Source organism: Moschus berezovskii, chromosome 8, assembly GCF_049115385.1.
Source record: "Moschus berezovskii isolate FMDL1 chromosome 8, NW_MosBer_1.0, whole genome shotgun sequence".
Taxonomy (NCBI): domain Eukaryota; kingdom Metazoa; phylum Chordata; class Mammalia; order Artiodactyla; family Moschidae; genus Moschus; species Moschus berezovskii.
In genome coordinates, this window is record NC_142467.1 from 64,788,373 (window position 1) to 64,860,461 (window position 72,089).

Consider the following 72,089-nt stretch of genomic DNA (forward strand, 5'->3'; position numbering starts at 1 on the left):
AGTAAACGTGAAAACCAAAAGGTGCTTTGTTTTCTTTAAATGGAACACACCAAGGAATGAACTCCCCTCAAATGTTAAATGAAAGACTGCTGAGTAAGCATTCTAATTTTGGTACAAAAATGTTTTCTTTCTTTCTCTTTCTTTCGCTCTTTCTCTGCACACCCCCACCCCCACCCCCCCACTCTCCTCCCTCCACTCCTTCCTTTCTTTCTTTTCTACAAGATTTTGGGAAAAAAGGGACAAACTAACTTTTGATAGTAAAAAGATGTTTCAGAATATGTGATAATGACAACAAAACCCTAAGTAATTTAGCAGGTAATTTGTTTTCATGCAGCAGATTTCTGTTTCAAAAACTATGGGGCAGAAAATCTTTAACTAATCTTTTTTTTTTTTTTTGCTCTTAAATGATGAATTGGAACAGTGTTTTATTTGCTATTTGTTATGAAAATGCGGGGGCTGCAGGCTAACCTCAATGCATGCTCCCTCCCTTGTGAGACTCTCTGCTTGCTCCACACTCTGCCCACTCTTCACTCTAATAGCCCTTCTGTTTCTGTATGATTTGGCACTGGTAAAACAGAAAGATGTGCGGAGTGCTCACAAAATGCAAAACATGCTAATACAACGTAGGAATTAGGGATTTCCCCCCACCCCCGGCTCCATCATTTTCATTATGTCTTATTCCTTCTCTAACTCCTCATCAAAGGCTTTAAATTGAACAGACTATAAGAAAAGTTTTCAATGAGATTGTATATAAAGTGTCCATAAATTAAACCAACAGAATGAAATTTTCTGAAGTCCCTTGAAAGCTCCCACAGCATGCCAAGCTTTTCTTCTGCCCTGGTTCAACTCTTGGAAGTCAAACCAGGAGTTAATTTTTTAATTCCTGAAGCAAAGGCGCTACAATGTTGTGCTAGTTAATATTATGTATCAACTTGGATAGGTTATGGTACTCAGATATTTTGTCAAAAGACTATATAAATGTCTCTGTGAAGGTATATTTTAGATTAACATGTAAAACAGCAGACTTTGAGTAAAGCAACTTACTCTCTATAATGTGGGAAGGTCTGAGTCAATCAAGTTGAAGATTTTTGAGGAAAAAAGATAGAGGTACCTGCCCTCAGACTGCCTTGGACTCCAACCAGTAGCATCAATTCATTCCCGAGTCTCCATCCTGCCCACCTGCCCTGGAGATTTTGGAGTTTCCAACCTCCATTACTACATAAGTCAATTCCTCAAAATAACATACACTCTCTCTTTTAGAATATAGTACGGTGATGGACAGGGAGGCCTGGCGTGCTGTGATTCATGGGGTCGCAAAGAGTCGGACACGACTGAGCAACTGAACTGAACTGATGGTAGTGGTGGTTTAGCTGCTGAGTCATGTCCGACTCTTGTGACCCCCATGGACTGTAGCCTGCCAGGGTCCTCTGTCCATGGGATTTCCCAGGCAAGAATACTGGAGTGGGTTGCCATTTCATACTCTTGGGGATCCTTCCCGACCCAGGGATCAAACTCGGGTCTCCTGCATTGCAGGCAGTCTCCTGCATTGCAGGCAGATTCTTAACTGACTGAGCCAGCACGGAAGTCCATAGTATACAGAGGGTAATTATATATATATATCTATATATATATATGTATAAAAAATATATTGTTATTTTGTGTACACACACACACACCCCCTACTGGTGCTGTTTCTCTGGAGAACCCTAATAAAAGTGAATATCCTTTTGTTGATTACAGAGAGAAAACAACATCTCCAGCGGAAATAAATTCTCTGAATTTGGAATTACAAAGGATACTTTCTAGGCTAGGACTGTTATACTTTCCCTGAAAACTTCTGTTTACCCTGCTATCTGGCAAAGGTTTAGGTAAAGTCATCTAGTCTGAAGGTCACACTCTCTTTTATGTCTATCAGGTCCAACCAAGTTCCTTTCTTTGATAGTTCCTATTTAGCAATAACAGGAAAAAATGGTTTTATGTCTCTGGTGTATCTTCTGATAAAACAATTTAAAAGTAAAATTTGAAAACACAAGTGTATCCAGTCTTTGCACAAACATCTAAACACCCAACAATGATTTCCCTGTCCTCTCTCACAGCATCCAACACAGCATCCAACACACCATCCAACACATCCTGCAGCAATTCCAGATCTCCCTAGGATGAAATGAAATTTTAAAATTCCATCTTTTTTTATTAGAAATAAGCAAACAGTGGGATTAGTCTTGATTTACAAGGCTGTCTGAAATGCTTCATGGGCTCAGCTAATGACAGGACCATCAACACTCCCCCTGCCTGTTTCCCTCCACCTCCGCCTGCACTTCCCTCATTCTCACATCCAGGGCTGATCCCTCCATGTTCTCAGTCTTTCCTGGCTTGCCTGCCCCCCGAATCATCTTTGCATTCTCACAGCACTTAGCTGAGTACCTTGTACAAACCACTCACTAAACATGAGCTAGAGCTGTTGAGCAGCGCAGCAGTGCTGTAACTTTGAGAGCTATTTATGTTGACAGTTCCTTTTTCAGTAGCTAGAGAGACAATGTAGTCCCCAAACAGGAGAGCATCAGTTCTTCCATTGTCATAATTCATTTATTACTCAGTTTAAGACGTTCAGCTGTTCTGAGTCAATCTGAACAATGGTGCCAAGAATGTGTGTGTTGTAACCTCTGGCAACACTCGGACTATGTCTGTGTGTGGTGCAATTTCAGGGTTCAAAGCTCAGTGGGCCAACTGCATCTGTTTACCATTGCTTGGGGTAATCTTGGTCTTTGTTTTCTTAGGTGGCCCTGGGATGTTTGCTTTCTGTTGGTCAAAGTACTAGCAGATGGTGAAACTGGGTGAGGAAATATGCCCACTGTGGGTCTGCAAGTATTTGATAGAGTGAGGACTGTCTATTGACTGGGCTTTGTACATTCTGGCAACTTAAAATCAAATGGTCGGTTCTGACACAAAACTCTCTGGCAGGATTTTAAAATCGAGAGACTCTCATTTGAACAAGCAGATTTAAATAAAGAATAGGTTTTTTGCATATTTGTATCCACTGAGATAAAGAACAGCTTCACTGGGAAAAGCTCAAGTCCAATTTAAATCTCAAAGGCTAGAGTGATCTTGTTTTGCATAGATGACCACCACTGTCTTTTAGCTACAAAGGTATGCAAGAGACAGAGAATCAGTTGGTTCTCAAGTGTTCTTGAGGGCAATCTTAGGTAAAATATTAATGGCTGTAAGCAGAGAAGGCAGACATGGTGAATTAAGAGTTGTGAGGAGTAGCCTTCTCATTTTTGACCCTCTGCCCTTAGCACACCGTAGACAGAAAAAAGGAGGACCTTTACATCCTACACAGGTATGAGCATTTTCCCGGGGTCATGGCCACACAACTTCATGTAGGGACTGTGCTCAGAGAATAACCAATAGATACTGCCCCTTAGGAAAACCTGACATTCTGCACACCAGACAAAGACTATAAATCAGCTCTTTAAACAATCAAAGAACCAAGGGAAATCATGTATAAACAAGCAAAGTATGAGAACAATGTCTCAACAAATAGAGAATTTCAATAAAGAACAGAAACTACATGTAAGAGAACCAAATAAGAATTGTAGGGTTGGAAAACACAATTACTGAATTAAAAAATTGTCTAGAGGGGCTCAAAGAAGATTTGAGCAGGGAGAAGAAGGAATTAAGAGACTTGAAGATAGGTCAATTGAGATGATCCAGTCTAAGAAACAGGAAGAAAAAGGAGTGAAGAAAAATGAACTAAGAGGTTTAGAGAACTGTGGGGAACCCCCAAGAACACGAGTATATGAATAATGGAAGTCCCAGGAGGACAGGGGAGAGATAGAAAGGGGTAGAAAGAATATTTAAAGAAATAATAATTGAAAACTTATCAAATTTGATGAAAAACATTACACATCCAAGAAGATAAACAAAATCCAGATAAGATAAAAATGCAAAGATTGGACACATCATAATCAAACTTTCAAAAAACAAAGCCTAAAATAAAATAGATTCCTCAAAGCAAGAGGAGAGATGGAATTCTTCACAAACAAGGAATTCTCAAAGAAGCTAACAGTTGATTTATCATCAGAAATCATGGTGGCCAGAGGCAGTGGTATGATACAGAAGAAACATATCAAAAATGCTAAAAGAAACTTGTCAACCAAGAATTCTGTATCTGGCAAAATAATCCTTTAAAGAGCCTCTTGATGAAAGTGAAAGAGCAGAGTGAAAAAGTTGGCTTAAAACTCAACATTCAGAAAACTAAGATCATGGCATTTGGTCCCATCACTTCATGGCAAATAGATGGGGAAACAATGAGAAACTTTATTTTGGGGGTTTCCAAAATCACTGCAGATGGTTGGTGACTGCAGCCATGAAATTAAAAGATGCTTCCTCCTTGGAATAAAAGCTATGACCAACCTAGAAAGCATATTAAAAAGCAGAGACATTACCTTACCAACAAAGGTCCCTCTAGTCAAAGCTATGGTCTTTCCAGTAGTTATGTAAGGATGTGAAAGTTGGACTCTCACATCCAGCTTTCTAAAGAAAGCTGAGCACCAAAGAATTGATGCTTTTGAACTGTGGTATTGGAGAAGACTCTTGAGAATCACTTGAACTGCAAGGAGATCCAATCAACATCCTAAAGGAAATCAGTCCTGAATGTTCATTGGAAGGACTGATGTTGAAGCTGAAACTCCAATACTTTGGCCACCTGATGCAAAGAACTGACTCATTGGAAAAGACCCTGATGCTGGGAAAGACTGAAGGCAGGAGGAAAAGGGGACGACAGAAGATGAGATGGTTGGATGGCATCATCGACGCTATGGACATGAGTTTGAGTAGGCTCTGGGAGTTGGTGATGGACAGGGAAGCCTTGTGTGCCACAGTCCATGGGGTTGCAAAGAGTTGGACATGACTGAGCGACTGAACTGACTGATCCTTTAAAAAATGAAGGATAAAAAAAACTGAAGGATAAGTTAAGACTTTACTAAGTAAAAACTGAGAGAATTTGTTACTAGCAGATCTGCTCTAGGGAAATGCTATGAAACTCCTTCAAGCTGAAACCAAAGGACACCAGAGAGTAACCTGAATCTCTGTGGAAAAAATAGAGTGCACTGATAAAACTACAAAAGTAAATAAAGCAACAAATATAAATCTGTATACTGTTGAGCATATAATGTATAAAGGTATAATTTATATGACAAAGCACAAAGGAAGAGGGAAAGAGTGGAGCTGTATAGGGACAAAGTTTCTGTATACTACTGAAGTTAATTTGGTATTAATCTGAACTAGATCATTGTAAGTTGATTTATAATCACCAGGGCAAGCACTAAGGAAATAACTCAAAAGTATACAGCAAAAGAAACGACAAGGATGGGATTTCCCTGGTGTTCCAATGGCTAGGAGTCCATATTTCCCAAGCAGGGAACTAGATAGAACCTCCTGGTCAGGGAACTAGAACCCACATGCCACAACTAAGAGTTCCCATGCTGCAACAAGAAATGACAAGGAAATTATAAAGTACACCAGAAAATATTTATTGAACACAAAAGAAGGCAGTAAACAGATGAATAAAAAAAGACTGTTTTCAGATTAAATGAACTTGTACAAAGAAAATTCTAAGGAATTCATGAAAAGAAATCTGTAACAGCTAAGAAACTAATTTGGCAAGCTCACAGGATATAAGACATATATACAAAAAGCAGCTGTGTTTCTATACATTAGGAATGAAAATGGTAGTGATGAACTTATTTTCAGGGAAGGAATAGAGACGCAGACATTGAGAGCAGACTGTGGACACAGTGGGGGAAGGAGAGTGTGGGATGGATGCAGAAAGTAGCACAGACACACACTGTCATGTGTCAGGTAGGTGGTGAGCAGCTGTGATATAGCACGGAGCACAGCAGACTCTCTGTGATGGTTTAAAGGGGTGGGATGGGGTGAGGGCAGGAAGGCTCAAGAAGGAGGTGATACATGCGTGATTATGGCTGATTTGCATTGTTCTCCAGTTAAAAAATAAACTAAAAAACAATTTCATTCATAATGGCATCAAAAGGAATAAAACACTTAGTAATACACTTAACTAAAGAAGTGCACGAAATATACCCTGGAACTGCAAAACTTATTGAAAGAAATTAAAGAGAACCTAAATAAATGGAAAGACCCCACCCCCATGTTCAAAGGTTGTAAGACTTTATAATGTTAAAATGGCAATATTCCCCCAATTGATCCACAGATTCAACTCAGTCTCTATCAAAATTTCATCTACCTTTCAATGTTGTTCAGAAACTGACAAGATGATTCTAAAATTAACACTGAAATGCAAAGGACACAGAATAACCAAAACAATTTTGAAACAGTAGAAAAAGCTGGAAGACTCATACTTCCAGATTTCAATATTTATGATAAAGCTACAAATCAAATCTGTGTGGTACTTCCACAGGGTATACATATAGATCAGTGAAATAGAACTGAGAGTCCAGAACAGAAAAATTAATTTGGACAAGGGTTCCAAGAAAATTAAATGGGGGGAATAATAATCTTTTCAATAAATAATGTTGAAAGAACTGGCCACCTACATACAAAAACATATAAATTTGAACCCTCTACTTCATCTCATACAAAAGAGTTAACTCGAGATGGATCGAAAATCTAAATGCAAGAGATAAAATTATAACATCATTAGAATAAAACATAGGCATAAATCTTCATGACTCTGGATTAGATAAGCATTTCTTATATATGACATCTAAAGCATAAGTAGCCAAAGCAGGAGGAAGATATAGTTAACGTCATTAAAATGAAAAGTTTCTATGATTCAAAGGACACTATCAAGAAAATGAAAAGACAATCCACATAAGGGAAAAGAATATTTGCAAATCATCTAACAAAGATTTTGTGTCCAGAATATATAAAGAACCCTTACCACTCAACAATAGAAAGATAAATAATCGAATTAAAAACTGGGCAAAGGATTTAAATAGACATTTAAAAGACAAAGAAAATAGACAAAATGGCAAAAAGCACATGAAAAGATGTTCAACTTCATTAGTTATGAGACAAATTCAAGTCAAAACCACAACTATATACTACTTTATATCCACTAGGATAGCTATAATTAAAAAGACAGATAATAACAAGTGGTGAGGATGCAGGGAAACTGCAACTCTCAGGGCTGTTAGGAATGTAAACTCATGTAGCCACTTTGGAAAACCATTTAATAGTTCCTCAAAAAGCTAAATACAGAGATACCATATGACCCAGCAATCCCACGCTTAGGTATATGCCCAAGATAACTGAAAACATATGTCCAGATAAAAACTTGTACATGAATGTTCATAGTAGTGTTATTAGTAGCAGTCCAAAGTGAAGATAATCCAATTGTTCATCAATTGATGAATGGAGAAACAAAACATAGTCTATTCATTCAATGGAATATCATCCAGTCATAAAAATGAAATACAGTACTCACACATGGTAAAATGTGAATGAACCTTGAAAACATAACGCTAAATGAAAGGAGCCAGACATGAAAAATCACATATTCTCTGATTTTATTCATATAAAACGTCCAAAACAGGCAAGTTCAGAGAATGAAAAGTAGACTAATAGTTGCCAGGGGCTGGGGAAAGTAGGGAACGAGGAGTGACTGCTCATGTGTCAGGTTTTTTGTTTTGGGGTGATGAAAATGCTCCAGAATTAGATAGAGGCATGAGTATATGACTTTGTGAATACACTAAAAAACCAGTGAATTGTGCGTTTTAAAAGGGTAAATTTTATGATATGTGAAATCTCAATTTAAAAAAAAGATCAAGCTATGTTAGCAGATACAAAACATGCATGATATTTTATGTATATAAATATACACAAAACTATAATTGTCAGGTGATTAGCAACTATAATTTCATCTGCACTCTTGTTTCTTCCTTGCCATGTAACATTATAATTCACAGGGTCTAGGGAGTATGTAAATTTGAGGAAGGGAGTTATTCTGTGTATCACACAGAATTACACTTAATAAATGTAAAAGGAATGATGTAAATAGAAAAAAGTATGTTGTTTTATTCCTCTTCCTTTTGCCCCACTTCCAAATCCAAAAGAAATATTGACAACCTATGTCACTATGCTTATCCTCTGGCTTTTTGTGTTATCTGGGCCCCTGCAAGTACTCCTGGTTGAAAAACATGGGCCTACAAAGCCAGGAAGGAAATCAAGGAGCAAGATGTTTATAAACCCATTTGGTGTCACTCAAATGGACATTTTCTAGTCCATTTTATCATGGAAAAGGAAAGATTTCTGACTAGACCATACGGTTGGCTGGAAAACCACTTAAAATTCTATCTTTTCTGTTCTCATTCCACATTCATCAAGCCACATTCCCAAGGGTTTTAGCACCAAGAGAGAATATCCTCCCATTAGAGAGGAGTCATCTCTGTTGAAAATCATCTATCAAGATAGCTAGCTAGCTATCATCTATCTATCTCTGCGTTCAGCTTCCTATAATCTGATGAACTCGAATCATTCTCCCTGGGTCAAAGTCTTAGACAACGAAAAGACTAAGGGTCAGACTCTGGATTAAGGGAAATTTATCTCAATCAAGGATGACAAGTAGGTTTTTATATGCTAACTGACCACACTGGCACCATGATCTTGGTCTTCCAGACTCTAGAACTGTAAGAGAGAAATTTCTGCTGTTTATGAGCCACCCCATCTCTGGTGGTCTGTACAGCAGCCCAAACAGACCAAGATGAACACAAACTATTAACATATCAGAATCAATTTGTTCATAACCTCTTGCCATTTGGCCAGCATTATCACTTTGCTATTCCAGCACATGTTCACTACCTACCTCATCAGAAGCAGAAGACAGAGTTACAGAGAAGCAGAGACAGGAAAGGAAACAATCAAGCCTTGCAACTGGGTGAGAGTCTGGTAGGCTACAGTCCCTGGGGTCACACAGAGTCGGACACTGAGCGACTAACACACTTACATGACTTTATCTCAAGCTTTTCTAACAAGAGATGAGACTAATGCGCTGAAAGTAACCGTTCATATCAATATAAGAAAAGAATAGTTTTATCGCCACTGCCCTCAAATTTGAATTATAGCCAGTTTTGAATTTCTCCTCATCTCAGATCTCTCTACCTTTAGTGAAATGCTAAGAAAAAAAAATAAAAAGATCAAGGCATGAGGTACAGGTTGGGGCTCTGTTGGTGGGGGTGGGGGTGGTGTCAGGGGGCTGGGGGTCAGTAGGAGAGAATGTGAAACCAACTTACAGTGCTGAGAGCTGACTACATCTTGCAAAAGTTAAATACCCATCTTTGTAGCCCAACAAGAATTTGTAATTCCACATGTATTTCTTTATGAAGTATAGCTTAGAGAAGATAAAGCTGTCTATTAACAGATCAGTGCTTCTAATCAAAAGATTTCTACCATGTAGCAACCATCTGATCGCACCTTATAATCACTGGTTATACAAAAGAAGCATGACAGGGCCTTCTGGTCCTGAGATCCCATTTCAAAATGGACACTTGCCAGCTTTGTTCAGAACAAATCTTCAGTTAGCTAGCTTATAAACAATATTTGCTTTAATTCCCATATTATTTCCTTAAACATAATGGAGTTTAATTATTGTAGTCAATAATTAACATTACAATTATTGGAAGCTGGTAACTTTTTGATGTAAATTTAGGAATATGGTTTAAGTAATTTAACATGCTGATTCCCATCATGATGTTTTTAAAATTGTCAGTTAACACTTAGACAAATTTAATTCAACATGTTCTTCATTCTAATTACAAATAAATTGTTAGGTATACTTTAGATCAGGCTTCCCAGGTGGCACTAGAGGTAAAGAACCTGCCGATGTAGGAGACATAAGAGACGCAGGTTCCATCCCTGGGTCAGGAAGATCCCCTGGAGAAGGGAATGGCAACCCACTCCAATATTCTTGCCTGGAGAATCCCATAGACAGAGGAGCTTGGTGGGCTACAGTCCATGGGGTTGCAGAGTTGGACATGACTGAAGTGACTTAGCACAGCCCAGCATACTTCCTATCAGGGATTCACAACTTTGGCATGATGAACATTTTGGGCCAGATAATTCTTTGCCCTGGGGTATGTTCTATGTCTGGCATGATGTTTAGCAGTAGTCCTGGCCTCTGCCCACTATGTTCCAATAGCGTCTGTGTAGCAGTGACAACCAAAAACATTTCTAGACACTGCCAAGTGTTTCCTGGGGGACAAAATTATTCCGGGTGAGAACCACTGCTGTGGATAAATGACCAATGCCTAAGAGAGAATCTCTTTAGATGATTCTAACACAGCAAAACTTCCCCTCTTCTCTTGAGGTTCGAATCCCCAATCTGTTATGTCCTCCCCATGTGATCTTGAGTGAATTCACCTAATCAAACTGTGCCTTTGTTTTCTCTTCTGGAAAATGGGAATGACAATATATATTCCAACTGCTATTAGACTCCATCGTATGACTATATCATTCATCCTTTTCTTTACTTATGGGTACTGTGGATGTTAATTTTTCATTATTACAAACAAGGAAACATCTAAAATCACATATTTAAAGAAATAAAATTTTCTCAAAAGTATAAAAGTATTTGCAAACATTACACAGATAAAATTAACTGATCATCCAAAAAAACCCAAGGGATATTCTAAAGAATATAATATAGAAGGTCATACATTATTAATCTTCTTTTCTGAAACATACCTATCCAGGGAACGAAAGATAGATCTACTAGCAGACAATATTAAATATTCACTTTTTTCATGTGGATATCCTCCCACCAGTCACAGCCCAGAGAAAACTCACTCTTCACCCAGCCTTGTCTTATCACTTCTGTTAATATTTAGTCAGCACTGCCAATAAAGTTAGCTTCTTCAGAGGAAAAGCTTTTACGTAGGTCCTACATAGCTATCCACAGAGTATTAAAATCTGACTCCTTCCATTCTCATAAATTTTTGGGTCTCGTACCAAATTGAAGATATGAGAGATGCAGAATTCTAAGGTTAAATAGCTAGAAAATACTAATTCAGGCTGGAATATTCTTCATAGAGTGTGTGGGGCAAGCCTAAGTGTCAGAGGAAGAAGCATTCTAAGAGAGACAAAGACATGTTTCCCACAGGAGCCCTCCTTCTGGCTGCTCTGTTTTCGCCTGGTAAGTCAAAATTACTGTCTCAGAATCCTGGCTGACTTTTAAAAATTGATTGTAAGGATAGATTTGAAAGTCATTAACATTACAACCACAACAGAAACGTGTATATTTGGTTATTAACAGTGGACTAGGAAGCAAAGCTGAAATAGAGACACAGACGCAGAGAACAAATGTATGGACACCAAGAGGGTAATGGCAAGGTGGGATCAGTTGGGAGACTGGAAACGACATATATACACTACCACGTATAAAACAGAAATCTAATGAGAACCTACCGCATTGCATAGGGGAAAAAAGAAGCTTTGTCTGTGTGTTCAGTTCAGTTCAGTCGCTCAGTCGTGTCCGACTCTCTGCGAATCCATGAATCACAGCACGCCAGGCTTCCCTGTCCATCACCAACTCCCAGAGTTCACTCAAACTCATGTCCATCAAGTCGGTGATGCCATCCAGCCATCTCATTCTCTGTTGTCCCCTTCTCCTCATGCCCCCAATCCTTCCCAGTATCATTGTTAACTTTAAAAATGCCTTCCAATAAACATTAGGTGCAGACATATATTATTTGATTCTGCTTATATGAGGTAACTAGAAGAGTCAAGTTCATAAAGTTAGAAGGTATACTGGTAGATGCTGTCGGGGGTGGGGCGGAGGGGAGTGGGGAGTTGGTGTTTACTGGGGACAGAGTTTCCATTTAGGAAGGTGAACAAGTTGGGAGATGGATGATGAAGAGTTGCACAACAATATGAATGTACTTAGTGCCACTGAAATGTACAGTTAGATATGGTTAACACAGTATGTTTTATGTTATGTGACTTTTACCACAATAAAAAAAAACTTTTAAAAAAGCAGAATAGGAAGAATACACAGGGTCAGGAGTGGTTATCAATGATTTCCACCTGAATGTTCTATTTCTTTAATGAGAGAAGCAGAAAAGAATAAACAATCTTAGTTTGGAATTAATTGGTATAAAATTAGAAAATAAAGTTTGTATGAGAATCTGATTTAGAAAACCCTTGACACAAAAATTGGTATGGATTAGGACAAGGGGAACACTCCCCTGTCAAAGCAAAAGAGCAAATGAATACATTAATAAACTAATATATGCCTCAATTCTGAAGGATTAATATTAGTGCCAAAGTGACTTGAAGCTTGGTCCAAAGGCATAAGACTTGTGAAACCCACCTTTTAGAGGTATATTCAAGAATATGCTTAATGGTCATATTCTGTAGCTTCTTTTCATAACACATATATTAATGAATAGCAAAATACCTTTAAATATAATCAACAACCAAATTAGCAGATTCCTGCTTTTGCTTCCATTTCTGTTAGTTTGCTTTGAAGCAAAACAATGAGTTTCTTAATGTATCTCTCTGTGAATATAAATAATTAGAAATCCAGGAAACAATTTAAAGGAACATTTATCAAGTGCTTACTCTAATTTAAACGAGAAGTTGCACGGAAAGTTTGCACAAAATACACGAAGACAGCCAGCCCCCTCCCTCCATGTTTTACTGCTTCTCAATTTTTCAAATAAGTGTTATTACTCACTTCCCCATCTTTCCTTCACACTCCGCTCTAGGCTAAATTAGTTTGACATGTTCTTATTTCTAAGAATCTCCTCTTCTATGTTAGCGAATATGAAAGAGATCCATTTAGTGTTAAATAAACTTTGCTAACTCATAGTTTGTTTTTCCTTAAATTCAAACATCTTCTTGGATCAAGACTAAAAATAAAGAACATTTCAAAGTTACTCTAGAGTCATTTCTTTGAGCCATGATGTTCAATTATTTTGTTTAACCTAATCTGGTCCCATCACTTCATGGGAAATAGATGGAAAAACAGTGGAAACAGTGTCAGACTTTATTTTTTTGGGCTCCAAAATCACTGCAGATGCTGATTGCAGCCATGAAATTAAAAGACACTTACTCCTTGGAAGGAAAGTTATGACCAACCTTGATAATATATTAAAAAGCAGAGACATTACTTTGCCAACCAAGGTCCGCCTAGTCAAGACTATGGTTTTTCCCGTGGTCATGTATGGATGTGAGAGTTGGACTGTGAAGAAAGCTGATCGCCGAAAAATTGATGCTTTTAAACTGTGGTGTTGGAGAAGACTCTTGAGAGTCCCTTGTACCGCAAGGAGATCCAACCAGTCCATTCTAAGGGAGATTGATCCTGGGTGTTCATTGGAAGGACTGATGCTAAAGCTGAAACTGCAATACTTTGGCCACCTCATGCGACGAGTTGACTCACTGGAAAAGACTCTGATGCTGGTAAAGGTTGGGGGCGGGAGGAGAAGGGGACGACAGAGAATGAGATGGCTGGATGGCATCACCGACTCTGTGGACATGAGTTTGAGTGTACTCCGGGAGTTGGTGATGGACAGGGAGGCCTGGCGTGCTGTGATTCACGGGGTCGCGAAGAGTCGGACACGACTGAGCGACTGAACTGAACTGAAACACAGAGGTCCCCACGCCAAGTCATAAGCAAAGTTTAAAGCACAATCTACAACATTTTTTGGTATATAATATAAAACAAATAATAACAATAAAGGTGAATGCTTGTAAATAAACTTACAAATACTCTATACGTCAGAAAACAAACTTCCATGGCCATTTTATAGCTGAATCTGGAGTTAAAGGCAGGCCACCCCATAAACCACAGAAAAAATCAGAGAAAAAGTATAATAAAAAGAGAATTTTTTTAATCTATTGGGAGACATGAGGGTAATGGATATTGGGAATATGTGGTCAGGAAATCTGCTTCTTATGTTTTTCCTTTTCAGCACTGGCTGGACCATGGGCTATTATATGTGCTGGCAAGTCTTCCAATGAGATCAGGACATGCGATAGCCATGGCTGTGGCCAGTACACGGCTCAAAGGTAATGGGGTTTTGCACATACATTCTTTCAGGTCAACCTCTTTGCTCAGTGTCCTTGCTGTAAGTTTCCACAAGTACTCGCCATCCTTTCCCTTCTGACAGCAGGAAAATTCAGAGGCAAAACCAGTTACATTACCAAGTCTGGAGCAACTTCTAAGAACAGGGCTTCAACTGTGGGCTCTGAATTGAGAACAGAGCACTGAATAAGGACCACTCGCAATGTTTTCATATGTTGACTCATCTCACCTGGATTTTCCAAAGTGAAAACCACACTTTACCATCCCATTTTGTAGATGAGGAACTTGAAATGGGGCACCAAAGGGTTGAGGGACCTGCCAAACACAGTTGAAGGTGGCTGAAGGCTGGGGAACTAGGATTCAGGCTTTTAGCTCTTGTTGCCAGCAGACCACGGTGTTACTGACCCAGGCTTTGGGAGGTAAATATCAAAGGCTGGCTCTAGGCAGGTAATCTCTTCCAGACACTGAGGGACATACTATGAATTTTCAACAATTCCCAGTACTACTTAGGGAGTGCCACTTTCTGATGAAATAGGAACATATCCAACTGCATTTGGAGAAGGAAATGGCAACCCACTCCAGTACTCTTGCCTGGAAAATCCCATGGACAGAGGAGCCTGATGGGCTACAGACCATGGGGTCGCAATGCGTCAGACACAATCAAGTGTGCATAGCACACGCACCAACTGCATTATCAATCACCACTCTAATCACAGAACCCTCACTCACACAGATACTATTCACAAAGCAACCTCACATGCATGGCATAGGGCTGAGAAATGGGACACAGGGGAAAATGTCCTCTGAATTGCCAAAATTAAGGCTCAATTAGTTCATAAACCCTAAAGTTTATGCACTTGACTCATTCAATAACTTACTGGCTCCTCAGGGAACCTGCTCTATGTTGCGATACACATAACGCTAACAATCCTGGTGAATCTGACTTTCAGGTTGCCTGTTAGAAGGGAGAAGAGCCTGGTAAGAGCAGGAAGAGTAAGGACTGTTAGAGACAACCTCAGGAAAACTTACAACCTGGGATCATTTTGCATTTGTGCTCCACAGAGTTTAATAAATGCAGGAGGTATCAGTCCCTACATTAAAATGCCATACACAATAAATGATGTGTATGGATTACTGAGAGAAAAAAAGACTATGATTCTTTTTATATAATAGGTTCCCATAAAAAGTCAACTCTTTTCTAAGTGGTCTTGCAGATGTAAAGATTCAGGTATCTATAATATTTACTTAAACCGATTGCCTCATCTCCCCCAGATGCCATATATTAATAACAGATAACATTTTTTTAAACGTTTCTTGTGTACCAAATACTATCTTACATGCTTTAACCTTTACAACATGATTATGAATACTTGCAGACAGGGAGGTGAAAACTGACTAAACAGAGTGAGGAAACCTGGGACATCCCAACATTTTTCATATCCTGGACTGGAAACAGCGGGTTAACCCCTGTTCCTGGGCAATAAAATTCCCAGGGCAGTTCTTCAGTCTGTTCATTCTTATTTACATCCTAGAAATCAGAAGCTTCACCAGGGTGTAGATGTCTTGTGCTCAGATGGCTCTACTGTTTATGCACCTTTCACCGGAAAGATCATGGGCCAGGAGAAACCTTCTAAAAACAAAAATGCCATCAATAATGGTGTTCGGATCTCTGGAAGAGGTAAGAAGTGGTGTATGTACCTGGGGCATATAGTGGAGATCTCTGATGCTTATTTAATGTGTATTCTATACAGAGAAGTTTCATTCTTCTTTCAAAGGAACAAAACCTAGGAACTAAAGGACAAGGGTTCCATACTAAAATAGCCCACACATTTTCCAAGATGTTTCACCACCTTCCCTACAGTCATCGTTTTTATGCATACACTCCCCACCTAGCTCTATACCTGACTGGGGCACTTTCCTCCTGAGGCCCACGTGGCTTTGCTTAACATTCTCCAAGCAAAATCACTTTCAGCAATATTAGCTGTAATGAATAGATGCTTTCATTTACCAGTTCCACAACTGGAAAATGTTGGCATTTCTGCAAGAGTTGATGTGAACTATTTTCAAATGTTCAGGTGTCCATGTGTCTAGTGGTGAAAGTAAAGTCCGAAGCTGTAAAGAACAATATTGCATAGGAACCTGGAACGTTAGGTCCGTGAATCAAGGTAAATTGGATGTGGTCAAGCAGGAGATGGCAAGATTGAACATGAACATTTTAGGAATCAGTGAACTAAAATGGACTGGAATGGGTGAATTTAACTCAGATGACCATTATATCTACTACTGTGGGCAGGAATCCCTTAGAATAAACGGAATAGACCTCATAGTCAGACAGAGTCTGAAATGCAGTACTTGCGTGCAAACTCAAAAACAACAGAATGATCTCAGTTGATTTCCAAGACAAACCATTCAACATCACACTAATCCAAGTCTATGCCCCAACCACTGATGCTGAAGAAGGTGAAGTTCATCAGTTCTATGAAGACCGACAAGACCTTCTAGAACTAACACCAAAAAAAGACGTCCTTTTCATCACAGAGCACTGGAATGCAAAAGCAGGAAGTCAAGAGATACCTGGAATAACAGGCAAGTTTGACCTTGGAGTACAAAAGCAGAGCAAAGGCTAACAGAATATTGTCAAGAGAACGCACTGGTCATAGCAAATTCCCTTTTCCAACAACTCAAGGGACAGCTCTACACATGGACATTACCAGGGAGTCAATATGAAAATCTGATTATGTTCTTTGCAGCCAAAGAGGAAGAAGTGCTATACCATCAGCAAAAATGATACCTGGAGCTGACTGTGGCTCAGATCATGAACTCCTTATTGCAAAATTCAGGCTTAAACTGAAGAAAGTAGGGAAAACTACTAGGCCATTCAGATATGACTAAAGCAAATCCCTGATGATTATACAGTACAAGTGACAAATAGATTCAAGGGATCAGATCTGGAAACAGAATGCCTGAAGAACTATGGACAGAGGTTTATAACACTATATAGGAGGCAGTGACAATAACGATTCCAAATAAACAGAAATGCAAGAAGGCAAAGTGGTTGTCTGAGGAGGCCTTGCAAATAGCTGAGAAGAGAAGAAAAGTGAAAAGGAGAAAGGCAAAGATAAACTTAACGGAGTTCACAGTTCAGAGAACAGAAAGGAGCGATAAGAAGGCCTTCTTAAATGAATAATGTCAGGAAATAGAGGAAAATGGAGAAATAGAGGAAAAATAGAATAGGTAAGCCTGAAGATCTCTTCAGAGAAAAGGAGATATCAAGGGAACATTTCATGCAAGAATGAGGCCTGATAAAGGACAGAAACGGTAAGCAAAAACAGAAGAGATTAAGAAGAAGTGGCAAGAATACACAGCAGAGCTATACAAGCGAGGTCTTAATGACCCAGATAATAACGATGATATGGTCACTCACCTAGAGGCAGACATCCTGCAGTATGAAGTCAAGTGGGCCTTATGAAGCATTACTAAAAACAAAGCTAGTGGAGGTGACAGAATTCCAGCTGAGCTATTTAAAATCCTAAAAGATGATGCTGTTGAAGTGCTGCACTCAACATGTCAGCAAATTTGGAAAACTCAACAGTGGCCACAGGACTGGAAAAGGTCAGCTTTCGTTCCAGTCCCAAAGAAGGGCAATGCCAAAGATCGTTCAAATTGCCATAGAGTTGCACTCATTTCACATGCTAGCAAGGTTATGCTTAAAATCCTTCAAGCTAGGCTTTACCAGTACATGAACCAAGAACTTCCAGGTGTACAAGCTGGGTTTCGAAGAGGCAGAGGAACCAGGGATCAAATTGCAAACATTTGTTGTATCATGGAGAAAGAGAGTTTCAGAAAAACATCTGTTTCATTGACTAGGCTAAAGTCTTTGACTGTGTGGCTCACAATGAACTGTGGAAAATTCTTAAAGAGAGGGGAATAACAGACCACCTTACCTGCCTCCTGAGAAAGCTGTATGTGGGTCAGGAAGAAATAGTTTACAACTGGACATGGAACAACTGACTGGTTCAAAATCAAGAAAGAAGTATGACAAGGCTATGTATTGTCACCCTGCTAATTTAACTTATATGCAGAGTACATTATGTGAAATGCCAGGCTGGATGAATCACAAGCTGAAATCAAGATTGCTGGGAGAAATGTCAACAACCTCGGCCATGCAGGTGATACCACTCTAATGGTAGAAAGTGAAGAGGAACTAAAGAGCGTCTTGATGAAAGTGAAAGAGCAGAGTGAAAAAACTGGCTTAAAACTCAACATTCAAAAAACTAAGATCATGGCATCCAGTGCCATGACTTCATGGCAAAGAGATGGGGAAAAACTGTAAACAGTGACAGATTTTATTTTCTTGGGCTCCAAAATCACTGTGGATGGTGACTGCAGCCATAAAGTTAAAAAAACACTTGCTCCTTGAAGGAAAACTATGACAAACCTAGACAGTGTATCAAAAAGCAGAGACATCACTTTGCCAACAAAGGTCCATATAGTCAAAGCTATGGCTTTTCTAGTATTCATGTAGAGATGTGATAGTTGGACCATAAAGAAGGCTCAGTGCCGAAGAATTGATGCTTTTGAACTGTGGTGCGAGGGAACTCTTTAGAGTCCCCTGGATTGCAAGGAGATCAAATCCTGAAGGTAATCAACCCTGAATATTTATTGGAAGGACTGATGCTGAAGCTGAAGCTCCAATATTTTTGCCACCAGAAGCAAAGAGCTGACTCAATGGAAAAGATCCTGATGCTGGGAAAGATTGAAGGCAAAAGGAGAAGAGGGTGACAGAGGATGAGACGGTTAGAGAGCATCACCAATTTAATGGACATGAATTTAAGCAAACTCCGGGAGACAGTGGAGGACAGAAGGGCCCGGTGTGCTACAGTCCAAAGGTCACAAAGAGTGGGACACAACTGAGCAACTGAATAAAAACATTTTCAAAAGCTCCATGTTCTAGGTAAAGTCAGGTCTCCTGGTACTTCAGGTCCTAGGCTTCTTATTTGGTTGTTTTAAATCTACTGCAGTAGAACATACACACAGCAAAGTGCACAAAGCAAAAACAGCCAGCTCTATGAATTTTCACAGTGTAAGCACACCAGTGTAACCTGCTGGTTACATTATTTCAAGAAAAAGTACAACAGCAGCAGCCCAGAGATCCCTTGTACTACCTTTTAGTTTTTTTTTTATTTTTTTGCCTAGTTTTTGAAAATGACTTAAATAGAATTAAACAGCATGCACTCTTTTGAGTAGGGGGCCTTCTTTTATTACCATGATGTCTGTAAGATTCATTCATGTTTGTGAGATTCATTCATCATTATTTACCTATAATATCCATTGCATGCATGTTTATTTATTTAATCATGCTCTATAAAACTCCTAGAGGAGAACATAGGCAAAACACTCTCCGACATATGTCACAGCAGGATCCTCCAAGACCCACCTCCCAGAATATTGGAAATAAAAGCAAAAATAAACAAATGGGACCTAATTTAAAAAAAAGCTTCCGCACAGCAAAGGAAATTATAAGCAAGGTAAAAAGACAGCCTTCAGAATGGGAGCAAATAATAGCAAATGAAACAACTGACAAAGAATTAATCTCCAAAATATACAAGCAGCTCCTGCAGCTCAATTCCAGAAAAATAAATGACCCAATCAAAAAATGGGCCAAAGAACTAAACAGACATTTCTCCAAAGAAGACACACAGATAGCTAACAAACACATGAAAAAATGCTCAACATCCCTCATAATCAGAGAAATGCAAATCAAAACTACAATGAGATACCATTTCACACCAGTCAGAATGGCTGCTATCCAAAAGTCTACATGCAATAAATGCTGGAGAGGGTGTGGAGAGAAGGGAACCCTCTTACACTGTTGGTGGGAATGCAAACTAGTACAACCACTATGGAGAACAGTGTGGAGATTCCTCAAAAAACTGGAAATAGAACTGCCATATGATCCAGCAATTGTACTCCTGGGCATACACACCGAGGAAACCAGAATTGAAAGAGACACGTGTACTCCAATGTTCATCGCAGCACTGTTTATAATAGCCAGGACATGGAAGCAACCTAGATGTCCATCTGCGGACGAATGGATAAGAAAGCTTTGGTACATATACACAATGGAGTATTACTCAGCCATTAAAAAGAATGCATTTGAATCAGTTCTAATGAGGTGGATGAAACTGGAGCCTATTATACAGAGTGAATTAAGACAGAAAGAAAAACACCAATACAGTATACTAACGCATATATATGGAATTTAGAAAGATGGAAATGACAACCCTGTATACGAGACAGCAAAAAAGACACAGATGTATAGAACAGTCTTTGGGACTCTGTGGGAGAGGGGGAGGGTGGGATGATTTGGGAGAATGGCATTGAAACATGTATGTTGTCATATGTGAAACGAATCGCCAGTTCAGGGTCGATGCATGTTACAGGATGCTCGGGGCTGGTATGCGGGGATGACCCAGAGGGAGGATAAGGGGAGGAGGGAGGTGGGAGAGGGGTTCAGGAAGGGGAACTCATGTACACCCAGGGCAAATTCATGTCAATGTATGGCAAAACCAACCAATATTGTAAAATAATTAGCCTCCAATAAAAAAAAATAATAATAATCATGCTCTAAATGGACATTTGGGCAGTATCCAGTTTTAGGCAATTAGGAAAATGCTACTATGAACTTTCTAGTACAAGTCTTTTCATGAACATAAATTTGCATTCCTGCTGGGGGTGGGTTCAGTGACACTCCTCTCACCAAGGCTATGAGAAACACTTTGCTAGGGAGCCCACGTCCTTAAGGAGCTACCTGGAGGCTATCTTCTCTAGACTTGAAATAAGAGAAACTACTGCCATTGAAAACACTCCACTGAGCAGTCAAGGTTGGCATGGCTACCCAAGAGCGAGCAGAGGTGAAACAGTCATCAGACTCATCCGAATCAAGGATCTATGGCATTGTCTGGTTAACCACGGTGACCTAGAACCAAATAGATGGGCAGCACACTAAAGCTGTATTTGATTTGTATAAAAGGAAACACTCCAGGCCTGATGAACAAAAAATTCTGACCTCAATCAATTCTGGGTCTGAAAATCTTTCCACGACGCTATCAACTGATTCCCAAACTTGAGTCAGTTTACAGTCCCGGGGTTCTCTTGAATGAAAGGGAGGCTGAGCTTTCTAAGGAAAGGCTGTCACAAAGCCAAAAATTTATACTATAAACCTTACTTGTAGCCATTCTCAAAGGGACCTGCTCTAGCCTTTTAGCAGGATGACTGCACACTGGAGATGAAGACACTTAAAATTGACACTAATTCCTAAAGATACAAAAGGCCACTGTGGTCTTTTGGACTAGGGCTTATGGAGTCAGGTGATCAAGATAGTTTTTCACTAGGGTCCATCTTACAAGTGGACCGAGTGCATCTACATGACCCCCTTGTAGTAACTTCCCCAGTCCAGAATGCATAGCTGGAATCAATATACTCAGCAACTGGCAGATGCTAGAGGAGTGGAGTTGCCGGGTCACTTGGTAGATGTACCTGCAGCATTAGCAGATACTGCCACCTGGTTTCCCGAAGATTCATTCACAGTCCCATGAGGAGTGTGTGAAAATCCCAGTTGATCCATACACAATACTTGGTGTTATCTACTTTTCTCATTTCAGCCATTCTCATGAGTGTATAAAGGTATCTCCTTTAATTTTAATCTGCATTTCCCTATGGCTAATGGTATTGAGCCCTTTTTCATATTTATTGATAACATTAATACTGTCTTTTGTGAAGTGCCTATTCATATATTTTGCAAAATGCCCAGTGTTTTCTTAGAGGTATGTGGGAGCTTTTTGTGTATTTTGGACACAAGTTCTTTGCCAAATATGTATTATAACTATCTTCTCCCATATTATGGGTTCCTTTTTTTACTTTTCAAATGCTGTTTTCTAATAAACCAAAATTCTTATTTTTAATGCAGTCCAATTTAGTAATATCCTCCTTTACTGTTAACACATTTTTATTACCTGTTTAAGACACATTTGCCCACCCTGAAGCCCTAAAGATATTCACCCTATGCTTCTGTCCACAAGCTGTATTGCTTGACCTTTCATATTTAGATTTATAATCCATCTGGAATTGGCTTTTGGCTTCCCTGGTGGCTCAGAGGTTAAAGCTTCTGCCTCCAATGCGGGAGACCCGGGTTCGATCCCTGGGTCGGGAAGATCCCCTGGAGAAGGAAACGGTAACCCACTCCAGTATTCTTGCCTGGAGAATCCCATGGACGGAGAAGCCTGGTAGGCTACAGTCCATGGGGTCGCAAAGAGTCGGACACGACTGAGCGACGGGACGGAAGGAATGAGAAGAATCAAATTCTTCTCCCATATAGATAACTGACTCCATACCATTAACTTGCCAATACCGTTTTCTCCTCACTGCACAGCAGTATCTTGTCATAAATCAAGGTCTGCACATATGTGGTTCTGTTTATGATCTTTTTACTGTGTTTCATTGGCCAGTTGGTTAATCTTCCAGCAGGACTTCACTGTCTTAATTATCTTAACTATAAAACACACCTTGATCTCTCATAGTATAAATCTTCCAACTCTGCTCTTCTTTTCAGATTGCCTTGGCAAGTCCTGGGTTATCTGAATTTCCAAATAAATTACAGAAGCAGTTTGTCAATCTCCACCAAAAATCTTGCTGGGTCTTGGATTGGGTTTGCATTGATTATGCAGATCAAACTAAGAAGAACTGAGGTCTTAGAATAATGGGTCTTCCAATCAATGAGCATGTTATAGCTTCTGTTTATTCAGGTCTTCTTGCACTGCTGTGCTAGTAATTGTATTAGTATCAATGCAGCACTCTTGAACTCTTCGCACAGAGTCGGACACGACTGAAGTGATTTAGCAGCAGCAGCAGCACTATGGCAAGCCACTCCAGTACTCTTGCCTAGAAAATTGCATGGACAGAGGAGCCTGGTGGGCTGCAGTCCATGGGGTCGCTACTAGTCGGACACGACTGAGCGACTTCACTTTCACACATTGGAGAAGGAAATGGCAACCCACTCCAGTGCTCTTGCCTGGAGAATCCCAGGGACGGCGGAGCCTGGTCGGCTGCCGTCTATGGGGTTGCACAAAGTCGGACACGACTGAAGTGACTTAGCAGTAGCAGCAACACTCTTGGACATGTTCTGTTTAACTTATGTATATAAGATGTGGCTTATGGATTTCGCTTAGATTTTCTACAGCAGTTCTATCCACTAATAGTATAATAAAAGCCACATATGTAATCTTAATTTTCCGGCATCCACATTAAGTAAAAAGAAACTATAACTTAATTTTACTATTTTAAGATTCCCCAAATTATTATCATTTCAAAATGCAATATAAAATTAGTAATGCTTAATTTTGGCAGGGGGTTACTGTCTTCAAAATCCAACGTATACCTTAAAGTGCATCTAATTCAAATCAGTTACATTTCAAGTGCTGACTGGTCAGTGGCTAGCAGCTACTGTGTTGGACAGGGTACTTCTATAGCCTTTCTTATGCTTTCTGTCCACCTGACCTGTTTGCACTGACACCAAATGTGTTGAAGTCTTCTACTACTACTGGGTTTCTATTTCTCCTTTTATCTCCTGTAATCTCTCCTTTATATGATTTTTGTGTTATATAATGATTATGATTTCTGTGCTATTTAGTGCCTGGATAGTTTTAACTATTATATCTTCATTGCATTTAGCGTTACAATGGTCATTCTTTGTCTTGCTTCAATGCTTTTTGGCCTGAAGGTAACAAGATCATAACCCCTGCTTTCCCTTTCCTTCCATTTGCAAGGTGAATCTTTTCCAGCCCTGAATTTTTATACCTTTTCAGTTACTGTCTAATTGTATACAGCACAGACTTTCATTTTGCTTTTCAAGCCAATATGAAAATCTTTTTAATACATGAACTAACATTTATAGATACAACTCATATATTTGGTCCCAACACTGTTAAATTATAATTATGGTATTATAATGGTATTATTTCTATTTCTCTGACAGGTCTTTTTTTTTCTTCTGGTATTTAGAAAGCTTTGTATTCTTGTGTCTGTTATTTCTATTTTGCTTTGTTTTTAAAAGTCTAACTGTTTTATCAGAATCTGTCTTGAAGTTGACATTGTTCTGGGTCAATTTTTTCAGCTAGCTGGTGTTTCTCAGCTATTCTTCAATGCCTTTTTAAACCACTCATTTGAGTCTATTCTTCCTTCAGCATCTTGTAATTTTAGTTTTCATTTCTGACATGATTTTGTCATTTTCTTCTGTTCGTTCATTGAGTTCAATCAACCCTCCTTTCTTTTTGTCTTTTATTTCATTTCTGCTCTTCTTTAAAAAAAAAAACCACTTCTGATTCAAGGCTACTAAAACCAAGATAATGAAGAATTTTACTTCTTTTTTTCTTTTAGGTTTCTGCATTAAAATGTTCTACATCAAGCCAATTAAATATAAAGGTTCCATCAAGAAGGGAGAAAAACTGGGCACTCTGCTGCCCTTGCAGAAAGTTTACCCTGGAATACAATCTCACATACATATTGAAAACTGTGACTTGAGTGATCCTACTGTGTACCTATAGATGGAAGACAAGCTGATCTTCTAAAAGACAGCCATCTTCTTAAAACCTAGCCACCTATCCTGCTTTTCAATAAATTTGTGCTCAAATAGAAACATGATGAATGAAAGAAAGAAAAAAGCATTTTGATTTCAACTCATTGCCACTTTGATGTTTTGAGGGTTAGTTCATTTCTCAGGTCTGATCCGTATGGGATCCGGGGTGTGTTTTTTCTTAAAGATTTCTCAGTCCTAAATAAATAGGATAAACAAACATACAAATTCAAACCGGTGCCAACAGCAATGTTGACATTTCTAAAACTAGCTTTCTGCTTGAAAATATAAAAAAAAAAAAACACCTTAAGTGTTTTAAGGGCACAAGATTAGAGTGTTGTATAATGCTAGACACATAAAAGTTCATAAATACCAAGTGAATAAACTCAAGGCTTCTTTTGAGTTAAGAATTTCAGGAATACCCTTAGGTTTTGGTATTGGTATACCCAACCACTTTGGGTATTTCAGCAATACCCAAAGTGGTTGGAGGGTGAAGGGTTTACATGGATAAGACAGAATCTGCCAGTCTTTACATCCACACATTCCCACACTCTGTATAAGCTGTTGATCTTCCAGGTAATGAATGATAGTAGTCCAAGGTAATATGGAACGTTGATTTCAGAAAGTCTACATTACAAGGAATACTAAAAAGAGAAAGAGATCTACCCTGACCTGAAGTACCTCATGCAACCAAGTCCGTCAGCCTCTTGGAGCCATATGCCGGTAACTGCTACTCATTTTTACACATCATTGAATATCCTTATGACTCTTTCCTGGTTATGCTGATGACAAGTATAAAAGGGAAATAAGACTATATGACTATTCAAAGGACCAGAAATAATACAGCTCTGTAGGTCTTAGTCCATCAGTAAGAAATGAGTGAGGTGAATTCCTCCTTCTGGAAACTTTCATGAATTTTTGCTTAAACTCTTGGAATGTAGAAAATTCCAATAGAATGACTCCATTTCTAGGTAGCTATGCTATTGGAAAAGTAGTCAACTGAATTTTTTTTACTAAAAAGAAGGGGCTGCACTGGTATACTAGCACCTATGTACAAGAATGTTCTTGATGTTACTATTTGTCATAGCAAAACCCAGAACAACTCAAATGCTTGTCAATAGTCAGATGGACAAACTGGTTTTGTTACAGAATGGAATATTATACAGCAGTCGGAATAAATGAATCTCAGCTAAACATAACAAAATAAATGAATCATTAAAAAAGCTCAAAAGAGCATATAGCATGATACTGTTTTATAAAGTCAAAACAAACAACCAAAGCCAAAATGGAATTTTTAGGAACACATGTATATGTGATAAAAACATATAAAAAGGAAATCAAGCAAATAATAAACACTAGTTATCTTAGGACTGGATAGGGAAGGACCACATAGAAAATTTTAAGTTACTATCAATGCTGTAGTTTTATGGTTGGGAGGTGACTTCACAAGTATTTATCATTATGAATAAGATGTTATAGAGGCAATGGGACTCAGGTGGGTATCCAGGAAGAAGACTCACTGACGGCTCTCAGATAGTTCAGTCTATACAACACCATCAGTACTTTCTCATACCCAGTTAGATAATATTCTCTACTGTGTCATAACATCTTACACAAGGCTAGCAAATTAAGACTTTAAGTTTTGGTTAAAAAGAAGAAAACTGCAACACCAGCACTGTCTGGTTTGATCATTCACCTTATGCATCTCCCTAGTGCCAAATAACTTTAGGTCATCCCCAAATTACATCTTTCTTCAAAAGACAAAGCCTGTGCTCCCACTGAGATCACAAAAAAGGAAACAGCATACAGATTTCAAAGGCAATTTCAAAAGGAGCTCTAAAATGTTTGAACAATGAAACATACACTTAGCATTCTAAATAACCAACCTTCTGAAGTGACTGTTTTAGAAACCAGACTCATTACCCAGAACAGACGGCTTCTCCAAGGTAGAGCAAAAATGCTGCTTTCTGCCTAGCCTCCCACAGGCACTCTGTTGAACGCAAATGCAAACTTTAGACCAAATGACTTCTTTCCTCAGAATCACTAGAATATAGCGCCCTCTGGTGCACTGTATCGGAAGGTTGTTTTGTTTTCTAAATTTCCTCTTCCTAGAGGTTTGAGTGTTAAAATGTTCAGTCTAAAGTACTGCATAGGTTCAAATGACAGGGAGGTAACAGCACTGAGTAACTTAATTTTCTTTATTGAAGGTGATTACAACATATACTTAAAATTTTGATGTCAGATATTAGGTTAAATGACTATAAAATCCATCTTTATTTAGAAAATGTTTTGAGTTTTCTGAAAGAAAGTAATTTAATGAAAGAAGAAGATAAATGGTCAATTTAAGAGGCCATAGATTGACAGGGAAGAATTACTACATTTTTTATGACAACATTTATCATACTCAGGGCATATTAACAATAACATATGACTTTAAAATCTGCCTAGAGTATGTACAAATGCGCTCTGACTAGAGGGTGCATGGCAATTTTAAGGAACTGAAAGAGGATGAGAACAGAAGGGCAAAGGGCACCTGGCGTAAGGAAACAAGGTCAAAGAAGCAGGGAGAAGCCAGAACCTGTAGGGTCTTATGGGTCATTTTAAGGATACATGTTCATCGTAAAGGCAATAAATCGTAGCCATTAAAGAGTTTTGGCTGTGTTACTAATTAAACAACCACTTCTGCAAAGGATCTGGCATAGTTTCAGATACACAGTAAATATATCCAGTAAATGCTGATTCCCTCACAAACACTCTCTAAAAAATTTACTCTCAATAGTATGTTTAACCAATTACAATCACAGTATCTTTATAAAATGAATTAGCATTATTTAATGTTAATCTAATGCCCATTTTCTCCCAAGTTAATACAACAAAGTAGAATTCAAAATGCACTAAAAATTACAAGTTATTTATTGAATCATAACATCATCTTATATACTGCTAAAAAACAGAGTACAATTAAGCCAGCCATGAAATTAAAAGACGCTTGCTCCTTGGAAGGAAAGTTATGATCAACCTAGATAGTATATTAAAGAGCAGAGACATTACTTTGCCAACAAAGGTCCGTCTAGTCAAGGCTATGGTGTTTCCAGTGGTCATGTATGGATGTGAGAGTTGGACTGTGAAGAAAGCTGATCGCCGAAGAATTGATGCTTTTGAACTGTGGTGTTGGAGAAGACTCTTGAGAGTCCCTTGGACTGCAAGGAGATCCAACTGCAAGGAGATCCAACCAGTTCATTCTGAAGGAGATCAATCCTGGGTGTTCACTGGAAGGACTGATGCTAAAACTGAAACTCCAATACTTTGGCAACCTCATGCGATGAATTGACTCACTGGAAAAGACTCTGATGCTGGGAAGGATTGGGGGTGGGAGGAGAAGGGGACGACAGAGAATGAGATGGCTGGATGGCATCACTGACTCTATGGACATGAGTTTGAGTGAACTCCAGGAGTTGGTAATGGACAGGGAGGTCTGGCATGCTGTGATTCATGGGGTCGCAAAGAGTTGGTCACGACTGAGCGACTGAACTGAACTGAAGCCAGCCTGTATCTCTACTTTGAGTGTACTCTTAGTTTCTAATACTAAAATACATTAATACCAAGATGAAACAGAAACAATTAACAATATAAAATTCTAAGTGACATAATTTAAGGGATCCAAAGCTCAATATTACAAATTTATTTAGCAAAGTCAAAATATGCCTTCAAGGAAGGCTGAGGAACTTATCTAGAAACCGACTGTTTCTATCAACTATCTGGAGAAGGCGATGGCACCCCACTCCAGGACTCTTGCCTGGAAAACTCCATAGACGGAGGAGCCTGGTAGGTTGCAGTCCATGGGGTCACAAAGAGTCGGACACGACTGAGTGACTGCACTTTCACGCATTGGAAAAGGAAATGGCAACCCATTCCAGTGTTCTTGCCTGAAGAATCTCAGGGACAGGGGAGCCTGGTGGGCTGCCGTCTGTGGGGATGCACAGAGTCAGACATGACCGAAGCGACTTAGCAGCAGCAGTTATCAACTATCTAACCCACCATACAGTGTCTGTGCTCTGTTTATGATTTCTGTCTTTTCAAATCTCTCAGTTTCTCAAATGTTTCTGCTATAATCCATTAAGACAGTTTGTAAACAATACAAGATTTCACCTAACACATTTCAGCAACGCATCTTAAAATTTACATTTGCACAGACAGAAGCTAATCTTATAGATTAAAAAAAAAAGTTAAGAATCTTTGTTTCTGTAGTCAATTACCAGAGAGGCATGACATCAGGAAACCATATTCTTCCCAGGTATTTGGAGACTTCAGTGTGAATTTCATCTAGGCTATAAACATCATCAGGTATCAAAACTTCCTCCATGATAGAGAGGTGAGTTAGCTTTCTCCCACACAGTCTTACAAACTCAATGAATGCACTGCAGCTAACTTCACATTCACTGAGGCCCAAGGCTGTTAAGTTTTTACAGTGTTCAGCAATACAAATAAGTTCATTATCAATGACCTGAAGACCATTAGCACATACAACTAACTCTGTTAGTCGGGGACAGTTAAGACCTAGCCGTCCTAGAATCTCTTTGCTTACTGAACGACCAAAATAAAGGTGAGTAACAGGGTTTTCTTCTTTGAAGAACGTCTCCATTTCCTCTTCATATAAAAAGAAGTACATAACAACATTCACTCCAGGGGAGTGTTTAATAAGTGCATCCCAACTTTGTCTTTTAATAGAATGAAATTCAATTTGTCCAGGATTTTCACTCACAACATCTATTCGAAGATGCTCAAGGTTTACATGAGTCTCATTCGAAAGCGCCAGGAGAAGTTCATCACTTAGCATGTAATAATTCAATGCCAGTTCTCTAAGACCTTGACAATGGTCAGCTACACAAAGGATTCCTGCAGGAAATGGGGAAAAATCCTTAAACACACAGAGTATGGATACTAATACAACATTTGTGAATTTAAATTTGTATCAGTTATTCATTATTTCCTAGAATAGACGTTTAATGATTTCTGAGGAGACAGATGCTGATATATATATATATATATAATTTTCAAGCAAATCTGTATTTGTACGTGTGTGTGTGTGTAAATAATTGTGTGCATATACGTACTTAGTCATGTCTGACTCTTTTGCAACCCCATGGTCTGTAGACCTCCTGGCACCTCTGTCCATGGAAATTTCCAGGCAAAAATTTTGGAGTGGATTGCCATTTCCTTCTCCAGAGGATCTTCCCCATCCAGGGACTGAACTTGCATCTCTTCTGTCTCCTGCATTGGCAGGCAGATTCTTTACCACTGCACCACCCAAAAAGCTCCATATATATAATTATACATACAATAAAAAATATATAAGTAAGATACTCTTAGGAGAAGCAATTTAAACTATATTAGCTTACATCAATACATTGAGTTCTTTTGAAAGAAAGATTAATGAATTACATCTCATAAGCATATAGTGTTCAACAGGAAATTGTACTACTATTACTACAATAAAAACATCATATGAGCTTAAAAATAAAACCTACCATCAGATGAAACATGAGGACAGCTGCTCATTTTTAGGCGTCTTAGAGTGTCACTATTATTGGCCACAAGAATGCTCAAAGAAGGATCATCCACTGGCGTGTCTTCAATTTTGATTGATGACAATGATTTTGAGTTAACAAAAAGAACTGTAAGTGCTGACACAAAATGAGACTAGCATGGCAATAAGAAAAAATTATAAAAACATTATTTTAAAATCTCCAGCTGCAATAATTTCATCAAAACTATTTATTAATATATCAATATATGCTTATAATAGCATAATAAAAGTGATCAACACATTACTGCTTTTCACAGTGCCATTAGCCCGGAGAAACAGCAAAGTATAGTTTCATTACTTTTATCATTGCTAAATAGAACAGTGAGAAAGGAAGAAGTTTCAAAGATTTCATAAACACATCTTCCAATTATTTTCAATCTTAAGGATATAGTTTTCAACATTAAAAGGATATAATCTTATGTATTTCCTAGAATAGAAGTTGGCAAGTTATGGTCCACTGGCCAAGTCCACTCCACTTTATCATATGGCTCATAGTTAAGTATGAAAAGCGTTAGTTGCTCATTCATGTCTGCCTCTCTGCGACTCCATGGACTATAGTCCACCAGTTCCTCTGATCACGAAACTCTCCAGGCAAGAATACTGGAGTGGCTCGCCATTCCCTTCTCCAGGGGATCTTCTGGACCCAGGGATCGAACCCAGGTTTCCCGCATTGCAGGTAGATTCTTTATCATCTAAGCCACTGCATGGTTTTTATATTTTCAAATAGTTCAAAGAAAATTTTTAAAGAGGAGTATTTTGTGATATGTAAAAATTAAGTGAAGCTTTTTCACTTTCCATAATTAGAGAAGAGCAATGTGGGGCTCATTTACGTACTGCTATGTCTCCTTTCACACTACGATGCTAGAAGTGAGCAGAATGATTGACCCACAAAATCTAAAATTTACTGTCTGGACTGAGTCAACACCCTAGTCTAGGATAAATAAATTCTTATCTGTTTTATTCATTCCTGTATTTCTAGCACCTAAAACAGTATCTTGCACATAGTCAATATTTACTGTTGATGAATAAATGATGTCATATTCTTCAGAGACACTTTTTTCTAGCAAATTATCTAAACAAAGATACATTTTGAAAACGTTCTGCTTTGAAGATTGACAAACAAAAGTTACAGTTTGACTTCATAAAGGGTGGAGTTTCAGAACTTTTCAGATCCAGTATTTTTTGACACAGAAAGTCTAGAAAACAAATCTGTGCACGTTTTCTTTTCCAAAATTAACTTGGATTCTATCAAAGGCTCTGCTGTCCCTATCAGAATGACCAAATTGGTTATACATCATAATTCCTTTACAAGAAAACAATGGTTTATACTACTGTTAACTGAGTTACACAAATTCTCAAATGGTGGACAGCTAAACCTCTTTACTAAACTTTGTTGTGGTGGTCCAGTCATGCACGACTCTTTGTGACCCCATGGACTGTGGCACACCAGGCCTCCCTGTCCTTCACCATCTCCCAAAGTTTGCCCAAGTTTGTGTCCACTGCATCAGTGATGCCATTCAGCCATCTCATTCTCTCTCCTCTTCTCCTACCCTCAATCTTTCCCAGCATCAGGGACTTCAATGAGTCAGCTGTTCACATCAGCTCAGTTCAGTCACTCAGTCATGTGTCCAACTCTTTCCATCCCCATGGACTCCAGCATGCCAGGCTTCCCTGTCCATCACCAACTCCCAGAGCTTGCTCAAACTCATGTCTGTCAAGTCAGTGATGCCATCCAACCATCTCACCCTCTGGCATCCCCTTTTCCTCCTGCCATCAATCTTTCCCAGCATCAGGGTCTTTTCCAATGAGTCAGCTCTTTGCATCAGGTGGCCAAAGTACTGGAATTTCAGCTTCAGCATCAGTCCTTCCAATGAATACTCAGGACTGATTTCCCTTAGGATTGACTGGTTCCATCTCCTTGCAGTCCAAGAGACTCTCAAGTCTTCTCCAATACCACAGTTCAAAAGCATCAATTCTTTGGAACTCAGCTTTCTTTATAGTCCAACTCTCACACCTATACATGACTACTGGAAAAACCATAGCTTTGACTTGAAGGACCTTTGTTGGCAAAGTAATACCTCTGCTTTTTAATATGCTGTCTAGGTTGATCACAGATTTCCTTCCATGAAGCAAGCATCTTTTAATTTCATGGCTGCAGTCACCATCTGCAGTGATTTTGGAGCCCAAGAAAATAAAGTCTGTCACTGTTTCCATTGTTTTCCCATCTATTTACCATGAAGTGATGGGACCAGATGCCATGATCTTAACATTTTCAATGCTAAGTTTTAAGCCAGCTTTTTCACTCTCCTCTTTCACTTTCATCAAAAGGCTCTTTAGTTCCTCTTCACTTTCTGCCATAGGGGTGGTACCATCTGCATATCTGAGGTTATTGATATTTCTCCTGGAAATCTTGATTCCAGCTCGTACTTCATCCAAGCTGGCATTTCTCATGATGTACTCTGCATATAAGTTAAATAAGCAAGGTGACAATACACAGCCTTGACATACTGCTTCCCCAATCTGGAACCAGTCTGTTGTTTCATGTCCAGTTTTAACTGCTGCTTCTTGACCTGCAAACAGAGTTCTCAGGAGGGAGGTAAGGTGGTCTAGTATTCCCATCTCTTGGAGAATTTTCCACAGTTTGTTGTGATCTACACAGTCAAAGGCTTTGGCATAATCCATAAAGCAGAAGTAGATGTTTTTCTGAAATTCTCTTGTTTTTTCTCCAAAATACTGGAGCTTCAGCTTCAGCATCAGTCCTTCCAATGAGTATTCAGGATTGATATTCCTTAAGATTGACTGGTTTTATCTCCTTACAGTCCAAGGGACTTTTAGGAATCTTCTCCAGCACCACAGTTTGAAGGCATCATCTCTTCGGTGCTCTGCCTTCTTCATGGGCCAGCTCTCACAACCATACATGACCACTGGGAAGACCACTATACAGACCTCTGTCGGCAGAGTAATGTCTCTGCTTTTCAACACACTGTCTAGGTTTGTCATAGCTTTCCTGCCAAGAAGCAATCATCTTCTGACTTCATGGTTGCAGTCACCATCCACAGTTATTTTAGAGCCCATAAAGAGGAAATCTGACACTGCTTCCACCTTTTCCCCTTCTCTTTGCCACAAAGTAATGGGGCCAGATGCCATGATCTTAGTTTTTTAATATTTAGTTTTAAGCTGGCTCCTTCACTCTCCTCCTTCACCCTCATCAAAAGGTTTTTTAGTTCCTCTTTGCTTTCTGCCATTAGAGTGGTATCATCCTCATATCTAACACTGTTGATGTTTCTCCCTTCTGTCTGATTCCAGCTTGTAACTCATCCAGACCAGCATTTCTCATGACATGCTCAGTGTATAGGTTAAACAAACAGGGTGACAGCAGACAATGCTGCTGTACTCCTTTCTCAATCCTGAACCAATCAGGTGCTCCACACGGGGTTCTAGCTGTTGCTTCTTGACCTGCATACAGGTTTCTCAGGAGACAGGTAAGATGGTCTGGTATTCCCATCTCTTTTAAGAGCTTTCCACAATTTATTATGATCCACACAGTCAAAGGCTTTGGAGTAGTCGATGAAACAGAGGTAGATGTTTTTCTGGAATTCCCTGGCTTTCTCTATGATCCACTGAATGTTGGAAATTTGATCTCTGGTTCCTCTTCCTTTTCTAAACCCAGCTTGGACATCTGGAAGTTCTTGGTTCTCAAAATACTGAAGCCTAGCTTGTAAGATTTTAGCATGACCTTACTAGCATGGCAGATGAGTGCACTTATCCAATGTTCGGCACATTCTTTAGTGCTACCCTTCTTGGGAATTGGGATGAGGATTGACCTTTTCCAGTCCTGTGGCCACTGCTGGGTCTTCCAGATTTGCTGACATACTGAATGCAACACCTTGATGGCATCATCCTTTAGGGTTTTGAATAGTTCTACTAAACTTTATGGTGCCAAAAATTATTAGAGGAAAAGAAACAGTTCATTCTTTTTCGTTACGAAATGTAAGGTTTATTTCACTTTTAAGTAACTTCCACAGGACTCTTTCAGTCCTGAAGGACACATTTAAGCATTAGAGTACATATTTCATTACAGTAACAATGTATTAGTGCTTTTTTCAAAAGATTTTTTAAAAAAATGTAGACCATTTTCAAAGTCTTTATTGAATTTATTACAATATTACTTCTGTTTTTATGATTTTGATTTCTTGGCCACGAGGCATATGGGATCTTAGCTCCCCAATCAGGGATTGAATCTACATCCCCTGCACTGGAAGACAAAGTCTTAACCACTGAACCACCAGGGAAGTCTCTAGGTTAGTACTTCTCAGGCAGGTCAAAATTCTGTGTCCACACATCACTTTCCCTCAGTCTGCAAATGAAAGAACAGAGGCACAGGGACATCCACAACTCTGCCAGAAACCACAGAGCTCACTCTGTGTGGAGGCGGGGCTTGGGATGAGGCCTCTGGTGACTGCCTCAGCTAACCCAGAAGCTGGCCCTGGAAGTTGATGTGCAGCAGAGAGACAGCCCAGAATCTAAGAATTTCAGGCTAATCTGCTTCCCTATCTCATAAACAAGGAAATAACTATTTAGAAGTAGTAAGTTTTCATCTGATTACTTGAATCCCCAAGTGACCCATTTTTTTTCAGCATACCTCTTAAAAAGATTAACAGGCTAGCAGAAATGCATTCTAAAAGAGAGCCATGACCCAGTTAATGAGAAAGGAGATGCTGCTATTCCTCCATCCTCTTCTATAGGAAGGTTTCCATTAGTCAGTTTTACTGATGACCAGAATTCAGTGCTTATTACATATGAGGCACTATTCTAATTCTGGGTTTATTATGGTAAATAAGCAAAAGAAAATCCCTGCCCTCAAGGAGCTGATGTCTTCTGTTTGAGGAGAAGAAGAGTAAACATTAAATAAATAAGGTGATTTCAAATTCAGATGAACGATGTAAAGAAAATAAAACACTGCAGAGAGTAAGTGGAGGAGGGGGTGTTGTTTTAGCAAAATGGGTCAAGGAGGGCCTCTCTGAGGACATGGCATTCAAGTCAAAGCCTGAATGAACAGAAGGCGGTCATTAATTTCTGGGGCAGAGACCGCTGGTTGCATTGTAAGAACCATCATCCTTTCTAATAAGTAATCTGGTTCTAATTTTTAGCTGGGCATATTGCCACCCAGCTAAAAGACTTTCCTTGCTTCCCAGAAATGTGCTGTGGCCACACAGCTAAGCTACCCAGTAAGACAGACAGAAGCCCTGTGTGGTACTTATGGCTAGTCTTGTACACCTTGAAAAGGAGAGGGCACACTCTTCTCCCCCCATTTATTCCCTCCAGCGATCTAGAACAAGAACACCATCTTGGGAAATGAAAATGAAGAAAACACTGTGGAGAGAAAGGAAGTGCCTAGGTGGAATGTGGGTGCCACAGTCCTAGTGGACAGCTAGTCCACAGCTAGGGACTGCGGCACCTATGGGTTTCTTTAGTATAAGAGAAATAGACCTCAATCATGTTTTCAAGCCACTGTTACTTTGGAATTTCTACTGCAAGGATGCCAATAGTATCCTAATCAGTATAGTACATTTAGTTAAATATTACACTGTTCCACCTACAATGGAGCAACTATAGAAATACAGGAAAGATATCCATTATTGGCCCTATACACTCTACATTCAATCTAACTATGCAAACCATCATTTGAAAATTCTAAATATAACACCTAGATTTTATATTGGGGCTTCCCTGGTGGCTCAGAGGTTAAAGCGTCTGCCTGCAATGCGGGAGACCTGGGTTCGAAGCCCTGGGTAGGGAAGAGCCCCTAGAGAAGGAAATGGCAACCCACTCCAGTATTCTTGCCCAGAGAATCCCATAGACGGAGGAGCCTGGTGGGCTACAGTCCACGAGGTCGCAAAGAGCCAGACATGACTGAGTGACTTCACTTTCAAAACTATGATGGAGGTAATGAAGATAATGGCAAATAATTAATTAGCCAAATATTACACTATTCCACCTACAATGGAGCAACTATAGAATTACAGGAAAGATATCCACTATTGGCCCTATACACTCTACATTCAATGTAACTATGTAAATCATCACTTGAAAATTCTAAATATAACACCTAGATTTTATATTAATGACACCTGCTGTGAAACAATCATTAAAATTACAAAACAGATCTAAAGAATGAAACCATGCATTAGATATCTCATCAAAAATATCTAATGTGTATCTAAATGCTAGCCAACAAAAACCTGCTTTAGGTAATTATTTGAATGCAAGTAAGGTTGTGATCTATTTTTAGGAAAAGAATTATGTTTGACTGAATGCATGCTCAGTCACTTAGTCGTGTCTGACTCTGCAGCTCCAGGGACTGTAGCCCTCTAGGCTCCTCTGTCCATGGAATTTTTCAGGCAAGAATACTGGAGTGGGTTGCCATTTCTTTTTCCATGGAATCTTTCCAACCCAGGGATCAAACGCGCATCTCTTGTGTCTCCTGTATTGGCAGGGAGATTCTTTATCACTAGCACCACCTGGGAAGCTCTATGTTTGTCTAGTTCAATAATATTTAAGAATTGTAGTCGATCTCACAAAAAAATCATCTTTACCTTTGACATATTCATAAAACTTGGCTTGGCCATTGAAATCAAGCCCAAAGTCTGGATAGAACAATTTACCAGCTGAGAAAGTATATCACAGGCAGCTTCTGCTGACTCAGTACTGCTATCAACCTACAAAGACAATTTAAAATCTTAATTTCATGAATGTAACATTAGAAGGTTACTGGCAATATAATTATTTAACAGAATTCAATATTCAACTACAAAACTGTATTTATCCCTTCAACCTATAAAATAAATGAGTAGTTTTTCTCTAATACACACTATATTGGACAAAAAAGGAAAAGCAGAGATGACGACAAATGAACTAAGCACTTTATACTTTCAAATCTTGTATGATTACCTGAATTTTAATCATGGCATCTACATGAAGGAAGTTGAAGTTAATTCAGTTGTAGCTCAAGTACTACATCTAAATCTATGCAAGTAACAACAAAGAAATAGGAAATAGTTTGGGATAAGAATTCTGAAAATTTCACTCTTTCAATATAATAATCTAACACAAATACTAACAAAACTTAAGTCACTGTTTTTATGTACTGCTTATTTTTCTTACCTTAAAGCTGACATACTGGAGATGGGCAGCATGCTTTTTAATGATCTGCTGAATGAGATCAGGATGAGTGGAGTTAAAATATGAAGTAGCTGACTGGTTCAGCTCAAACTCAAACTTTCTCCAAAGGTCAGGTATGTGGAAAACTTCATTCCATCTCCTACAGACAGAAGATGCCCGGGCTCGATCTATTAAAGGAAGATACTGAAAAATGCATAACACTACGTGGTGAGGCAAATTCCCCCAGTCCAGAAGAGCAGCACACATGTGAGTCTGGCTGAGAGAAGAACAGTACCCAAGTTTTGGCTGTTTCCCTGCAGGTGAGAACTGGAGAACTTTATTCATGAAAGATAAACGGCTCCTCTTCATTCTGTAAACAGTAAACAATGGTAAGTGATAATCTTCCCCACATTCCCATCCTATATTTTGCCTTAATTGTATGGAATAACAACATCAGAAAATGAGAAACAGTTTAAGACAATTTTGACAGGAATCTTTCACTTTCATGCATTGATAGGCACTACTTAGCACTAGACATGCAGAGAGAAACAGGATGGAAGAGTCAAAGTGTTAGTCGCCCAGTCATGTTCAACTTGCTGCAACACCATGGACTGTAGCCCACCAGGCTACTCTGTCCATGGGATTCCCCAAGCAGGAATACTAGATTGGATAGTCATTCCCTTCTCCAGGTAGTCTTCCTGACCCAGGTTTCCCACACTGCTGGCAGATTCTCTACCATCTGAGCCACCAGAGAAGACCCAAATAGGAGGGAACATGTTCTCAAAGAGCTATGCTGAAACAGCAAAATACAGTGATGAATGCCATCACTGAAACTGGGACCAGCTGATGGAAGTTTAAGGGAATGGCATGTTCTTGAGTTTGTATGTGGGAGGGGGGTAGTTGGGGTAAGTTTCCAGGAAGAAAGGTCCAAGGAAGCAGTGCATGTGCCAGGTTTATTCCTAGTCAATTACTGTATTCTCACTATCACACTGCAATTGTGCTGAGAACTCCAGGCAGGGTGAGGTTGTGGGGCTCGTTGGGGGATAGAAAACATAATTAAAAGCATGGATCTGGGTAAGTCCCAACTCTGTTATTTACCAACCATGTGATCCTGTCTGAGCAAATTAATATAAGCCTCAGCTTCCTCCCCTGAAAAGCAGGGAGAAATGCATTACCAGTCTCATAAGGTTGTTGAGAGGATTAAAGTAACTCAAGTGCCAGCCCATAGTAAGGGCTCGATAAATGTTGCACTCGTTGTTAAATCGTCTAATGCATTTTCCTGAACAAATTTCATTATGTTGCTTAAGCTGGAGCACAGTTCCAACAAAAAGCCAAATGGCCTGGGACAGTTTTCAGATGACACCCAGGACATGGGAGCTCTAGAGAAGTGGGATATGGCAGGGACAGAAGCCGCAGCAGTACACTGGGTCCTCACCAGCTGATGTAAATACAGCAAAGGAATGAGCATTCTTTCCCAACAGAAAGAAAGGATGACTCCATCAGGTATTAAGTCAGCTTGAGACAGAACTAAGTGACAACAAAATTCAGGTCTAGATATACCCAAGTATATAGGGTTATCTTGTACATATATTTTACATAAGAATTTAAAGTATTTTAAGTATACAATTTAAAATAGTGATAAAGGTAGTTCTGAATTTTATTTAACTTTGGTTGACTCTTTAACCCTTTCTCATCCTTGAATGCTAGGAATGTATATGTTGAAGATTTGGTATCATAACTGAAACATACCTTCAAATCTAATGAAATATTTAATATGTAAATATCCCTATCTCATGAGCCACTCTGTCTGATGGGCAACATTTCTTAACCACAACATAGAGATGGATCCCAGAAATATGAATGACCTATAAAATCACTGAGCAAAATAAAAGGTCGCCTTTAGGGTTTGGGAAAGGGAAGGAGGGGTAGGAAAAAATTGTATCTCAAGCACTAGGCAAAAGGGCCAGTGCACATCTTAATCTGACTAAACCAGTTTACGTGTATAACTGAGAAATACAGTGTAGAATATGTGCAACTGCTGACATCAATAATTCAAAGCATATACTATTTTCAAGGGTTAATTCCCTAAAACGAAATACAATGGCCCAAGGAAAGCAAAGAAATGGACGTTAGATACTCCCCTCTGAAGCTAAGCATATTTATTGATATTTTGCTTGTAACTATTTTATTAGGAAGCCTACAGAATGGAAAGCTAATATTTTTCTAAGGAATTACCAAAAAGTTATCCCTAAAATAATCCCTCATTAAAAAAGCAGTGAAGCCAAAAATAAAACAAAGGCTTCATCCAAATGCCCAGTTAGAAAATCACCTTGTGATTCTAAATAAAGGAATTGTGCTATATATTAAAACTGCATGTAACAGGGATTAAATGTTAAACTTGTGTATCTGTTAAAATCATTAAGTTCCCAATTCACTGACAGTCACCAAAAATAACTAAATGATAGTATGCACCAATAATTCTATTAAAAAATAACATCTTAGTTTTCTTCTTCCTCATGTACATCAACTTTCAGAATAGAAAACCCATCCACAAACCATACATTTTATATGAAGTAATTTTTTAGCAATGAGCATCAGGAAAATATTATCAAGTGCAAGACAAAGGGATCTTTATTAGCTTGAAAACCTTGATGTAGAAATTCCAGCCTAAGCATATACAATCACTTTTCAAAATTGATCATTTCTTTTTCAAACTACCAACTTTCTTACCTAAAGAAGGCTCCCAAGTTACAGTTAATGGTGAATGAATGAAATGAAGTAACTGCTGCCATAGGGGACTCACCAATATCCATTTGATTTCACTTCGTAGCTTGGCAAAACACCACAAAAACACATTCATCAGAATATATAAGTAAAAATTCAGCAATTTTTACGCTTAGGGTATTTATATATCATTGTATATGTTGAAAGTTTTTATCAGAAATTACTGATTCCCAAACTATTTTCCACTGAGAAGAAAAGCTGTCCATTAAAGCAAAAACAAACAAAATACCAGTAGCCTGATCAACAGAAACAGTGCAACACTCGCCAGGAATTACACATGAAGCTCTACTCAAATAGAAGACTGTGGATCAAACAGTCAAATGAGGGCTCTAAAAATTCACATTTTAATAAAAACATATAGGGAGTTACTACAAAACAATTAAGGTAGCCCTGATTACATGTGTTAATAGGCTACGTAAATCTTTCAGTTCCAGTTTTTGGAAGCACATACCACCACTACTTTTCATACTGTTCATGGGGTTCTCAAGGTAAGAATACTGAAGTGGTTTGCCATTCCCTTCTCCAGTGGACCACGTTTTGTCAGAACTCTCCACAATGACCCGTCTGTCTTGGGTGGCCCTACACGGCATGGCTCATAGTTTGAGTTAGACAAGGCTGTGGTCCATGTGATCAGATTGGTTAGTTTTCTGTGACTGTGGTTTTCATTCTGTCTGCCCTCTGAAGGAGAAGGATGAGAGGTTTGTGCAAGCTTCCTGATGGGAGAGACTGCCTGAGGGGGAAACTGGGTCTTGTTCTGATGGGCAGGGCCATGCTCAGTAATCTTTAACTCAATTTTCTGTTGATGGGGAGGGCTGTGTTCCCTCCCTGTTGTTTGACCTGAGGCCAAACTATGGAGAAGGTAATGAAGATAATGGCGACCTCCTTCAAAAGGTCCCACGCAGGCACTGCTGCACTCAGTGCCCCCAACCCTGCAGCAGGCCACCACCGACCCACGCCTCCACCGGAGACTCCTGGACGCTCACGGGCAAGTCTGGGTCGGTCTCTTGTGGGGTCGCTGCTCCTTTCTCCTGGGTCCTGGTCACACAAGGTTTTGTTTGTACCCTCCTAGAGTCTGTTTCCCCAGTCTTGTGTAAGTTCTGGGGGCTCCATGGTGGGTTAATGGTGACCTCTTCCAAGAGGTCGCATGCCACACCCAGGTCTACTGCTCCCAGAGCCCGTGCCCCTGCAGCAGCCCACCACTGACCCGCACCTCCGCAGGAGACACCCAAACACAGCTCTGGCTCAGTCTCTGCAGGGTCTCTGGGTCCTGGTGAGCACAAGCTTTGTTTGAGCCTCTGAGCATCTCTGGTGGGTATGGGGTTTGATTCTAAGCGCGATTTTGCCCCTTCTACCATCTTGCTGGGGATTCTCCTTTGCCCTTGGAAGTGAGGTATCTTTTTTGGAGGGATCCAACATTCTCCTGTTGACAGCTGTTTAGCAGCAAGTTGTAATTTTGGAGTTCTCGCAGGAGAAGATGAGCGCACGTCCCTCTACACCACCATCTTGGAGAAAATCTTGGCTTAAAACTCAACAATCAGAAAACTAAGATCACGGCATCTCGTTCCATCACTTCATGGCAAACAGATGGGGAAACAAAGAAAACAGTGACAGACTTTATTTTCCTGAGCTCCAAAATCACTGAAGATGGTGACTGCAGCCATGAAATTAAAAGATGATTGCTCCTTGGAAGAAAAGCTAAGACCAACCTAGACAGCATATTAAAAAGCAGACCTTTGCCAACAAAGGTCTGTCTAGTCAAGGCCATGGTTTGTCCAGTAGTCATGTATGGATGTGAGAGTTGGGACTATAAAGAAAGCTGAGTGCTGAAGAATTGATGCTTTTGAACTGTGGTGCTGGAGAAGACTCTTGAGAGACCCCTAGACTGCAACGAGATCAAACCAGTCCATCCTAAAGGAAATCAGTCCTGAATATTCATTGGAAGGACTGATGCTGAAGCTGAAGCTCCAATATTTTGGCCAACTGATGTGAAGAACTGATTCATTAGAAAAGACCCTGATACTGGGAAAGACTGAAGGCAGGAGGAGAAGGGGACAACAGAGGATAAGATGGCTGGATGGCATCACTGACTTGAAGGACATGAGTTTGAGCAAGCTCCAGGTGTTGGTGATGGACAGGGAAGCCTGGGGTGCTGTAGTCCATGGGGTTGCAAAGAGTCGGACACGCCTGAGTGACTGAACAACAACAACAATACCAGGATAAAACTCATTGTCTGGGTGTCATGGATAAGTGTCATAAAGTAAAAAAAAATAAATGCACTCTACTACTTTTTGTAAGCCTAACTCAGTTACACATACCAGGTGGAGGAGACAACTTATTAATAATCAACTAAAAACTTCTCTTCAATCTCTAATGCCCACCATCAGCCAGCTCTCTTCTCTCTGAATCCTACTCCTAATATAGAGCTCTGGAGAACAGACAGGGAGATGAATTAGAGCTCAATATCCACAATTTGATTTCCAGACTGCCAAGTGTTGCTCTACTATCATACAAACCCTATCTTCCAGATAACGGCAAGGTCAGCTCTCTCTCCTTTATATTCTACTCCAGGAGTAAGCAGATGGGAGCCACCAGGGATACTTTCAGAGGAATACCACAAAAGGAGAGACAGGTAAGTCAAGTGACTTATACTTTCCTAACCAAATGACACACAGTTTTATTTACCACAGAAACTTTTCTACTGAGTTATCAATATGGCTAATTCCGTGTATGCAGGCCATGCTTTATGCTGGAAAACACTGAAGAGATCTGGAAGGGATATATAAATAGGGAATCTCTACCTAAGACCCAGAAGTAGGCATTGTGAAGGTACCTAACTCAGATCGGCTCACTGGAGTTTTTAAGATCAGATGAATCACTTTCCTGGTGGCTAAAGGAACTTGACTGCTGTTTTAAGAGTCACCAAATAGTGAGAGGATTGGTGGAAGACAAGTGGTAAGCCACAATTTGAAACATGTAGAAATGAGAGGGCTTGACAGTGATCACAAGTACAAAACGGGTTTATCAGCACTTGGGGAAAAAATGTAATGATGATTCAAAGTCCACTTGGTGGCTTCACTAACCACCCTAACCCAATTTCCCTTTTTTAAGTATGTTTATTAATTTGGCAGATAGGTGACCCTGTGAATCAGAGCCTCTAAAAGTATCTAAGAACTCTCCCATGGTATTCTTGAGGGAAAGATAATCAAAAACAGGTTACTAAACATCCAAAGCCCGCCTGGAAGCAGTAGTGAAAGTAACTATCTTCTGCACCATCACCAGGTTCTTCCAGATTGATGAAATGAATCCACAGAAGGCACTTCTAAAAACTTCAAGATTTTAAGAGTCACAACAGCAGAAATATTGTGTAAATAATAGATAAAGAATAAAGATTTAAAACTATCTAAAAATGAGACAAATTTGTTGGAAGCAACAAGATTAATTAGCAAATGTCCTTAAACAATTTTTCTAAAGTGGCACACTGAGTAAGCAGATTGCTCCCCCCACATGCAGGTGACCTCTGTTCCGTTCCGTTCCGTTCCCTTGCTCAGTCATGTCCGACTCTTTGCGACCCCGTGGACTCTGTTAGGAGGTCTGAAATCCTAGTAGCCATCAGTACAATGACCAGAGAGGTGTGGCCCGGACAGGGGAGCGGAAGATTTATTTCAAAATATAGTTTTGAAACTTGACTGCTTGCTGCTGCTGCTGCTAAGTCACTTCAGTCGTGTCTGACTCTGTGTGACCCCATAGGCGGAAGCCCACCAGGCTCCCCCATCCCTGGGATTCTCCAGGCAAGAACACTGGAGTGGGTTGCCATTTCCTTCTCCAATGTGTGAAAGTGAAAAGTGAAAGTGAAGTCGCTCAGTCGTGTCCGACCCTTAGCGACCCCATGGACTGCAGCCTACCAGGCTCCAGAATACTAATTAAAGAGTAAATTGTGCCAAAGGGCAAAATCTTCCCACTGAACATATCCCAGGGGACAAAATATAATTTTTTACGAATGTTGTCAAAAATATTTACGTTCTTTGCAACCCACATGACCATTCTAAATCTAAAATCTACAGTCTTTTAAAATATGAAAGTCAAACTACAGTATCATCAAAGTTTCAACAAGACATAAATAACTGGTATGTATTTATGTCAAACAAATCTTTCTTAAAGCAGTGATTGCCAACTTTCTACTGCTGTGACTCTTAAAACCTTGAACTGGGCAATGTGTTTAAATCCTTGAAACTGGGGTTGGGGAGAGTCTCAGCTGTTCCGCTCTCTTAACCATCCCCACCTCTCCTCCCAACTCCGAAGAGAAAAGGGAATGAGGACTGCAAGCCAGGCTCTCTACAGGGAAGGCTTCTGAAATGGGGAGAGTCTTGTCAGTGTTGGTTACACCAAGGGATCTTAACAATTAATACAAAGGGTTCAAGAAGGCATTTTGCAACATTTTTCTGAGCAAATTATCAGCTTTTCCACTCCATATTTTGGGGGAAATTTCTGGGCACGGGTAACTAAAGACAAAACCAATTTAACACCTAAAAGGGCAGAGATTCTTCCAAATCACAGGGAAAGCTTGTGTCTACTTTTCTCCAGGACATGCCTTTGTAAATATAAACTTTTAACTGGTTCCTCCTGTAAGGGAAAACACTTCTAGTTGTCGTACGTAATCAGTAATCATACATGTAATGAAAACATCAACTAAAACGCGTTAAAAGAGAGATTAAGACGAATACAATCCGTTCAGAGTTTACTCTCCAACGATGAACAAATTGACTAAACTCGGGAAACCTGGGTCCCGGGCTGGGACCTGCAGAAAAACCACCTTGGGAAGAAACGAACAACCCGAGGCTGTAAAACCTCAGACAGAAGACCCCACCCCAAGGAACAGCAAATGCGGGGGTGGGGGCTGGCCACAGGGGTCTGGCCTGGGGGCGGGGGCGTCTCTAGCCGGGTGCCCCTCCAGCTCCCGGTATCGGGGAGCCCAGTGCCCGGGCTGAGGACGCCAGGTCGTGCCTCACCGTTCCCGGAGAAAGCGCGCGAGCCGGGTCCCAAACAACAACCAGCCCCAGGCAGGACCCGCGCTTCCTCGCAGCTAGCGGAGGCGCAGCCCACCGCAGACCTCCGCGCCCCCCAGAAGGAAAGGATACCTGGAGACACAACCGCGTGTCTTTCCGCGCGCCCGGGCCTTGGCCGGCCGGGCTGCGGCGGCGGCGGCGGCCCAGGCCCGCCCCGCCCGAGCTCTGGGCGGCTGCCGGGGAACCGGATGCGCTGGGCCGGGGCGAAGACCCCAGAGCCCGCGGGCGTCCCCCCAGGCCCTCCCCCGGCCCCGCCCCCGGGCGGCAGCGCATGCGCGCAGCTGCAACCGTCTCAGGGGACCTGTGCGCGCTGGCTCCCACCTGCTCAGGGGCATCTCCCTAAGTGGTGACTGGAAGGTTTTTCTGCCTGCTGGCCTTCTGCTAAATGGATGTGACACCTGCGCGGTGAAATCTTAACGACCAGCCCGTCCGAATGGGAGCGAATTCACAGTTCCAGCTTCTAGAACGTAACTTCCCTGGAAAGTGCACCCTTTTTAATACACAGATACATGAAACTTAAAATGCTGAAAGTGTTAACAGCTCAGTGTTAAATATGTGTATATCGACTCCCTGTCCTGTGCCACATCTCACTCCCTGGGGATAACCACTGCTCTCGAGTAAATTGATATATTTTCCCATCTTTATGCCAATATCACACTGCCTTGTTTCTGTAACTTTGTAATAATTATTAAAATCAGGTAATTTTAGCCCTCCAACTTGTTCTTTTTCAAGGCCATATTGGCTATTTTGTTTTATTGGTTTGTTTGTTTCTTTAACATTTTATTTTGTATTGGGGTATAGTAAGTTAACAATGTTGTGATAGTCTCAGGTAAACAGTGAAGGGACTCAGCCATACATATATCCATTCTCCCCCATACTCCCCTCCCATCCAGGCTTTATTATGACTATTTGATATTCTTTGCATTTCTATTTGTATTTTAGACTCAGTTTGTCAATATCTACAAAGAAAAAAAAAGCCTTGATGGGCTCTTGCTAGAGATTGCCTTGAATCTAGAAATCAGTGTACGGAGAATTGATAGCTTAAAAATATCAAGTCTTCAAACTGATGAACATATCAGTTCAGTCGCTCAGTCATGTCTGACTCTTTGCGACCCCATGAATCACAGCACGCCAGGCCTCCCTGTCCATCACCAACTCCCAGAGTTCACTCAAACTCATGTCCATCGAGTCAGTGATGCCATCCAGTCATCTCATTCTCTGTGATCCCCTTCTCCTCCTGCCCCCAATCCCTCCCAGCATCAGACTCTTTTCCAGTGAGTCAGCTCGTCACATGAGGTGGCCAAAGTATTGGAGTTTCAGCTTCAACATCAGTCCTTCCAAAGAACACCCAGGATTGATCTCCTTTAGAATGGACCGGTTGGATCTCCTTGTAGTCCAAGGGACTCTCAAGAGTCTTCTCCAGCACCACAGTTCAAAAGCATTAATTCTTCGGCGCTCAGCCTTCTTCACAGTCCAACTCTCGCATCCATACGTGACCACTGGAAAAACCATAGCCTTGACTAGACGGACCTTTGTTGGCAAAGTAATATCTCTGCTTTTTAATATACTATCTAGGTTGGTCATAACTTTCCTTCCAAGGAGTAAGTGTCTTTTAATTTCATGGCTGCAATCACCATCTGCAGTGATTTTGGAGCCCTAAAAAATAAAGTCTGACACTGTTTCCACTGTTTCCCCATCTATTTGCCATGAAGTGATGGGACCAGATGCCATGATCTTAGTTTTCTGAATGTTGAGCTTTAAGCCAACTTTTTCACTCTCCTCTTTCACGTTCATCGAGAAGCTTTTTAGTTCCTCTTCACTTTCTGCCATAAGGGTGGTGTCATCTGCATATCTGAGGTTATTGATATTTCTCCCGGCAATCTTGATTCTAGCTTGTGCTTCTTCCACCCCAGCATTTCTCATGATGTACTCTGCATATAAGTTAAATAAACAGGGTGACAATATACAGCCTTGACATTTATTTAGGTCCTCTTTAATTTCTCTCAGCCATGTTTGAGTTTTTATACAGGTGTTGCACACTACCCCCACCTCCAGAGATACCCTAGGTATTTTAGAGGAGTCTAGGGGGCTACAGTCCATGGCGTGGCAAAGAGTTGGATACAACTGGGCAACTGAGCATACACAAATCCTTAGCCTTCTATCTTTTGGCTTCCCAGGTGATGCAGTGGTAAAGAATGCAACTGCCAGTGCAGGAGATACAAGAGATGTGAGTTTGATCCCTGGGTTGGAAAGATCCCCTGGAGGAGTAAATGGCAACCCACTCCAATATTCTTTCCTGGAAAATTCCACAGGCAGAGAAGCCTAGCATCTACAGTCCATGGGGTCACAAAGAATCAGACATGACTGAGTGAGCGACACACACCCTAGGTATTTATAGTTTTTACAATGCTGTTGTAAACACTATTTCTTTTTATGTTTTAATTCCTAATCATTTGTTGCAAATATATAGAAATATAATTGATTTTTGTACACTGATCTTGTATCTTGTTGTGCTGTGCTTTGTCTCTCAGTCATGGCAGACTCATTGCAACCCCATGGACTGTAGCCCACCAGGCTCCTCTGTCCATGGAATTCTCCAGGCTGGAATGCTGGAGTTTAGACATTCCCTTCTCCAGGGGATCTTCTCAACCGAGGAATTGTACCCAGGTCTCCTGCAATGCAGGCAGATTGTTTACTGTCTGAGCCACCAGGGAGCAAACTTGCTCAAATCACTTTTAGTTCTAGAAGCCTCCACTGGCATCTAGTACATTCCACTGGATTTTCTACATAGACAATCATGTCATAAAGGCAGTTATTGTTTGTCCCAATTGAATGCTGCTGCTGCTGCTAAGTCGCTTCTGTTGTGTCCAACTCTGTGCGACCCCAGAGACCGCAGCCCACCAGGCTCCCCCTAAACCAATATAATTATGCTCTGAAGATGTATTCTGCCTTTCTTTTAAGAATTTGGTGTTTCAGTCCAGGTTTGATGCATGAGACAGGGTGCTCAGGGCCGGAGCACTGGGATGACCCTGAGGGATGAGATGGGGAGGGAGGTGGGAGGGGGTTTCAGGATAGGGAACACATGTACACCCATGGCTGATTCATGTCAACATATGGAAAAACCACTGCAATATTGTAAAGTAATTAGCCTCCAATTAAAATAATTAATTAAAAAAAGAATTTGGTGTTTAATATTTAAAAAGATATATAATCTATATTCTAAATAAGTGAAGACTTTGCTTTTGCTTCATATTCCTTTAAATTAACCTTTCCCCAAAGGAAATTAGTAAATGTAAAATTAGTAAAGTAAAAATTAAGGGTTTTCATTTTAGAATCAGAAATGCCAGCTAGTGTGTCTCTAAATGTGGAAGAACTTGCTGCTGTTTTCAGTGTTTTCAGACACAGTATGAAGCTCCTGATAAGAGAGGGAATTATGAAATGAGCATTTCTAAGTGGGTCAGGGCTAGTTATCCCTGACAACACTGATTCAAAGCCACTATCCTGTTTTGAAAAGTGAATAAATCAAGGGGATTGTGTGGAGCTCAAGATTCCATAAACATTGTGTTCCATCTCGTGTAAGGTAGCCTTGTTTTGTACCACCTGGTGGATCTGAACTTATCATTTCTTAAAACAGAGAAGAAAAATGATTTTGAACATTTTCCTTTTCACTAATGCTTTTCTAAGTCAAGTTTTTATAGTGCAAAATCTTTAAAATGTAACATTGACCTGTGTGTTCCAACTGGTTTGAAAAGCTGTAACATAAATTACCTGGTTTTAAAAGCTGTAACATAAATTTGTAAATAATTCTGCAAATACACTTTATTTTAAAAGGATACTGATTTATTGCTATGTTTAACTAAACATTTCATAGAAACAGTTAATTTATAGATAATTTTCTGTAGTCATCTATGAAAGGCAAAATGTGTATTATTAACTTGACTGTCCACACAAATCTGGGATTATAGAGAAAAACCAGATAAGTCATTTAAAATCATGTGATAAAAGTAGGTTAGTAGGTCATGTTTTATAGCTGTCCTGGTGATCAGCCATCTCTAAAGGCATTTCAAAAACTACTTTTGACTACTCATTAGCAAGAATGAAAATTTCTTAGCTTTTTAATTAGAGGAAAAATTTAATACTAAAATATTTTCCTTGTAAAGAACAGCAGATGCTTTCAATGTGTTAAAATTTCCTCTTTATTATGTTTTCCTATGGCAATTTAAAATCCTTGAAAAATGACAAGTCTTAAGATTGGAAATTAAATACACAATAGTTTAATTTGATGTACTGGCTTTATAAAGTAAATGCTCCAAAGTAGGTTTTGTTTTTAATAATTATTATTCATTATCATAAAGGATACACTGTATTGCCAATTGATTACATTACAACTGTCAGAGGAAATGGAAAAGATACTATAATATTTAAGGGAAATAATATTTTAAATATCACAGAGTAGCAGTAGACTGGCAGCAAACACACCAATAAGTAAGCAAACAGAAATAGGGTAGCTCTCTGTTACAAGGTATTAAGAAGACACTGTAAACAAAGGCTCGGAGACATCAACAGACTTTGGCAATCAACAGCAATGGCAACCAGTCTAGCACAGAGAACAGAACAAGAACAAACTGAGGGGGACCTCTCTGCTGGTCCAGTGGTTAATAATCTGCCTGCCAATGCTGGGGACACGGGTTCAATGTCTGGTCTAGGAAGATTTCACATGACGTGGCGCAACTAAACCTGTGTGCCCCAACAACTGCACCTAGAGCCCATGCTCGGCAACAAAGAAGCCACAAGAATAAGAAACCCACACACCACAACAGAGTATCCCCACTCGCCACAACAGGAGAAAGCCTGCACACAGCAACAAAGACCCAGCACGGCCATAAATAAATGAATAAGTAAAATTAAAAAAAAAACAAACTGAGCCACACAGTCACCTGTGCAACACAGGCCAGTGTCACAACCATAATGTCCACTACTGCTCACGTCACTGCCAATCAATCACACACCTACCACCACGTCTCCTAGGTGGTGGTGTTAATGAAAGCATTACCTCAGTAGAAATTCAAACCAAGCACAGCGTGTCTGGCTTTCACATTCTCTGTGTGAACTCCCTGTGTTGAGTAAAATTGCAAAGCTCAACATTTAGAGAGAGTGCTGTGTACTTTGCTTGCTGCTCGTAAAACCAAAGTTACTCCATTTTAAGATAAGGTTGTTTTTAAGTAAAGGTTCCTTAAATTGTTTTTGAAAAAATTAAAAAATGCCATGTAAAAAATAAATAAAAAATAAAATTTGTTTTATTGGAGGCAAATTAAAAAATAATAGAGTGTTACAGCTTTGACTTTTTCAAATGAGTAGTCTTATTTGAGCTTTATAAACGTAGGATGAGGTATGCAAAACATGTTGAATAAGAATCAAAGTGAAAAAATAAATCCAAGTGACACCTCTTTCCGGACCCCATGCATTCCCAGCACATGGCGTGGTGGGCTCTCAGTTGGGCTTTGAGGAAGACTCTTCAGAATGCATGAAGCTTTTGAGAATGCACAAAGCTTTGGGCTTAGGGGCAATGATTTTCCTCCAGAACGGGGAGGCAGATCACATATGTGAGTTGGAGCTATTTTCTTCCTTAATGATGATTCACAAAGCATGTATTCAGTTTGGGCTGAATCATAGTAAAAAAAGTGTATTTTAGATCCCCAAATCCTTACTGAGTATTTTCGCCCTTACGTTTAATAAAAGAAGTTTTCTCTTCAGAGAAAATTTGGTTACTCACTTTCCTTTATCAACATCAATCACAACTTCTTGCCTTTAGGGAACTTTTCAAACCTTTGAAAGGAAATCACTACACCATCTACTATTGAATGAAGGGTGTTTCATTAGGAGCAAATTACTGTTGAGTCATATCCTGAAAGCAAGTGACTCTTGTTAGCAGAAAACTTCTATGGGTGCTTCAGAGAGGAACCAAGTCAAAGTCTTAATATATTGAGACTTAATATATTATTAAGTCTTAAATATATTTGGAGCAGAGGTCTCATTTTGAATCCAGAAAAAAATAGCTAACATCAAGCTTGTAGAATGCCATATATAGGTTCCCTTTGACCAGTGACAGTCATGATGTGTGACTATGTCACTGACTCACATAAAATTTAGTTACATTTACTTGAATTAACTACCTAGAGAATTATGCTGAGAACATTAATTAATGAACCACAGCATTTCTCCTACAATATTCATGCCATCCCTAGCACTTTTCCTAACCATTCTCAATATAGAGCTAGAACATTATCCATAAAAGATAATGGATTTGAGTAAAAGCTCCTTTTCACAGATTCAGATTCCCCTATATTCTGGAAGCCGTATAAAATCTATTTTCAAGAAGCCTAAATTTAATTTCGATTTTTTTGGCTAATATTCCATAGAAATATGTTGAGAATTATAATGACTTTACTTCTGAATTACGTGAGGGAAAGAAAATCCCCCAATAGTTTTATACCAAATGCTTCAAATTTTAAACTTTGATGTACAGTCTCTTGCAAAGTAGGAATAATGATGGGAAGGCATCAGTTTCCTCTGACCGGAAATCATCACATTAGCCTGTTCTTTTAGCTTTGCTTTCTTCTATTCTCAACCCAAGTCACAGACACTTTTCTAGATATAGGACAGTAACATATAATGGTTTTTTTTAGTACACTATTCTACTACATTTATTTTTAATTGAAGGATAAATGCTTCATAGTATTGTGTTGGTTTCTTCTATACAATGTGAATCAGGTCATAAGTATACATATGGCCCCTCCCTCTTGAATCCCCTGCCCCAACCCTGTCTCACTCCTCCAGGCTCTCCGTGTATCACGTTGAACTCCTGTGTTACACAGGAACTTCCCATTAGCTATGTATTTTACATATGGTAATGTACATGTTGAGAAACCTGTATGCAGGTCAAGAAGCAACAGTTAGAACTGGACATGGAGCAATAGACTGGTTCCAAATAGGAAAAGGAGTACGTCAAGGCTGTATATTGTCACCCTGCTTATTTAACTTCTATGCAGAGTACATCATGAGGAACGCTGGGCTGGAAGAAGCACAGGCTGGAAGCAAGATTGCTGGGAGAAATATCAATAACCTCAGATATGCAGATGACACCACCCTTATGGCAGAAAGTGAAGAGGAGCTCAAAAGCCTCTTGATGAAAGAGAAAGAGGAGAGTGAAAAGGTTGGCTTGAAGCTCAACATTCAGAAAACAAAGATCGTGGCATCTGGTCCCATCACTTCATGGGAAATAGATAGGGAAACAGTGGAAACAGTGTCACACTTTACTTTTTTGGGCTCCAAAATCACTGCAGATGCTGATTGCAGTCAGAAAATTAAAAGACGCTTACTCCTTGAAAGGAAAGTTATGACCAACCTAGATAGTATATTAAAAAGCAGAGACATTACTTTGCCAACAAAGGTCTGTCTAGTCAAGGCTATGGTTTTTCCAGTGGTCACGTATGGATGTGAGAGTTGGACTGTGAAGAAAGCTGATCGCTGAAGAATTGATGCTTTTGAACTGTGGTGCTGGAGAAGACTCTTGAGAGTCCCTTGGACTGCAAGGAGATCCAACCAGCCCATTCTAAAGGAGATCAGTCCAGGGTGTTCATTGGAAGGACTGATGCTAAAGCTGAAACTCCAATACTTTGGCCACCTCATGTGACAAGTTGACTCACTGGAAAAGAGTCTGATGCTGGGAGGGATTGGGGGCAGGAGGAGAAGGGGAGGACAGAGAGTGAGATGGCTGGATGGTATCACCGACTCGATGGACATGAGTTTGAGTGAACTCCGGGAGTTGGTGATGGACAGGGAGGTCCGGTGTGCTGTGATTCATGGGGTCGCGGAGAGTCGGACACGTCTGAGCGACTGAACTGACTGAATGTACATGTTGGAGAAGGAAATGGCACCCCACTCCAGTATTCTTGCCTGAAGAATCCCATGGACAGAGGAGCCTGGTGGGCTCCAGTTCATGGGGTCTCAAAGAGTTGGACGTGACTGAGCAAGTGAGCACACTGTATATGTTTAAGTTCTTCTCTCCCAATTCGTCGCACCCTCTCCTTCCCCTGCTGTGTCCAAAGTCTGTTCTTTATGTATGCATCTCTGTTTCTGCCCTGCAAAAAGTTCATCAGTACCATTTTTCTAGATTCCATATATATGCATTAATACAAGGTATTTGCTTTTCTCTTTCTGACTTACTTCATTCTGTATAACGAGCTCTGTGTTCAGCCACTTCATGAGAACTGACTCAGAAGTGTTCCTTTCTGTGGCTGAGTAATATTCCACTGTATATATTTACCACAGCTTCTTTCTCTATTCCTCTGTTGATGGATATCTAGGTTGCTTCCATGTCCTAGCTATTGTAAATAGTGCTGCAATGAATCTACATGTTTGAATACACTCTTTAATTATGTCCTATTCCACAGCAAAGAGTCTGGATTCAGTCTCTGACTTTCCAAACCTGATTGCTCTGACAACTCCTCTCCTTGGCTGCCCCTCTCCCTTTACCTCAACAGCAGGGGTGCTCTGGCTCAGCTCAGTGCTAGGGGCACTTCTTTCCCTATTTATGCTGATTCTATTGGTGACATCTCTCCTCCTGGTTTTAAGCTCAGTCTATATGTTATTGATTCCCAAATCTAGATCTCCAGTCCTCCCCTTTCTCTTGAACTCCAGACTTTTATATCCAATTCTCCCTTTGACTTCTGCTGTATTTACAACAGTCATCTCAAACTTGTATCCAAGGTGGCTTCTAGATTCTCTTCTTAAAAACATGTTTCTCTTGCTGTTTTCCTATTTCATTAAATAGCAATACCATGTTTTTAGTTTCACAGGCCCAAAACTTTGAAATTCTCTGTTTTCTTTTATATTTTACGTAAAATATGTCAGCAAATTTCAGCTCTAACTTCAAAAAATGTCCAGAATCTAAATTCCTCTCCCCACCCTGACTATCACAACTCTGGTCCAAGCCACTACCATCTCACCTGGAGTGTTTGGTGGCCTCTTAATTGCCTCCCTGCCTCCACCCTTGGTCCTACAATGTATTCTAAATGAGGAGGGCCAGAGGACTCCTGTAAGGATGTCAACTCATGTCAGTCCTCTGCTTGAAACCCACCAATGGCGTCCTTCCACTCAGAGTAAAACATAGTCCTTATAAGGACCTAAGAACCCTCCCTGCAATCTGTCCTCTGCTACTCCATCCCTTTGACTTCATCTTCTACTGCCTCCTCCCTCCATCCTTCACTCTAATCCTTCCTCAAATCCTGTAAGAATACTCTTGCCTCAGGCCTTCACTATTCACTTTCCCCTCTACCTGGAATGCTCTTTCCATAGATACCTACAAGGCTTACTCCCTCTTCTCCTTCAGAAAATGAAAATGTTAGTTGCTCAGTCATGTCAAATTCTTTGGGACCCCATGGTCTGTAGCCTGCCAGGCTCATCTGTCCATAGGATTCTCCTGGCAAGAATACTAGAGAGGGTTGCCGTGCCCTTCTCCAGGGGAACTTCCTGATCTAGGGATTGAACCCAGGTCTCCCAAAAGCAGAGATATTACTTTGTCAACAAAGGTCCATCTAGTCAAGGCTATGGTTTTTCCAGTGGTCATGTATGAATGTGAGAGTTGGACTATAAAGAAAACTGAGCGCCGAAGAATTGATGCTTTTGAACTGTGGTGTTGGAAAAGACTCTTGAGAGTCCCTTGGACTGCAAGGAGATCCAACAAGTCCATCCTAAAGAATATTAGTCCTGGGTGTTCATTGGTAGGACTGATGTTGAAGCTGAAACTCCAATACTTCGGCCACCTGATGCAAAGAGCTGATTCATTTGAAAAGACCCTGATGCTGGGAAAGATTGGGAGCAGGAGGAGAAGGGGACGACAGAGGATGAGATGGTTGGATGGCATCACCGACTCAATGGACATAGGTTTGTGTGAACTCCGGGAGTTGATGATGGACAGGGAGGCTTGGCATGCTGCAGTTCATGCAGTCACAAAGAGTCGGATATGACTGAGCGACTGAACTGAACTGAACTCCTGTGTTGCAGGCAGATTCTTTACCATTTGAGCTAGTCGGAAAGCCCAGGGCTTTATTCAAATGTCACTTGCTTCATTTTCTCCTTAGTACTAACCACTATATCATATACTATAGAGTGTGGCAGAGGATGAGATAGTTAGATATCATCACTGACTCAATGGACATGAATTTGAGCAAACTTCAGGAGACAGTGAAATGTTGCAGGAAGAGGGACATCTCCCAGGGCTCAAGAGTGGGCTCTTGTCTAACACTGGGAAATGAATTGTCTGTGGAGACACATGTGCTGACGAAACAAGAAACTTTATTAGGAAAGGGTGCCCGGGAAGAGAGCCATAGGGTAAAGGAACCAAGAGAACTGCTCTACCACGTGGCTCGGGGTCTCGTGTTTTATGGTGATGGGATTAGTTTCTGGGTTGCTTTAGCCAATCATTCTGACTCAGAGTCTTTTCTGGAGGTGCACGCATTGCTCAGCCAAGATGGATGCCAGTGAGAATGATTCTGGGAGGTGGTCGGATATGTGCTATGTCCTTTTGAGCTTTCTTGAACTCTTTTGGTTGGTGATGGCTTGTTAGTTCAGTGTTCCTTCCTAGGACCTCCTGTCATAAAATAACTCACCAAATGGTTACTAGGGTGCCTGGGCAAGGTGGGCGGTTTCAGTCAGTGTGCTTCCCTAACAGAAGGACAGGGAAGCCTGGCGTGCTGCAGTCCATGGGGCTGCAAAGAGTTGGACACAACTTAGCCACTGAACAATAACAACAACCACAAATATGTTTTACTTATCTGTTGTTCCCACTAGAATGTAAGCTCCAGGCAGGCAGGAGTTTTGTCTGTTTCATTCACTGCTGTATCCTCACTACTCAGAATAGTACCTGGCATGTAGCAAGTACTCAATGCGCAATTGTAAAGGGGCTGAGTAAATGAATGTCTTGTCATCTCACAAAATCATTGCAATAGATATAAAATGGATGGATGAATGGATGGACGGACGCAGTAAGCCTAAACAGAGACAGGCTGGTATAACTTGGCACTACCACTCCCCCACTCCTACTCCAGGAAGAGCAGGACGAATACCACTACTGAATTATAGACAGAACTTCTCATTCCAGCCTTAGGATAGCATGCAATCATTATACATTTTATATTTCTTAGAAATTAAGTGTTAAATAATACCTTTCATTGGAATAGCTTAAAATGTGTTTTTAAAAAAAGAGTACCATAATTACATGTACTTATACATCACTTTAAAAATCAGGCAGCAGTAGAAGGCTTAATGCATTCAAGATCTCACTAATTTTGACACCTTTGTAATGGAACAAAAAAAGCAAGAAAAGCCCCAGCAGCAGTCTGGCATTTACAATATGTCATTTAAGCCTTAGAAAGTCTATTGTTGCCTTGCTCATTAGCATAAAACTGACACTGATAGTAGACTATCAATAGAGTGTCGTGCTAACCTCGGGCCAGGCAGTGACCTCAGCTGATTTTACTTGGTTCTTGCTGTCTACTCAGCACATCACAGTTGAGCAGATTGCTGAGAGAAGGCTCTGAAAAGGAAGTGGGGTTCATTCTTGGCAGTTTTCTCTTAACCAAAAGTGCTTTCCTGAGGTCAAAGTGTGAGTGACACATATGCTCTGTGTTGACCACACTTACAATGTAAAGACAAGTGTTCTTTATGAGACTGAGCCCCTACAAAGCTGCAGAATGTTTAGAATATGACTTTGGCACCCTGGTTTCCTCAGATCATGCCTCTAGCACCTTAAATGCCCTCTTCTGATACCCAGAACACTCACTCTTCTTGCTTTCAAACTAGCACACAGGAACATCTCTGATTACAGCTTAAACAAGTTGCCTCTTCCAAAGTTATTATATGTCCTTTTGGAGAGATCAAAGCCAGAAACCAAATGAATGAAGTGCCAGTGGTGAAGTTTCAGGAATCAATGAGCCAGACCTCAGTGCTGGGGGGTCAGGGCTTTGATTGCCAGTGCCCTGGAGATAGAGTCTAGTGGGCTGGACACCCACAACCCCCACACCCCAAGCATCTCCAGCAGGTAGCTGCTCTAAATTAAAAAAAAAAAAAAACAACTCTGCCACATGGGTTTAAAGTCTGAAAGAAACTCCAACAGCTTTAAATCATATATGCACAGATTTCTGGAACACCTTAGAAGTCATTTAGTCTAACTCTCCCACTTTATAGGTGAGAAAATTGAGGTTCCTAAATGTTAATTGCTGTCCTGTGGGCCCCTCAGTGCACATTTCATGCCTTGATTTATATGTGCTTGTAAATGACTTGCAAAAGCTCCCATAATTCAACACAGTCATTCTGGACATCTTCTTAGTCAAAAGCAGTGCTATTTGATTGAGCTTGACAGCCAGGATGCTTCAAAAATGCCTGTTTTCTAGGACTATTTCTAGGAATAAAAACAAATACAATTTTCAAGTTGGGCCTAGAAGGAACTATTTGTCATCTGCCTCCAAACTAGAGAAGCCCAGGACCCCAGGCACCAGTGGTAAATCAGTATGAGCAAAGAAGCATGGTGGTATGAAGTGGACACTGGATGGCAGGTATGAGTTTTAGCCCAGATTTCATTGCAGTCTAGTCATTTAACTTTGGGCTGGTGGCTCAGTGGTAAAGAGTCTGCTGCAGTGCAGAAGACCTGGATTTGATCCCTGGGCTGGGAAGATCCCCTGGAGAAGGGAATGGCTACCCATTCCAATATTCTTGCCTGGAGAATTCCATGGATAGAGGAACCTAGCAGGCTACAGTCCATGGGGTCACAAAGAGTCAGACACGACTGAGTGACTTTCACTTCACTCATCTCTTTGGGCAATAGAAACCCTCCTAGTAAGCAATCAAACTTACTGTCGTCCACGAGGGCAGGATGGAGAGATGAGCAAAGTAAATGGACAATAGTTTTACTTCAAAGGTGAAAAGCTTTTATTTTAAAGGCTCTCTAGTTCAGTGTCTCCTCATCGAGCAAAGAGTTGGAGAAACAGATTGCCTGGAAAGATTGAGTGTAGAGCACATCCTTCGTCTTTCCAGTTATTTTCTGGGGCCAGAAAACAGACATCAGGGTGGCAGCCAATAAGATCCCACACCAAGCCAATTTCAGTGGCAGACATGGTTTCTATACATGGATGATGATAATAGCTACTCCCTCAGCAACAGAAATAGGGCCGAACGATATCCACAGGACTAAAGCAGACCAAGTCGCCGATTTCCTCATGTTGGTATACAAGTCTTGGGAAATGAGTCCTTTCCTCTAGAGTGAATAAGCTGGGATGGCACAAACCTGAGGTTACAGTGGCTCCTTCCCTTGAGTCCACAATGGAAGCCCATCTGCACGAGGAGAGGTGAGGCCAATACAGAAACAAACAGAGCAGAGAGAAATACATTGTTCCAATGATGCTGTTTAGTTCCTGGATTCAGCCATGCCTGAGGATGCTTGACTTGGAAATTTCTCTTTTTTTGCCTGAATTAGCTTTATCTGGATTTCTGTCACTTTTGATTAAAAGAGTCCTGAGTAATACATCTTCTAATTTTTCAAATGGGGAAGTGAGGTTCACACAGAGGGAGTGATTGCCTGAAGGTTACATAGCACATGGGGGACAAAATTTGGACTTGAAATCAGATCTACTGATTTCCATTCCAACGCATTTTCTACTGCACTGTGCTTTATATGCTCTGTCTTGTGAATTATTCAACACTTGCTAAATGGTAGTTCAGGTCTATATTCATACCATACCACATCATGGCACAATTTATTTATTTAAGCAAAATATGGAGGACTATTTACCAAATATTCTGTGATAGGATATGCGAGTTTAGACTAATTGATTTCTGTCTATGGTAAGACCAAATAAAAGATTCATAACGTCAGGATCAAAGGCAAAAACCATGTACTTGATTCTATTCTTTTGCCAATGGATTATCTTCCGTGCTCCAGGGACAGAACAGGGTATTTTATGAATGTGTTCATGTGGAGTTGCCTCGTACCGGGCTTAATGCATGGTGGACACATGGAAGAAGGGAGGAAAGCAGGCAATAAGGAGGAGAAAGAGGAAAGAAGGGAGAATGGGTCTCAAGTACAAGTTAACTGTTATTTATCCTGTTCAACTGAGTATGTATTAATGACTAGTATCATACAGTAATCTCAATATACACCATGAAACCTAGCCTGTTATGCAACTACGGTGTTTCCTGCATTGAACAGAGGAAACTGTGAGTCAAGTCAGGACTCAGGCCACAACTCATCTGGGGAGGACTGAACATTAGGAGCAAATGAGGTAACAGAAGATGCTGACTCTTGATAAATGCCCTAACTGTAGTAGTTCCATGAACTGATCACAGTGCAAGTAGTCACAAAGAGTAATATTCATTTACAAGGACTGTAGAGCAAACTGTAAGCTGTGTGAAAGTGGTCAGTTCCTGGATTTAGTAACACAATGAATAATATTTTAGAAAACTTGAACACTTGATGATGAACGGATGTTAAGATCACTCTATCTGAATTATTGTTTAGTATATGTTATATCATTCTTTGTGATCAAGCTTTTTAAACCACAAACAGGATGAAGACAAATAATGAAAAAAGAAGTTTCAGAGTCAGAAAATAAGATGATCACCAGGAGAATATGTTTTGCATGACGTTGTAAAAGTACCCAGACACTTTAAAACTTGCTCTTTTCTAGTTTTAAATTCAGTAATGGAAGACAATACCCACCAAGATTCCTTAGTATCGTAAACACAGAATTAAGGGCATCTTTTACCATGTTATATAGACATTTAAAAGGAAGAGGCGAGAGATTTCATTCTCACCCTCACCAAATTAGCAAAATAGAATATAGTATGTGAATCATTTGTTCAAATATGTTTTTCTTTAAGTAAGAAAGCTTTCCCTTAACTCATATGGGAAACTAGACAACAATAGATTTCATCAAAGGTTTTATATTCCAAGCAGAGTACATTATTATAATTATTCCTAGAACTTTTAAGATACTGATAAAACTTTACTTAAGTATGACTTTTGTTAAGATTCACCAGTGGCGGGACTTCCCCGGTGATCCGGTGGTTAAGAATCCACCTGCCAATGCAGGGGACATGGGTTCGATCCCTGCTCCAGGAAAATTCCACATGCAGAGGGGCAACTACGTCCATGAGCCACAACTGCTGAGCCAGCACCCTAGAGCCTGTGCTCTGCAACAAGAGAAACCTCCACAATGAGAAGCCCCATGCATCGCAACGTAGGGTAACCCCCATCCTCCGCACCTAGAGAAAGCCTCACATACGGCAACAACAGACCCAGAGCAGCCAATAGATAAATACATTTATTTTTTTAAAAAAAGATTCAACAACGTCACTGATATCAATTTGCCATATCATTTATTACTGAGAAATTTATAACACAAGTGCACGGTTCACTGTCCAGCAAACCGCCCACTGATTTCTTGCGCATATTCTTCCATCTGTATGTGCGTACGGCCACATCACTGTCTCTCAGAAAAACGCTAAAGACTTGGCTTTGCCGATCAACAGTGCAGTCTTTTTATGAAACATCTATAATAGCACCACATGCATCTTCACCACTCATTCTTCAAGTGTTCATTCAACAAATATGCGCTATTCATTGTTCAAGACTGAAAACGAAGGGAGACCCAACAAAAATGGTTCTTGCTTTTGGAACCTTTTGAAAACATTAAAAAGATGACTTTTAGGGGTTGGTAAATCCTCTCAAGAAAACAAAACAGGTAATATGATAATGGGTGTGGGAGGAGGGTGGTATAAATAGGGGCATTTAGAGAAATTCTTACTGAGGAGGTGACATTTGAGTTTGAACCTGGGTGACAAGACGGAGCCAGGCTGCATTTTCCAGTGTGAGGGAACAGCAGGAGCACAGAGAATGCTCTGGCATCGTGCTGGAGGGAAGAGAGAGAGTGACTCCAAGGGAGCATGATGAAGCTGGAGAGGGAAGCACGGGTCCCAGCACACAGGACACTGTAGGTCAAGAGGTGACAGAGGTGGGAAGCTGAAGTTCTGTGCTAAGGGCTTGGGTAAGACATGGAGGGTATTCCAGAGCAGTGATATCTGATTCACATTTTTTAAAGATCACTCTGGCTGCTGGTGGGTATGGATGATGGGGAGAAGCTAAGGAGTGAGAAGGGCTGCTGGTACTGTTCATGTAGGTTGGAGCCTGTGCAAGGAAGGCAAGCAGAGTAGGTGAGTGGGGTTGAAATCCAGCTTTTGCACCATTCACTAAGCCTTGTGTCCAGCTTGGGGCTACATTCACTTGGAGAAAGGGGTATCTTTTTCTATCAAACACAATGCATCATATGGGCAGGAAGCACCCTCAGGAATGAGAACAGAGAGGAAGATATTGAAATAACCTTTGCAGGGATAATAATTATGGTGGAAAAGGAAAAAAAAATGGGTTTAGGATACACCTGGATGAAGAGATAACAGGACTTACTGATGGATTAGATGTGAGGGGCCAGGGGAAAGGAGAAACCAACGGTGATCCTTAAACTCATGGGGCATGTTCCTGTCACTGCTGGAGCTAGGGACATCAGGGAGTGGGCCAGGTTATGTTCTTGAGACAGGGCTCAAGAACTGAATTTAGGCAGTGTTAGCCTAAGATACCTGTTAGATGTCTAACAGTCAGACTTAGAGTTGAGGACATTTTTCATTCCATTAAATATAACTCACAAGTGCAAAGAAATCGTAGCCTCTTGGATCTTCCTTGAGATTCCTCACTCACTGAAGGATGCGGACAGGCGGAGGAACAGAACTAGAGTCAGCCTGGTTCTGGTCTTCTTCCACTGAGGGAAGAATTTAAACAGATTCAATCTCTCAGCTTTCCACCCCAACACTGATCTCTCCCCCGAGGTGGTGTGTGCCCATGGTGCACGTTCAGCCGTGCCTGGAAGGAGTCTTTGTACCTTGTGGTGTCTTTTGCCACCTTTGGACTCTAGCAGGCGACCTTGTTTGTATGGCCCTGGCCACTGCTTGCCCTGCTGGCGTTCACTGCTGACACTGGTGGCCAGGGGCTGATGAGAGCTCAGTAAAGTCTCTGGGACTCCCTGGCTGATTCAGCCTCTGGTCAGCTGGCTCTGTAAGGCCCTCTGGGTACCCACCATAACCTCTGCCTAGCTCCTGACCCAAATGCACACTGTGGCCCTATGGATGGATGGTGTTCAGTGGCTAAGTCATGTCCAACTCTTTGAGATTCCATGAACTGCAGCATGCCAGGCTCCTCTGTCCTCCACTGGCTCCCAGAGTTGCTCAAACTCATGTTCATTGAGTCAGTGATGTTATTTAACTGTTTCACCCTCTATTGCTGCCTTCTCCTCTTGTCCCCAGTCTTTCCCAGCATCAGGGACTTTTCCAATGAGTCAGCTCTTTGCATCAGATAGCCAAAGTATTGGAGCTTCAGCTTCAGCATCAGTTCTTCTAATGAATATTCAGGATTGATTTCCTTTTAGGATTGACTGGTTTGATCTCTTTGTAGTCCAAGGGACTCCCAAGAGTCTTCTCTAGCACCACAATTTGAAAGCATCAGTTCTTTGGCATTCAGCTTTCTTTATGGTCCATCTCTCACATCCATACATGACTACTGGAAAAACCATAGCTTTGACTAGATGGACCATGTTTACTAGCTCTCTACCCAGTCATAATCCATGGACACTTTGGCAACATGTGGGCATTTCTGAGTCCCACTCTCATCACATGGGAACTGAGGGAGCTACAGAGAGCTACCACCCACCCCTGTCTCTGCCTGGCTATGCCACAGCGCTGATTTCACTCTGATATGCTCATACGTCAAGGCTGTATATTGTCACCCTGATTATTTAACTTATTTGCAGAGTACATCATGAGGAATGCTGGGCTAGAAGAAGCACAAGCTGGAATCAAGATTGCTGGGAGAAGTATCAATAACCTCAGATATGCAGATGACACCACCCTTATGGCAGAAAGTGAAGAGGAACTCAAAAGCCTCTTGATGAAAGTGAAAGAGGAGAGTGAAAAAATTGGCTTGAAGCTCAACATTCAGAAAACTAAGATCATGGCATCTGGTCCCATCACTTCATGGGAAATAGATGGGGAAACAGTGGAAACAGTGTCAGACTTTATTTTTTGGGGATCCAAAATCACTGTAGATGCTGAGTGCAGCCATGAAATTAAAAGACGCTTACTCACGACTGAGCGACTGAACTGAACCGAACTGAACTCCTTGGAAGGAAAGTTATGACCAACCTAGATAGTATATTAAAAAGCAGAGACATTACTTTTCCAACCAAGGTTTGTCTAGTCAAAGCTATGGTTTTTCCAGTGGTCATGTATGGATGTGAGAGTTGGACTGTGAAGAAAGCTGATTACCGAAGAATTGATGCTTTTGAACTGTGGTGTTGGAGAAGACTCTTGAGAGTCCCTTGGACTGCAAGGAGATCCAACCAGCCCATTCTAAAGGAGAGCAGTCCTGGGTGTTCATTGGAAGGACTGATGCTGAAGCTGAAACTGCAATACTTTGGCCACTTCATGCGATGAGTTGACTCACTGGAAAAGACTCTGATGCTGGGAAGGATTGGGGGCAGGAGGAGAAGGGGACAACAGAGAATGAGATGGCTGGATGGCATCACCAACTCTGTGGACATGAGTTTGAGTGAACTCCGGGAGTTGGTGATGGACAGGGAGGCCTGGTGTGCTGTGTCGCAAAGAGTCGGACACGACTGAGCCACTGAACTGAACTGATGCTTGTCTACCACCTGCATCCCATCAGCCAGTTTGGCATGAGGACCAGATGGGTGACAATCTCCTCTCTTAGCCTTCAAAGTAGGCTGGATACAAGCTTTCATTATCTGCCTCTTCTGCCCCATCTTCTTTCCTCAACACGCCCTTCACCCCAGAAGAAATGGGCTTCCAAGTTTCACTCATCTTGGTCTACTCTTCTCTTGCCCTTGGAAGCAAGCATCACAGCCCAGATAGCAGAGATGGGGTAGGGGACATGAAATCTTTTCACTATATGCAGAATTCTAATATGTTGAAGGATATAAAAATTCTTTCCAGTCACACTGCTATGGCCAAGGGATTGTGGGAAATGGTGATATAATTATTCATAGGGAAACACAATTTAGACGTTTTTTAACATATTACACTCAAAACACAAGTGTATAGCTCGCTGAAGCTGTCAGTGCTGGAGATACAATTGAGAGTAACCAGCAATGTAGATGGGATAAAGCTAGGAGTGAGGGAGAGCAGCTAAGTCATATAGAAAAGAGCTGAGAGCCCAGAACTGAGTGCTTGGACAACCCAGTACAGAGAGGCTGGACAGGCAGCAGGAGCTAGTGAAGGACACTGAGAAGTCATACAGGAGATAGGAGAAAGTTGAGAGCATGTGCTGTCACTGGACCCATAAGAGGAGCAAGCCTTCAGAAAAAGGGAGTGTTCAACTGAATCAAACATTCCTAGGGGAACAAGCCTAAGAAAGGACCCTCTCCACACTCTGATCCTGACCCTATCTCAGACCCCAACTTCTTCCTTAGAAGGATAATAAGAATGAGTTGAAATGAATAAAACAATACCTTATCTAAAAGGACCATTAGTTAGTAGCAAAACTTCATAATATCATGTAACCCTTTAACTAAGATGATACTCTATTCGGCAATTTCTGCAGTCTTTGAGCCAAAGTAAACCCCATCGGGATGACTGAACTGATGAACACTGGCTATTGGAGATCCACACTGTCACTGAGCACTTTTAAAGGTCCTTCACAGGATCTCCAGTCTACCTATTAGGCAGCATCATGAGCAGCAAGGTTTTGTTTCTTTGCTTTGGGTTCAGAAGATCTCCCTGAGGAGGGCATGGCAAGCCACTCCAGTATGCTTGCCTGGAGAATCCCATGGACGGAGGATCCTGGCAGGCTGTAGTCCATGGGGTCGCAAAGAGTCGGACATGACTGAAGTGACTGAGCACGCACACAGACTATGGAGAGAACAATACAAATAGTGCGTGAGTCTGAACCATCTGTTTACCTTAATGGTCAACCTGAGAGATGAGGTGAGATGACACACAGAGTGTGGGTTGAAGCCTGGCTCTGCCTCTCACTAGCTGAGTGACCCTGGAGTCTAAGTAATCCGGTGGGTTATGGAGTAGATAGTGAGAAACCAGCCCTCTAATGTGAGCTGAGCTTCTGAGACCTGTCATGGAGGAGGAGCAGGGCTTGCCACGACTATAAGGAGACTGAGTCAGGAACAGAGGAGACTGTCATCTTGATGCATTCCATCATCAAGGGAGCCAGACAGGTGGAAACTGAAACAGAGACAATAGTTTGCATATGAGGCCGATTAGATAGAGTTAACAGACCGGAGGGGTGCACAGGAAGTGGACTTTACTGCAGTCTGGAAATGTTACTACACAGAGCTCTGTCCCCTTTGAGATGAGTCAGCCAGCCCTGGGGCTAGAAGGGAGCTGCTTAGGGTCTCAGGATGGTCAGACATTGGGGACTTAGCTCCATTCCCTATTTCTCAACTTTCTGAAGCCCACATTCCACTTAGCAATGCCTTCCTCAAACAATTGGTGTGATGTTTTAAGAGATAGTATACACAGAATATCTAACTTAACAGTTGGCTTATAGGAAATGTTAAAAAACTTACTATTAAGCAAACAACATGATGACCATTTTCACCAGAAGCTCTTTCCATAAACTCAAACTCAGCACATAAAAAAGCAAGCTCGTGGTGTCCAGGACGAAGACAATGTTTTATACGTGCTCTTTCCCAACATCTCATAGAATCAACCCAACTATACCAGAGGAAAAATGATATATCCCAACTGGAGACTGGAGTAGGGTCCCATCCTTACACGTGGTAGGCCAGCTTCTAAGATAGCCCAAGGATTTTAGACCTTTGTGACAAAAAACTGACAGCCTTCATCAAGACAGGAATCCAAGTCCTCAGTCCAACCACACCTGAGGAATTGATTCCTGCCCAAATCATGTGGGCTTGAAAGCAGATCCTTCCCCCCCAAAACTGAGCCTTTGGATGAGGCCACACAGCCTTTATTGACACTTGACTGCAATCTTGAGAGAGATCTTGAAGTAGGGGACCCGGCTAAGCCAGTCCTGATTCCTGACAGAAACTATGAGACAATAAATGTGTGTATTTTTAAGCTGGTAAGTTTTGGAGTAATTTGTTATGCAGCTGTCAGTATGGTTTTCCACTAGTCATGTATGGATGTGAGAGTTGGACCATAAAGAAGGCTGAACATCAAAGAATTGATGCTTTTGACCTGTGGTGTTGGAGAAGACTCTTGAGAGGCCGCTGGACTGCAAGGAGATCAAACCAGTCAATCCTAGAGGAAATCAGTCCTGAATATTCATTGGAAGGACTGATGCTGAAGCTGAAGCTCCAATACTTTGACCACCTGATGCAAAGAACTGACTCGTTGGAAAGACCCTGATGCTGGGAAAGATTGAAGGCAGGAGGAGAAGGGGACGACAGAGGATGAGATGGTTGGATGGCATCACTGACTCGATGGACATGAGCTTGAGCAAGCTCCAGGAGATGGTGAAGGACAGGGAAGCCCCATGGACATGCTGCAGTCCATGGGGTTACCAAGAGTTGGACATGACTGAGCGACTGAACAGCAAGCAGCCAGTAACTAATATGCCAACCTTGTCGTTTTATCAGTTTTCAGTTGGAATGGTCCAGGTAGGATTGGAGTAAGGGAAAGCTGGTCAGACATCCCAGCATGAGAGGATGTTCACCTGGGGTAAGTGAAAGGATTGCCATCATACCCTCTTAGGGAGCAAGAGGCAGAGCAGGTTACTGAAAAGGAGTGAGAAGGGACAAAGTTCGTTTTGGGGTTTGTTTTTTTTTTAGTATTTTCACCTAAAGTACCCAGAGCAGGTGCTAGAGACCAAGGGGAGTAGAATCTAGTAAGCTTGCTTAAAATCTGCATCCTTGAGGCTGCTGAGGGCAGGGCTTGTCCTCTGGGTGGAGGGAGACTCTGTGAGGTCATTGATGGCTAAGATGTCACCCAGAGGGAGGCTCTGTGTCAGGTAATGTCCAACTTCCAAGATAAGAAGGAGACTTTGTTCTTGAGCTAAGATGAAATTTCGCCCAAGCAGCTCAGCTCAGCTTACAGAACCATTCCTGTCCTGAGCAAACCATTCAGTCGCTAAGCCACTAAAGAAAAATTATACATCTAAAGCTGTCTTCTATTTTTGTTAAGGACAGAAAGAAATGACATTGGCTTACATAGTGCCTGTTGGGACCTATCTCAGCTACCCATCCTGATTATCTTTCTGAACAACTGACGCATACAACATACGCATCAGCAGAGCAAAAAATTACCAGGTATATAAAAATACTCAGTGGTTTAAATGAAACAATCAGAAAAATAACCCTGAATGAAAAGCACTTCATAAGAGAACTCTTCCCTCCTCTGTTTCCTGTGTATGTATTTTTAATAATTCTTATTCTTACACCATATCAATAAAGTAAGACCAGGCTCTTAGGGGAAGGAAACAATATATAACAATTCTTACTGATAAAAATATAACTGAATAATGGAAAGAAAAAAACCCAGCAGCAATGAACACAGGTAGTTTGCTTCAATCTTGCTTTCTAATGCCATCCCCCAATAAAAGGTATCAACTCTCTTTGGAGAAATGGCTGACTCTAGGATTGAGGAAGCAAATAGATAATACGAGCTTGGAATATCTTATAGTGCCAGAAAGTAATACAGTAATCAAAAAAACAAAAAAACCACAACGATGCTGTCCAAAAGGACACAGAGGACAATTTAAACAGCTCCTGGGACTTCCCTGGTGGTCCAGTGGTTAAGACTTCACACTTCCAGTACAGGGGCAATGGGTTTGATTCCCTGGTCAGGGAAGATCCTGCATGCCATGTGGTATGACCAAAAAAAGAAACAGCTCCCAAGTGGCTAAAGCTGAAATAATCTGAGCAACAAAATAAAGCCATATTGGATTGCAATCCAAAGTGTAAAATTAATTTCATGAGTTTGTACTAATAAAAATAAATGAGGAGACAAATCTCCCATGCAGTTCAGTTCAGTTGCTCAGTCGTGTCTGACTCTTTGTGACACCATAGACTGCAGCAAGCCAGGCTTCCCTGTCCATCACCAACTCCCAGAGCTTGCTCAAATTCATGTCCATTGAGTCGGTGATGCCATCCAACCATCTCATCCTCTATCGTCCCCTTGTCCTCCTGCCCTCAATCTTTACCAGCATCAGGGTCTTTTCGAATGAGTCAGCTCTTTGCCTAAGGTGGCCAAAGTATTGGAGCTTCAGCTTCAGCATCAGTCCTTCCAATGAATATTCAGGACTGATTTCCTTTAGGATTGACTGGTTTGATCTCCTTGCAGTCCAGTGGCCTCTCAAGAGTCTTCTCCAACACCATAGGTCAAAAGCATCAATTCTTGGATGTTCAGCCTTCTTTATGGTCCAACTCTCACATCCATACATGACCAGTGGAAAAACCATAGCTTTGACTAGATGGACCCTTGTTGGCAAAGTAATGTCTCTGCATTTTAATATGCTGTCTAGGTTGGTCATAAATTTTCTTCCAAGAAATTTATGAGTTCCAAGGATGAAGATCACACAGATAAGAAGAAACAAAAAGGTTTCATACAGAGGAAAAACCAGTAGAAACTTCATCAAGGAAGAAACCAAAACTGAAATTATAGACTATTAAGAAATTAATGAGAATGAGCAACCTATACCCCCAAATCTACAAAGGCTGCTCAGACTGTGTTCAGAAGAGTGGCTTCTTATCTAGTAACAGTTATGTGATCCTGGCAAGTTAACTTCCTAAAGCTTCAATTCCTTATTATTCGAAGATAATAAGATCAGCTACTTCCACAGTGAAAATTACATACCAGGCATTTTTCTAGGGGCTTTATGTGGACACATTTATTTCTCTCCCATAACAGGCCTATAATATAGACTATGTAATTTTCCCATTTCACAGATGAAGAAATAGGAGCATAGAGAAGTCATGTCACAAGTTATACACAGCAGCAACTGTAGCTCAGGTCCGCACTCATAACCACTATACTAAAGACTTAGGAGGCCTTGTGAAGACTTAGGAGGCCTTACAGGTGTTATGAGGATTCAGCGAGATAATGAAGTAAAACCTGTGGCATGTGTCTGCCATACGGGTGTACTGAATAATCAGAGCTAGTGTTTGTTTAAGAAATGAAGCAAGCATGTGACTCAAGGAGCTCGAAGAGGAACAATAAAATAAATCTAAATCATGTAAGGAGAAGGAATTAGTAAAGGCAATAATAATTTATAAAGAAGCAAAATAGCTAAATTAGAACGATAAGACAAATCATACACGGTATTGATAAATAAAAGCATAACTTAATTCTCTGAAAATAAACAACTATACAAATTTCTTACACGTTTCCTCAGAGAGAAAATGTGGGCAAAATGCACAGTATCACTACTTTGTTAGCACAAACCTCGGATCATCTTCTAGGAAAATGCACAATTAAAAAAAAAAAATCAAGCTGTGAAAAGCCTAACAGAGCACTAAGAAGCTAAAAAACAAAAAATGCCAAAGTGTAAACCTCCAAAAGTCATCAGAACCAGATTTTATGGACAAGTTCTTATGACAATTTAATTCATTCAGCAATTTGTTTTTTTTAAAGAAATGGTTTGTTTTCCGTCAACCTTATTTGCATTTTCTGTTTGAGAATCTATGGAAGAAGAGCTTAAGATGTCCCTACCGATTCGTGCAGTGTGGTCTTGGGAGGTGGGATGGCTCCTCCTCAGCAGGGAATCGCGAAATACAGCAGAGAGCACCTGAAGCTGCAGCACAGCTTGCTGCTTCTGGTTCAGGAGCCATAAATTCAGGAGCTGAAACAGTTGGCTCACCCTGAAGTTCCTCCTTGGTCACAACTTTTGCAACTGTAGCCTGCTCCTCCTGTGCCATTTCTTCAAGGTCTCGGTAGAAGTAGAGCAGGTGTGACCTTTGGCGGGTGCTGACGGGAGATGAGGCCACACAGGCGCAGACCTTCCTAAGCAGAGCCATTGAGTTTAGCCCTTGCCCATGTGCCACATGGTAACATCCACAGGGCACAGAGTCTGCTTTATCCACAGCAACGTTGGGCAGGTTAAATCAGATGGCCCTGGGATCAGTAACCACCAGAATCTGCAATTTGCAGAAGGCTGCCTGGATCTGGTTAGTGAAGATTCAAGGAGAGAAGCAGCCAGCAATAGGAGTGGTTCCCCGTGGCTGCAACAAACTTCAGCACAGCCCACTGGCCAGTCATCCTGGATGATATGACATGACCTCAGCAGGATTTTCAAAGGCAGAAATGGCACGAGTTGCCAGCAGAAGCTTCTCCCAGGTTCTCCTCAAATGTAATATATCGACTCCATCACTTTTTCTTTGGCAGAGGTACTGTTTCATTTGGAATTCAAGGTTGGTGCTACCTAAGTGGGTTCCTCCTGCAAGAAATTTGAAGGCATTCTCCTCCTTCATTTGTAGGACACAAAGGGCTCTGGACACTGTGAAATTTCCCATTAAGTTAGGACAGCAACCTAGAAAAATGCTGTGGACCCCTGTCTGAGTAGTATGGAAAGGACAGCAAATAGTCTAATTGCTGTGTCCTAGGCAATGTTGTTTGGCTTCCCAGGTGGAGTTAGTGGTAAAGAACCTGCCTGCCAATGCAGGAAATGCAAGAGACTCGGGTTCAATTCCTGGGTTAGGAAGATCCCCTGGAGAAGGACATAGTAACCTACTCCAGTATTCTTGCCTGGAGAATTTCGTGGACAGAGGAGTCTGGCAGGCTACAGTCCATAGGGTCTCAAAGAGTCAGACAGGGCTGAAGCAACTTAGCATGCATGCATGCAGGCACGGTTGTCACCAGGTTTTTGGAAATGAACAAGAAAAATTCCCTGCTTTCCCTGGAGGTATGATGGAACACTGAAAATTCTCATACTGGTTAAACTCTGAGAGTATAGAGAAAGGTAGAAAGCTTCCCAACGCATTTTATGAGGATAGTAAGTGTGTGTTAGTCGCTTGGTCGTGACCGACTCTTTGTGACCCACATGGATTGTAGCCCACCAGGCTCCTCTGGCCGTGGAATTTCCCAGGCAAGAATACTGGAGTGGGTTGCCATTTCCTTCTCCAGGGGATCTTTCCAACCCGGGGATTGAACACTCATTTCTTGGATTTCCTGCGTTGGCAGGTGGATTCTTTACCACTGCACCCCCTGGGAAGCTGAGGATAGCATAACCCTGACCAAAACCTGAAAAAGAAAGCACAAAAAAACAAAACATTAAGAATTTGCTGATGGATGTGGTAATGTAGATAATGTATTAACACAACCATTTTCCCGAATGGAAAGAGAATTTGGCTTTTCCATTAACTTTGTAGTTTTATTTCCCTGAACACTAGATGAAGGTAAAATATCAACTGGGTGCAACTGGCAAAGTGTATGGATGGGGAGGACTACCAATGAACTATAAGTTCCTCCTGGGACATCCCAGCCTTGGGGTCCCCTGAATGCAGGGGACTTGGAAACTCCCCCAGGGATCTCTTCCAAGAGATATTGGCTTCTATGGGGTACAAAGCCTTTAAGCCAGTTTTATCCTATCCCTTCCCCTTGGGAATCTTGCTTCTTCACATCTGAGCCATCTCAGGAGGGCTGAAGGAACAACTCCTGGATGACACCTCCCACTGAGAACAGTGACTGACACTGCCCTCCTGCAAATTATGTCCA

The 72,089-nt window shown here is 40.8% G+C and overlaps 2 protein-coding genes and 1 pseudogene across 2 annotated transcripts; 1 reads left to right on the forward strand and 2 right to left on the reverse strand.

Moving 5' to 3' along the window:
- The first annotated feature begins 10,998 nt into the window (after window positions 1–10,998).
- Window positions 10,999–24,855, forward strand: LECT2 (leukocyte cell derived chemotaxin 2). The gene is made up of 4 exons (XM_055431400.2): window positions 10,999–11,170; window positions 13,950–14,046; window positions 15,595–15,740; window positions 24,497–24,855. Exons 1-4 carry the CDS (start codon window positions 11,125–11,127, stop codon window positions 24,661–24,663), a joined length of 456 nt encoding a protein of 151 aa, XP_055287375.1. The 5' UTR covers window positions 10,999–11,124; the 3' UTR covers window positions 24,664–24,855.
- Window positions 24,856–27,020: 2,165 nt separating this feature from the next.
- On the reverse strand, window positions 27,021–37,810 carry LOC129558501 (F-box/LRR-repeat protein 21). Its single transcript, XM_055429688.2, has 4 exons — window positions 37,444–37,810; window positions 36,876–36,998; window positions 30,221–30,392; window positions 27,021–29,588 (listed from the first exon to the last, which is right to left on the reverse strand). Exons 1-4 carry the CDS (start codon window positions 37,807–37,809, stop codon window positions 28,945–28,947), a joined length of 1,305 nt encoding a protein of 434 aa, XP_055285663.1. The 5' UTR covers window position 37,810; the 3' UTR covers window positions 27,021–28,944.
- A 32,274-nt stretch (window positions 37,811–70,084) lies between these two features.
- On the reverse strand, window positions 70,085–70,888 carry LOC148777081 (small ribosomal subunit protein uS2 pseudogene; annotated as a pseudogene).
- Window positions 70,889–72,089: the final 1,201 nt, after the last annotated feature.

Coding starts and splice junctions, on each gene's coding strand:
- LECT2 (XM_055431400.2), top strand. CDS start 11,125: ATGTTTCCCACAGGAGCCCTCCTTCTGGCTGCTCTGTTTTCGCCTG. Junction 14,047..15,594: donor GGCCAGTACACGGCTCAAAG/GTAATGGGGTTT, acceptor TTTACATCCTAG/AAATCAGAAGCTTCACCAGG. Junction 15,741..24,496: donor TGTTCGGATCTCTGGAAGAG/GTAAGAAGTGGT, acceptor TTTTTCTTTTAG/GTTTCTGCATTAAAATGTTC.
- LOC129558501 (XM_055429688.2), bottom strand. CDS start 37,809: ATGAAGAGGAGCCGTTTATCTTTCATGAATAAAGTTCTCCAGTTCTCA. Junction 36,999..37,443: donor TCCAGTATGTCAGCTTTAAG/GTAAGAAAAATA, acceptor TTGTCTTTGTAG/GTTGATAGCAGTACTGAGTC. Junction 30,393..36,875: donor GTTTTATGAATATGTCAAAG/GTAAAGATGATT, acceptor TTGCCATGCTAG/TCTCATTTTGTGTCAGCACT.